Source organism: Coptis chinensis, chromosome 6, assembly GCF_015680905.1.
Source record: "Coptis chinensis isolate HL-2020 chromosome 6, ASM1568090v1, whole genome shotgun sequence".
Classification (NCBI taxonomy): domain Eukaryota; kingdom Viridiplantae; phylum Streptophyta; class Magnoliopsida; order Ranunculales; family Ranunculaceae; genus Coptis; species Coptis chinensis.
In genome coordinates, this window is record NC_141461.1 from 23,293,808 (window position 1) to 23,365,896 (window position 72,089).

The window sequence follows — 72,089 nt, forward strand, 5'->3', positions numbered from 1 at the left end:
GTGTTTTGCAAAGGAAATATTCAATTTATGGAGTCTATCAAGACTGTCTTGGTTAATTTCTCAAAAGCCACTAGATTACATTTTAATCCATCTAAACTTTTCTCTTGTGTGGAGGGAGGTCTCTTGAAGAATCAAAAGCTCTTGCATACCTACTAGGTGTCTCTCAGGCTATTCTACCTATCAAGTATCTTGGGCTTCCCTTGTTTCTTCAAGATTTGATATTGGTGATTGTCTACCTTTGATAGAGAGGATAACGGGTAAATTGTCTAACTGGAAGAACAAGCTTCTCTCTTATGGTGGAAAACTCCAACTGATTTATTCAGTTTTGTCATCTTTTCATACTTTGACTGCTTTTGGGTATGGAAAGGTGTCTTGAACACTAGGAAGAAAGCCTCAAAGTTTGTAACTCACCTCATTGCTAATGGAGGCTCTACTCTACTCTGGCATGACACATTGTGTATGGGTGGACCTTTCTTGTGGAATGAACAAGTTGTACAACTTTTGCAAACTTCCTATTGATGCTAAGGTCAATGATTTAATAGAGAATAATGTTTGGAACTCTATTGTATATGCCTTACCACCAAGTGAGTTGAAGGTTGCTATCCTTAACACTCAAATCAACTCCATGTTGTCTGAGGATGTTGTTGTTTGGACACCAACCCATTCGGGTAGATTCACTACGAGATCAACATACATTACCTTATGGAGGATTGGGCCTAAGGTTAAATGGTATAGAATGATATGGGGCAAGTTAGTGGTGCCTAAACATTCTTTTGTTTGCTGGCAACTTTTCTCTAGAAGCTTGCAAACACAGGATCGTGTCCTTGTTAAAAAGGTGCAGTGTTGAGTACTTCTTCATGATGTCTTTGTGGCAATGGATATGAAAACTCAAAGCACATCTTTTTCGATTGTCTTTTTTCTAAGAGAGTCTGGTCTAGGATTAAGATGAAACTGGGGCTAGGAAGCGTAGTTCTTAACTCTATGCAAGAATGACATTATTTATTCTCTACTTGTAAAGGGGAGAATATCGAAATTGAGGTCATTAAGGTGATGATATGTGCTACAGTGTATGAGCTATGGATTGAAAGAAATGCCCGAAGCTTTAAAAGCTTCTCTACATCAGCTATTATGATTAAGAGGAAAATATTATGTAAGATGAGGGAGTATTTGTAGTGTCAGCTGAACGAGGTAAATGACCTACCTAGTAGCAGATTTTTTTCTTGAAAACTTCAGGATACATGTAATGTACAAAAAGAAAAAGGTTAAAAAATGCAAGTGGTTTAAACCACTAGTGGTCGGACACTGCCAAGCTGAATACTGATGGATCTGTTTCGAATTCTGGTGCTCAGTTTGGAGGTCTGATCAGAACACATGAAGGAAAGGTGGTAGTTGCATATAATGGTGGTAACAAGCACAAGTCAGTGTTGTACCAAGAAATCAGAGAAGTAGAAACAAGTTTAGAAGCTTGTGAACAACTCAATATTGTTAAAGTTAAAGTGAGCTCTGACTCGATGTTAGCAGTGCAAATTATTAACAAAGTAGTAGTACCCCTACCTTGGCACTGCTTAAACATGGTAAAGGCTATATAGGAAAGGCTCCAGGCACTTCAAACTTGGTCTGTGCACCACGGTTTCAGAGAGACTAATAGAGCAACAAGCCTACTAGCTAGAAGTTTCTCTATGATAGATGATGATGTAGTTAGGTACTTCATACCTCCCTTAGATGAGAAACTTGCATGTATTATGGAGGAGGATGCAAATAGTTGTTTTTAAGATAGATTTTGAATAAATGCAGGTAGATCGAGGTCAGCCTAACCTCATAATCTTTTCAAAAAAAGTCCCTCCACTACACCATAACACTGATTTTGCAACATTTAGGAAAATTAATTCCTAACACATATTGAACCGTTAGGAACTGTGTGACACATACATTTCGTTAGAAATGTTACCAACCGTTACATAATATGTATGCAAATACTTCATTTATTTAGTAACATTTACTCAGATATTATGTGACGGATATTGTAGTGTGACCAAATATTAAAAAATAAACTCGAAAATAAAAACAGTTAAACTGGATGAAAACTTATAGGGAGGGAATTTTTTCAGTATCGCGCTCATCTTACACCCCTTGAATAAGAAACGAAAAAAGTGAAGAGAAAACTTTGAACTTGCCGCTGCCGGTTGCTGGTGTTGCTCAGTGAGGTAATAAGCCGTCATCTTCTTTTCCTTTTTCTCCTTCCTAATTTCTACATCCCCCCTTTATAATTGTTAGGGTTTTTGGCTGTTTTTTTTTTTTTTTTTTTTTTTACACAATTAACTGCTCAAATTGTTCAATCTGCTCAAAGAAGCATGTTATTTTGCCAAAGGTAACTTATCAATTAGTGAATCCTCCTTTATTTAGGGTTTATATTTTTTTTTCCTATTTTTTGAAAAAAACAATTAGCTTATCTATGGGATTGTCTGGACATAAAATTATTATTGTTTATTAGTATATAATCTTTCAAGCATGCCCAAATGTTGCATCTTTGTAAGTTAGATTTCGATCCCTTTTAAATTCTCTCATATTGTATTATGCGTATCAATGACACGGGTAGGAAATGTGTTCATGTTGGATTCATTCCCTTCATGTTAACTTTTCACTTCAATTTTAAGATTTTTTTTTATCTAACTGATGAACTTAGTTGTATGTTGATTCTTCTCTCTTTGGCTTTAGAATTATGTAAAAAAGCTTTGGTCTTGATTTATGCCCAGTTCGTTTGCTTTCAACTCATATTGTTGCCATTTTAGTGGGATGTCAAATTTCAAATTCTTCTTCTACTTGCAACCCCTCCTCTCTCTTTCTTCTCCTATGTTTATTTCTCCTGCGTAAACAATAAACCAAAGACTTATTTAAAAATTGTTACTTTGTGGATGCCCAATATTTATTTAGAACACATATCAATAGAATATCTCTATGATGCATGTTTATCTTCCAATTACTTGTAGGAATGAAGAAGTTAAGGCATTTGCAAGAACCAATGGAAAAACAGAGGTGCATATCACATAAAGATTTGGTCTTATTGTTGTGTCTATTATTGAACTGTTTGTTTGTAGAGTTTGCAATTGCTTTTTATAGTTTAATGTTTGGTAGGTATTGAAACAGTGGTGAGGTGAAAAGAGCATCTCAAGGGATCTTATGGACTAGCTAAGTATGGTGACATTGATGTGTCTCTGGGGTCACTTGACATGTATAGTTTTTAGAAAAAATAAAAATAAACTAAGTCACATAGACATGGGCATGCGTGTGCGACATGGATATAGAGTGTTGGACACGTGGACCTATAAGACATAGGACACGGGGACACAACTAATCAAAAAGAAGACAATCACTTTTCTTGGGTTCAAGACCTTAAAAAGCGGCTCCTTACAAACAAGTTATCTATGAAGGTGGCATATCTTGGAGTTGTGACTATGTTAATAATTTATGTTCTTAGTCTTTTATTAAAAGATATCCTAATTTAAAATCGTATGCGTAACATGTTTGTGTGTCCGACAAGTGCTTGTGTGTCAGACATGGATTTTTTTAAGAATATGAAATGTCCTTGTTACATAGGGAAAAAAAATAACATTTTTTTTTTTTTAATGTACATTGCTTCTTATCTATTAATGTACCTATATAACAAGCCAAATTGAGTCAACCGATTTGGTAACGGAAATGGAGTCAAGCTTTGTATCAGAGAGAATAGAACTTGCCAAACTTTGTAGCTCTCGTAATTGGTCCAAAGCAATTCGTGTCCTCGATACTCTTCTCTCTCATTCTTCTGTTACTCAAGACATTTGGTTCATATTAGTTATTATTCTCTTCCCTTTATTTATCAGATTGAAATTTTGGTTCACTTCGAATTGATTCACAATATTATTTGGTTGCAGTAATGGGGCGTTCTATTATAATAAATTAGAGTTACATAAGCATGTGATTAAGGATTGTGACAAGGCAATTCAACTTGACCTGACTCTTCTTCAAGCCTACATTCTTAAAGGTCTGTTTTAAGCCAACTTTTTCAACCTTTATCAATTACAAATGTAGTTCTGTTTTGATTGTTTATAAATGTAAATCTAGTCGAAATAGGAAATGTGCATTAAAATATCGAGTGATAGAAACTAGTATTCTTTGCAATGTTGCTCTCTATTTGACTGTAAATTTTTTATTAGATGGGAGATTGAATTTTAACACATTTCATGCAAAGTGAACAGGAGTTTATCTAACTCTAATATCTTAAAAATAGAGATCGGTGTTGCGAAGTCAAACAACATGTAAATTCTTTTTGTTCATTAACTCATGTACAATTATGTCACATGAAGTTAGTGTCTTTGGAGTCTTGAATAGTAGTTGAATGTTAGGTTGATCATTTTGAACATGAGCTTAGTACTCGTTTCCACTTTTTTTGTAGTCTAGGCAGTGCCTTGTCATGTTTGGGAAAGGAGGAGGAAGCTCTTCTTGTATGGGAGCAAGGACATGGATATGATGTCCGACAATCAACTGATTTGAAACAATTGGTAGATTTGGAGGATTTGTGACAAACAAAATAAACCCACTGTTTCTGAACAACATATTAAAGAGTCCTCGGATCCAATTATGTTTGTATGTTATTTGGGAGCTAAAACACAACAATGTGTCAAATGGATCTCTCGAAAATGGCAGTAGATCAAGTGGTACTTCTCAAGTATCGAACATTTCTAGTGTGACTTCGAGCGATCGACAAACTAGATGACACATTTGGAGTGATTATCAAACTAAATGACACATCCGAGCGATCAACAAACCAAATGACACATCCGCATATCATCGACAAATTAGATGATACATCTGCAATGATCAGAAAAGTAAATGAGACATCTGGAGCGATCAGCACACCAAATGACACATCTGGAGCAATCATTAAACCAAATGAGACATCTGGAGCGAGTAGCAAACCAAAGGACGTATCTGAATCACACAAGAAGCAAACCTCTACATCTAAAATGGACAAGAAATCAAGTGGTTCATCTGAAATATGCATCAAATCAATTGATGCATTTGCAATTCACATGAAAACAAGCGATGGATCTAAGAGGAGTCAGAAGGTTAATGGTGTTTCGAAGACCATGTCGATAAGCTTGGATCTTTGATTATCAATAGGGATAACGTGAGTAAGTTTTACTTATGTTACTTTCGATATTTTCTATGACTTGTATTTTGCATCCATTCATGGGGAAGTTGTTTATTTTAAAATTAGAAGAATTACTAAACGTTATGTTACCTGTATACTACAAAGTTATGGCCGGGATATGCCATGAAAATAGCATTTTCACTGAGGAAGTGAAGTGTTCAACCTTGGTATGGCATCCATCTCATGTATCCAAGTAACATAGATGAAAAGTTATGTTCATTTTGATTAATGTTTGGCGTGATGGTTGACTGGCAATTCCGTGACTGCTTGCGGTCCTTGCTGCCTATAAGACAAGTAATTTCTATTACCAATATGATTTAAACTCTTTTGCAGGTAAATGAATGGAATTATGCTCAAGCTATTTCTATCTTTGACAAGGTTAAATCTACTACTTTGCTTGATAAGAAGTATCTTCTTCTTGATTCTTTAGTAGTAAACTAGCCCGTAATTCATGTATCATAGTGTGCCTTTGCTACTTCTCTGTGCACTCTTTCTTTCTTGTAAAGAAGGGAGCAACTTACTCTTTCTGAAATTTGGAATCTTCTGATATTGAAAGTGTCACAGCCCGAATTTCTAAACAATTAAAAAAAATGAATATTTGAAATATAAATATATCAAACATCACTCGATTCAATTGTCTAAAAACCCAGGCTATGACGAGGTGGATACAACACATGTCAAAACCTAAAACCCACATCATAAAGAATCTTAACAACAAAAAATCTCTCCAAAAATCTCTTTTATTACTTTATAAAAGTCTATCTTCCGTCCCGATAAAACATCAAACCACTCTAAGAATAACAGGTCTTCAACATCGTATTTTCATGTCATATGAAAAGAAAACTACGTTATTACATACTTCCAAAAGGTCAAACCTAATAAAATAACCTCCCGGACTGCTCCAGGCAAGAATCCAAATCACACGCCGCGGTTCCACTGCCTTCCACCTATGTTCCCAAGAACACACCCATGTTTCCAAAACAAAGCAAACATGGGTCAGCAAAATGGAATTTGCTGGTATAAGTAGACTAACCACATAAAACCATTATCATACTTTAATTATCCAAACAATCAAGTTATATTTTCCCATAACTTAATCATTCTCGGCTTGGAAGACCGAATTAGTTCCGTCATTTCAACCGCATAGTTTCTTCCCAAGCAAAACTTCCATTATATTAACTCATTCTAATAACTTCGTTTTAATATCTAAATCATTGAATTAAAACTTACGATATCCATTCTTTGATAAGGGTAGGACCGGCGTCCTCAACAAAATGTTATTAAGTCCTACCCTCCCCTGCAAAAGAAAGTTAGAACTTCTATATAACATATGTAGATATTATATTAGGTATTCAAAAGTAACCCAAACACTCGCATAATCAAATCAATTTCTCTTATCAATTTTAATCAATTTCTTTTCTTATACATTCACCATTTAGTACCTATGTACCTTAGGTCATTCCAGCCACATTCAAGGAATACCCAACCCTACATTCACGTACACTCAAGGAATACATCAACTAACCCGCAAGGCGAATACCTTAGTTCCTCTCTAGGACAGTCCAAAGAATCTGGTCATTCATGGCACATTCAATGAATACCCGGGTCATTCATGGCACAGTCAATAAATGCCCACCTAACATATGACATCAACAGTCATAAAACTCAATTTCCAAAACTTGAGGCGTGGAGAGTTCTAAAGGAGTGCGGTAAATTTTGTTTACGCATTATTGAAATTTATTGCATAAATTATTTCAGAGAACGAAGAAAAATCTTGATTCAATTATTTTTGGTTTACGCGTTATTAATTTCATAGATGTATAAGTGTCATAACGTTGTGTATCGTAAAAAGACCTAAAAATCACAAAGCAAGAAAAACACGCACACAAGTATATTTAGAAAGGCCTTAGCCTAAGTCAAACATGCTAATAGTACTAGACTTATCATAATAGACCGAATCATAATTTTAGGAAAAAGTCAAATTTTAGGTCAATCGGGTCAAAGTTAACCCTGGTCAAAAGTCAACAGTCAACTCTGGTTAACAGTCAACATTGGTCAACCCGGCCTAAACTCCTCTAACCCAAAAGCCCAAAGCCTAAGGCCCATAGTCTAAACTTAAGTCAAAAATAAAATCTAAAGTTTAACACACAAGCCCAACCCACGATTTGGCCCAAGCCCAAATTCGAATTTTACTGTTCATCTCCTTCCTCACAAAACCTCCACCAGCGCCTCCACCACCTATGCGGCTGTAAAGTCCTGAATTATTATTAAGGGTATCTGTGTAAATTTCATATCAAATCTAGGGTCATTGATGTAAATTGGTCGTCGGGTTTATATTTCAAACGTACGTAACTTAATGAAATTTAACTCCGACTCATAAGTCACGTTAGGTAAGTGAACCATAGGCGAAAAATTTGACAAAAATGTCGGTTAGCGGCTTTTCCGCGTCGAAGCTGGCACGAGTTAACAGCTTACACGCATGAGTGGGTTATTGTCATAGCCTGCGGTGAGATAGAATATAGCAGATTAAATTTAGCGGAATAGGCCGAAAAATAATCAAGACGCTAAGTCGAATTAGTGGGGGTTAGCGTTGATTAGGACCTTAAGCTTAATGTATTGGGCTTGGGCCAAATATATCGGCCCAACTAGAGAAAAACGAAAATCGCGAAATTGAAAAAAAAACGCACGAAACCAACAGAAAAACCGAAATCGCGAAATCCATCGCACCTTCTTCCCCAATTCGACAAGAATAAAACCTAGGAGAGAGAAACCAAAAATTCTCTCAATTTCACCTCGATCCAAACCTCAAATCTTCACCCTCAAGCCTTAGAAACCTTAAACCCAAATGTGAGGATTCGAAATTTGTGGGAATCGCGCCGTATCAAGGTAAAAGGTGAGTGCGATTTCGTATATATGTGCTGATTTGATTTAAATTGTTGATGGAATTGATATCTTGATTGTAACCGAAAGTGTATCAGTGTTGAAGGTCGGCAAGAATTAGACGATGGGCGAGAGGGAGTGGAACAAGCAGAAGCCGAAAATTATTGGAATTAAAATCAGATCGCCACGCCACCGCCGCTGCCGGGTGAGTTTAATTTGCTTCAAACAATTAGTTTAAACTCGTTTCAATGGATTGGATATGTTACTGAAGACATTTGAATGGGGTGGTTGTAGAATTCGGCAGTAGCAGCTGGAGAAGCTAGGGAATTTCGAGCATACCAAGCGAAATTGAAGTGAAAGGTGAGTGATTTCGCCTCCATCAAATAATTTAAACTCGATAGCGTTAACTGGTGATGTATTGATGGAATTAATTGGGTTGGGGGTGATGTACCGCGGCAGTAGCTCGGTTTGGAGAAGGAGAGCTGCAATTTTGGTGGAGCTGCGAGCTAGGAGCGATTGTTGCTTGCGGACTCGGTAAGAATTTGATTATTCATTACAATTTCAAGAGATTTATGTCGATTTATAACTGTATAAGAGTTGATTGAGTAATGACCGAGGGATAAGGAACACCCACCGATTTTATTAATAGAATTAATGTTAATTGAGAGGTGTAGAATTGGTTGTAGTCGAAATTGGGAATTTGAATTGAGATGTGATAGGATTGGCGTCGATATGAGGGCCGGCCATGGGCCGAAATAGCCCGTAGAGACCGTCGAGTAACGGCGTGCTTAAATGGCCCAGAGCTCCTCGCTAATCCGGTAGTTAGATTACCCGAAACCAAATTCGTAGTGTCGAGATTCTTCTCGACTTACGTTATATAAGAATTCTCGTTCGTTCGATAACTTCTAATGGTCGACGTATATATATATGATGTGTAGGAGTAAATACGAGGGATTCGCTAAAGCTTGATTGATTAAATTAAGTGGGCTTGAGGAGAACGGAGCTTGCTAAGGTAGGAACCTACATACCAATATATAGCCTGCTTATTTTCATGCATGATTTGAATTGTTTAACTAGGAAATAGATAGTTGTGTATCAACCATGCATGTATATAGGATATTCATGTTTTGCATTGTATTTTCTCGCTATAAACTATATATATAGATAGCTTTCGCGTGAAATGGGTTTTCTGTAAAATCGGGGTAGCGAGGGATTGTTTTCTTTGTTAAAAGTGAAAAACTGGTTTTGGGGAAAGGTTCGCGTCTCTTGTCTCAGTAAGGAGACAGAGATGGATTTTGTAATGCGGGGGAAGGATTTCCCGGTTGTTTGGAATTAGGTGCGAGGTTCTTGATTTTTCCCGGAATGGTTGTGTTATTTACGATGATTCGCCGTTTGGGAATCATCGGTTGTTATTTACTATGATCCGCCCGTTTAGGAGTCATAGGTTGTTCTACTTCGATTTCGGAAATCCAGAACTCACACCTATATAATCAACAGCTTTTAAAAGAAAAACTAGATATGTAACTAGAGTATTTGAAAACAATCGGGTAATACGAAAGTATATATATATATAGATATTACTATGTTTATCACGAGGGATTTAGAAAAGGAACCGCGGAATTCCTATAAAGAAGGAACCGCTTGTCGATTTCGGAGACGCAGTTCAGCTTCTAGATTCTAACCGGTGGTGTACACCTTCGAGGTGGTGGGCCACCTTTAAAGGGGATGCATCACCGGATGTAGTCCGGAATTCCTTTCTACTTTCTAGATAACCATGCTTGTAGTGTCACCGTATGGTGATTAGCTTGAGGGTTACATGTTACCTCGATGAGGTTTAGACGCCGAGGAGTGAGAGTTTAGTCCACTCGGATGTGTGTCGATCCCGAAAGCAGTGGCAGGTCGCCGAACGGTTGACCACCGTAAGTTAGGTGACAGCCCGCATGGGGTCGGGTCATCATGGCCCACCCGAGCCCTAAAAGCTTTGGGGATTTTGTGTATGCTAACACAACAACGGCATTTCAAAATGCCGGTAAAATCGAAAAACAACGGTGCATGGTTCACACCGGGAAGTATCCGAACCCGAGATTGCCTCCTGGATCGGGTCGAAAGTACCGCATTCTCACCATTCTAATAGGATGCAAATGCCACAATAGTTGTATGATGATTGTGAAAACTCTATTTTGAATATCAATGAAGCATGTCGAGATGATTTCTCGCTAGTTAGTGATGTATATATACATAACCACAATATTTGAATACTATTATAGAACCCCGCATGTTTTAAATGTTTTCTATAAGTAGTCTATTTATTGGCTATGTGCGCTTTCTACCGGCATAGTTGTTTGCTCATCCTACTTAACATTTCAGCAGCCATTCCATGAGGAGGGTTTCCTAACCCTAGTGATGACGGGTATGGTGATTTGGGAGGATTCCCTTACGCTTGACGAGAGGCGCAGTCAAGGTTATATTTTGGACTGTTTGTATAGAGATGACCTAGGTTATTCTTTTGTTGATATAATGAGCCTAGCTCTTTTCCTTTGGTTGTATAGAAAGAGACTAGTTTCTTTGTTGTATATATAGAGAGCTAGGTCATTTTGATGTAATAATCGTATTTGGCAAATCGGTTCTCCTTGTTTTGTAGTTATATCGTCCATATCCCCTCGTAGTAGTTAGAGTTAAGTGTAGTATATATGGTTGTTGGATGTATGTATGGTTGTTGGAAGGGAATTATAAGATGTCCGTGGTTTATGACAAAGTTTATGACAGTGTTTTGTGGTTTACTTAACGCCGATCAAACAAAGGAAACTCTCACCGAAATTTCGGTAGAATCGGGATAGGTGTTCGGCCTCGAGATTCATTCCACGCCCCTGGATGTGTGTTGGGTCTCGGGCGCGACAGTAAAACGCGGTATCGAGGCGTCACTATTAGATCCGTCTGGGGAGCTATAGTGGGGGACTCAAACGCTGACGCTTCGAAAAGTTTCGTCGGAACCCTATAAACTCTAGGTAGGGATACACTATCCGTAGTTAGTACGTTAAGCGTTAATAATAGCTTAGCAAGGTCGAGAGGTCGCACGGGTAGTTGTCTGGTCACAGCAGAGAGCGCGGAGACGTGTCGAAAGTTTGGACGAATCGGACACTATAAAGGGTCGGAGTGAATTTTCATTTTCGAGGTGGAGGGCGACCGCCTCTTCCTCGTAGGAGCCGCACCTGCGCCATCTTTTGAAATTATACTGCGACTCATTCTATGCATGTGAGTTCCATAGGGCTATACCTGCGCCTCTTGCATAATTTTGAGAATTCTCTCTCATTTATCATGCACCGAATTGGCTCTGGTATATGTGCGCAATAGTTACCATGGATCCCGAAGGTACTAGTGGGTGATGATACTACTGGATCGTGAGTCGGAGGACCGAATGGATAGGCTCCTCGTGATGAATCAAATGGCTCAAGCACAAAATGAGATGAGAGTGAGATCGAAAGTTTGAGGGGCTAGTCGAACGAGCCCCAACCTCTTTTAGCATCCACCGTTATTCCACCGGTGGAACACCGAGGTAGCATCCCCAACCGTGAGCGAGTTGAGGAGTTCAGCCACCAAAGCAAAAGTCGGTCGGGGTTTCTACTTGCAAATTTCATCATCGCCACGCCCCACCTGAATTTGTGGGGTCATCCGAGGTTAAAGTAGCCAAGACCGGTTGCTAGATATGTCGAAAGTATGCTAGACTCTATGATGTGTACCGATGTGGAACGAGTCACTTTGGTCGCCTTCATGCTTAGAGGTGAAGCCAAACACCGTGGGATCGGTGTTAAGGATGTGGAGACGCTTTCCTATGAGTTGGGCTAAGTTTGAGGAACTCTTCCTTTTGAGGTATGTCACCGAGGCGGCGGTAGAGATAAGAAGCGAATGGAATTCCTCGTTAGAACAAGGAAACATGACCGACGGACAAGATGAAGAGAGATTCACCGCTCTTTCACGATACGGGAAGGAGATGATTTCCACGAAAAAGCTAAGGCTCGAATTCATTGACGGTTTGAAACCGTGATATGCAGAGCAAGATGTCGGTCCTTCGACGATACTTATCCGAGGCTGTGAGAAAGAGCTCAAGGAATTGAAAGAGTTGATGATCGCTTATTGCTACAGAGGCAAAGAGGTTGGAAGCGGTAAGGCACCCACGCCTGTGGTAAGGGATACGAAAGAGAGACAGTCTACCAAGGCGCTGGTTCGTGGTCGCAACAGATGTATAGGCGGTCATCCAAAGAGGCACAACAAAGGGAGGGCACCAGTACGCACATAGGGGTTTGAATGTGGTTAGGCCAAAGACGAGTCTACCGATTCGCGAGACCGATGAGTGGATCACAGAGGCCACCGAGGGTACCCGCTCCTTCTCGCACGAGCACCAAAGAATTTGAGGCCTCCCGGTCGAGAGCTAGATTGCAATCTGTAATACCCCCTGAGTACACACCGGAGAGAGAGTGTGGTTTGCTATGGTTGCGGTGAAGTTTGGCATATCAAGCGGTTTTGTCCCAAGTCCACTTCGTGGGTGGAACAGAGACCACGGCAAGGTGTATTATCTAGTGCCGAGGAAAGAAGTTGTGGATCCCACGCCACCCAAGAGGAAGCCACGGTATATAATGCTATGGGGGCAGATATCAGCGCTACCGATCAAGTGGTTGAAGGTATGATATGTCTGTTTACACATAATGTGCATGTCCTGTTTGATACGGGTGCTACTCATTCTTTCATTGCTAGAAATATGGTGAAGATTCTTGGGTTGGATGTAGTTAATACTGGGAGGAAGCTTATTCTATCTACTCCTCTAGGAAAGAGAACTATGTTCTTTGAAGTTTGTCACCATTGTGTGATAAAGATAGGTGATAGGGAGATGATAGTCGATCTAACGGTGATGGACCTAAAAGATTTCGATATCATCGTAGGGATGGATTTGTTAGGGAGTATCATGCCCATGTAGATTGTTTTGCCAAGACAAAGGACGCTTAGAGTAACGGACGTACCGAGGTTGTGTTTGAGGGGATTAGAAATACGGTATCTCGAGTGGTGAAGGCCAAGTCCGACTTCAAGTATGATAGATAATGGATTGCTAGCTGGTCTTAGTCTCCAAGGGGCAAGTTTGAATCTTCCTCGAGCTTGTTCCCCAGAGTTAGTGAGTTTTGGCGCGGTGTTCCCGGATGCATTGCCGGGATTGCCTCCACGGGCGTGAGATAGATTTTGTAATAGATCTAATGCCGAACGTTAAGCCCATTTCGATGATTCCTTATCGAATGGCTCCTCTCGAAATGAGAGAACTCAAGTCCCAATTAGATGAATTGAAAAGATTGGGGTTTATAAGGGAAAGCCAGTCACCTTGGGGAGCACCGGTGTTGTTTGTGAAGAAGAAAGATGGGTCTTTTCGGCTATGTGTGGATTATCGGAAGCTGAATAATGTGACTATCAAGAACAAATATCCGTTGCCTAGGATCAATGACCCCATTTGATCGCTTAAAGGTGCTAAGTATTTCTCGAAGATAGATCTCAGAACAGGCTACCATCAGATGAGAATTCGGGAAGAAGATATACAGAAGACAGCTTTCCGCACACGGCTAGGGCATTTTGAGTTTTTGGTGTTACCATTTGGATTGACCAATGCTCCGGCTGCATTTATGGATCTCATGCACCGAGTGATGTGGAAATACCTAGATCAATTTGTTATCGTATTCATAGATGACATCTTGATTTATTCCAAGACTAGGGCGGAACACAAGGAACACTTGAGGATTGTCTTCCAAACATTAGTTGATCATCAGCTTTATGCCAAGTTCAGCAAGTGTGAGTTCTGGTTGAATGAAATGAGATTCTTAGGGCATGTTGTATCGGAGAATGGAATCAAAGTTGACCGTTCAAAGATAGAGGCAGTGAATAATTGGCCGAGACCCGGCGTCAAACGGAAATCGAGTTTCTTGGGATTGGCGGGGTATTACCGCCGTTTTGTAGAAGGATTCTCTAGCATAGCGTCGTCCTTAACTAGATTGACACAGAAGGATGTGAAGTTTGAATGGACGGAGGCATGCGAGAAAGCTTTCCAAGAGCTAAAGACGCGATTGATAACAGCGCCAGTCTTGACTATTCCAGATCCGGAGAAGAGTTATGTGATTTATACTGACGCCTCTAACACCGGGTTAGGATGTGTCTTAATGCAAGAAGGCCAAGTGATAGCATATGCGTCAAGACAATTGAATGCCCATGAGAAGAATTATCCTACTCATGACTTGGAGTTAGCGGCGATCATTCATGCCCTAAAGATATGGAGGCATTATGTGTATGGTGAGAAGTTTGAGATATTCTCGGATCACAAGAGTCTCAAGTACTTGTTCTCGCAGAAAGAATTGAATATGAGGCAGAGGAGATGGGTTGAGTACATGGAGGACTATACCTTCACATTGCAATACCATCCGGTAAAGCAAATGTAGTTCTTAGATGCATTGAGTAGGAAGCGAGAACATGTCCGTGCTCGATGATGATGAAGGAGTGGCAATTCTTTGGAGTCCGCCTGCTTCTTATGGTTTTCGAGGTCACGGAAATGGAGGTGGAGATCCTCATAAGTCTTTATGTTATTTAGCACGGAGATGACAGTGTGACGGCAGAAAACACCTTGGTTCAAGAGATTGTGAATGCTTTCGTAATACCTCGAGGGATGGACCTAGGTACCAAGGATATGTGAATAATCCGAGGATGTTGATTGGGAAAAATCCGGAGGCGGAAGCATCGATTCGGAAGGAAGAATTTGGGTACCTTTTGATCACTCTTTTTGGAATAGTATCTTGAAGGAGGCACATAGATCGAAGTATACCATTCATCCCGGTGGTACCAAAATGTACAGAGATCTGCGTCGTCGGTTTTGGTGGCCGGAATGAAGCGGCATTATCTTGAATATGTGAAGAAATGTGCCACATGCCAACAGTGAAAAAGCTGAACACCATAGACCACCCGGTCTTCTTTAAACCTCCGGAGATTCCTAATGGAAGTGGGAGAATATAACCATGGATTTTGTATCCGGGTTACCGAGGACCGATGAGGGAATGGATTCTATATGGGTCATTGTTGATAGGCCGACCCAAGTCTGCCCATTTCATACCTGTTAAGACTACTTACTCTGCTGAAAAGCTAAGTAGGATCTACGTGTCAGATGTACTGAGGTTGCATGGGGCACCACTCTCTATAATTTCAGATAGAGGTACTCAATTTACCGGTTCATTTTGGAGAAGTCTTCAAAGGGAATTGGGGACCAAACTGAAATTCAGTACAGCATTTCATCCGCAGACCGATGGGCAATCGGAAAGAGTCATCCAAATCATAGAGGATATGCTTCGGGCTTGCGTGCTTGATTTTGGGGGTAGTTGGAAGACTCATTTGGCATTGGCTGAGTTTGCTTACAACAACAGTTACCAATCTAGTATTGGTATGGCTCCGTTTGAAGCGTTGTATGGCAGACCTTGCAGAACACCTCTCTGCTGGACTGAAACCGGAGATAGTATTATGTTGGGGCCAGAGATGGTTAGTGACACCACCGAGAAGATTAGAGTGATACGGAATCGGTTGCTCACAGCCCAGAGTCGTCAGAAAAGCTATGCGGATAGGCGTAGACGTCCCTTGGAATTTTATGAAGGCGATTGTGGTATTTCGAAAAGTATCTCCGAAGGGAATTGAGAGATCGGGATGAAAGGGAAACTTGCACCTAGATATGTGGGACCATTCCCGATTATTCGTAAGATCTCCGAGCTAGCTTATAAGCTCGAGCTACCAGAAAGGTTATCACGTGTCCATAACGTGTTCCATATCTCGATGCTACGCAAGTATGAGCCGGATCCACTACATATTGTTGATTTGGAATCGTTGGAGTTGGAAGAAGACATTACCTATCCGGAAGGACCAGTTCAGATTCTAGATGCGAGAGAGAAGAGACTGAGGTCAAAGGTCATTCCATTGGTAAAGGTCTTATGGAGAAATCACAACGTGGAGGAAGCAACATGGGAGAAAAAAGCTTATGAGGCAACAATATCCAAATTTGTTCGAGAACTAAGGTATGATTTAATTTCGAGGACGCTAAATTTTCTTTTAAGGAGGGTAGGATGTAAAGTCCCCGACTATTATTAAGGGTATCCGTTGTAAATTTCATATCAAATCTAGGGTCATTGATGTAAATTGGTCGTCGGGTTTATATTTCAAACGTACGTAACTTAATGAAATTTAACTCCGACTCATAAGTCACGTTAGGTAAGTGAACCATAGGCGAAAAATTTGACAAAAATGTCGGTTAGCGGCTTTTCCGCGTCGAAGGCCCGCACGAAGTTAACGAACTTACACGCATGAGTGGGTTATTGTCATAGCCTGCGGTGAGATAGAATATAGCAGATTAAATTTAGCGGAATAGGCCGAAAAATAATCAAGACGCTAAGTCGAATTAGTGGGGGTTAGCGTTGATTAGGACCTTAAGCTTAATGTATTGGGCTTGGGCCAAATATATCGGCCCAACTAGAGAAAAACGAAAATCGCGAAATTGAAAAAAAAACGCACGAAACCAACAGAAAAACCGAAATCGCGAAATCCATCGCACCTTCTTCCCCAATTCGACAGTAACAAAAACCTAGGAGAGAGAAACCAAAAATTCTCTCAATTCACCTCGATCCAAACCTCAAATCTTCACCCTCAAGCCTTAGAAACCTTAAACCCAAATGTGAGGATTCGAAATTTGTGGGAATCGCTGGCCGTATCAAGGTAAAAAAGGTGAGTCGCGATTTAGATATATGTGCTGATTTGATTTAAATTGTTGATGGAATTGATATCTTGATTGTAACTGAGTGTATTGGGGGGTGTTGAAGGTCGGCAATGAGCAAATGGACGAAACGGAGTGGAGTGGAACAAAGGGTGAAGCCGAAAATTATTGAATTAAGCGTCAGTGATTGAATTGCCACCGCCGGGTGAGTTTAATTTGCTTCAAACAATTAGTTTAAACTCGTTTCAATGGATTGGATATGTTATCAAGACATTTGAATGGGGTGGTTGTAGAATTCGCAAGAAGAAGTGGAGAAGCTAGGGAATTTCGAGCATACCAAAGCTTAAATGAAGTGAAAGGTGAGTGATTTCGCCTCCATCAAATAATTTAAACTTCGATAAATAAGTTAGCGGTGATGTATTGATGGAATTAATTGGGTTGGGGGTGATGTACCGCGGAGCTTCGGTTTGGAGAAGGAGAGCTGCAATTTTGGTGGAGCCGCGAGCTAGGAGCCGATTGTTGCTTGGACTCGGTAAGAATTTGATTATTCATTACAATTTCAAAGAGATTTATGTCGATTTATAACTGTATAAGAGTTGATTGAGTAATGACCGAGGGATAAGGAACACCCACCGATTTTATTAATAGAATTAATGTTAATTGAGAGGTGTAGAATTGGTTGTAGTCGAAATTGGGAATTTGAATTGAGATGTGATAGGATTGAGGCCGATATGAGGGCGGCCATGGGCGAAATAGCCAGAGAGACCGTCGAGTAATGCGCGCGAGAAATGGCCTGTAGCTCTGAATAATCCAGTTAGATTACCGAAACCAAATTCGTAGTGTCGAGATTCTTCTCGACTTACGTTATATAAGAATTCTCGTTCGTTCGATAACTTCTAATGGTCGACGTATATATATATGATGTGTAGGAGTAAATACGAGGGGATTCAGTTAAGCGAGCTTGATTCTGTTAAGTGGGCTTGAGGAGAACGGAGCTTGCTAAGGTAGGAACCTACATACCAATATATAGCCTGCTTATTTTCATGCATGATTTGAATTGTTTAACTAGGAAATAGATAGTTGTGTATCAACCATGCATGTATATAGGATATTCATGTTTTGCATTGTATTTTCTCGCTATAAACTATATATATAGATAGCTTTTAAGCGTGAAATGGGTTTTCTAAAAATCGGGTAGCGAGGGATTTTCTTTGTTAAAAGTGAAAAACTGGTTTTGGGGAAAGGTTCGCGTCTCTTGTCTCGATGGGAGGAGACAGAGATGGATTTTGTAATCTTGGGGAAGGATTTCCGGTTGTTTGGAATTAGGTCGAGGTTCTTGATTTTTCCTGGAATGGTTGTATTTATTTACGATGATTAAGCCGTTTGGGAATCATCGGTTGTTATTTACTATGATCGCCCGTTTGGGAGTCATAGGTTGTTCTACTCGATTTCGGAAATCCGTGAACTCACACCTATATAATCAACAGTTTAAAAGAAAAACTAGATATGTAACTAGAGTATTTGAAAACAATCGGTATCTGGTATATATATATATAGATATTACTATGTTTATCACGAGGGGATTTAGAAAAGGAACCGTGAATTCCTATAAAGAAGGAACTGTTGTCGCATTTCGGAGACGGCGGTTAAGCTCTAGGATTCAAACTGGTGGTGTACACCTTTCGAGGTGGTGGGCCACCTTTAAAGGGATGCATCACCGGATGTAGTCCGGAATTCCTTTTCTACTTTTCTAGATAACCATGCTTGTAGTGTCGCTGTATGGTGATTAGCTTGAGTGGGGTTACATGTTACCTCGATGAGGTTTTAGGCCTTGAGGAGTGAGAGTTTAGCCCACTCCCGGATGTGTGTCGGGATCCCGAGCGGTCTGCGATCGTCGAACGGTTGACCACCGTAAGTTAGGTGACAGCCCGTATGGGGTCGTAAATCAGTCCACGAGGCCCACCGGAGCCCTAAAAGCTTTGGGGATTTTGTGTGTACGAACCAACAACGGCATTTCAGCTCCTGCCGGTAAAATCGGGAAAACAACGGTGCATGGTTCACACTTGGGAATCTTGAACCGAGATTGCTCTGTGATGGGGGCCCGGTCGTACCCCTCACCATTCTAATAGGATCACGCCGCCACAATAGTTGTATGATGATTGTGAAAACTCTATTTTGAATATCAATGAAGCATGTCGAGATGATTTCTGCTAGTTAGTGATGTATATATACATAATCACAATATTTGAATACTATTATAGAACCCTGCATGTTTTAAATGTTTTCTATAAGTAGTCTATTTATTGGCTATGTGCGTTTCTACTGGGCATAGTTGTTTGCTCATCCTACTTAACATTTCAGACGAGCCAGTTGCGGAGGAGGGTTTCCCTAACCCTAGTGATGACGGGTATGGTGATTTGGGAGGATTCCCTTATGCTTGACGAGAGGCAGAGTCAAGGTTATATTTGGACTGTATAGAGATGACCTAGGTTATTCTTTTGCTGTATATAATGAGCCTAGCTCTTTTCCTTTGGTTGTATAGAAAGAGACTAGTTTCTTTTGTTGTATATATAGAGAGCTAGGTCATTTTGATGTAATAATCGTATTTGGCAAATCTCTCCTTGTTTTGTAGTTATATCGTCATATCCCTGTAGTAGTTAGAGTTAAGTGTAGTATATATGGTTGTTGGATGTATGTATGGTTGTTGGAAGGGAATTATAAGATGTCCAGGGTTTATGACAGGTTATGACAGGTTTTTAGGGTTTACGAACGTCGATCAAACAAAGGAAACTCTGCCGAAATTTCGGTAGAATCGGGATAGGTGTCTGCCTCGAGATTCATTCCACGTCCTCGGGATGTGTGTTGGGTCTCGGGCCGTGACAGCGGCCACTACCGGCCATCTATAACTAAAAAGAACCCAACGGTTTTCATCCCCACGAAAAACCCCACCTACCTATACCATCAATTCATGATTCCATCATACTGTAAAAATCCAAATCCGATGCCATTAACAACCTTTGGAGCTTCGACAGCTCCTCTACAACTCCCAAACACCACCGAAACCACCAACCTATCAGTCACCATTTCCAATTCAAACAACAACCCATATCAACCCGACATACATCAACACTTCAACCCAAAACCCAATAAAAATCGGCTTACCCAAACTCAACAATTCCAACAGTAACAAGCTTATATCAAACGTATATAAATAATTAAATTTGATTCAAAATCATCTTTTTATTACATAGGTTTGTTTACACAGTACCCAGACTAAGTCGATCACAGTACTGCAGACTAAGTCGAACAATATGTAGAATAACACTGAAGCATAATTGAACATAAAGCAATTAGCATATTAGCAGATATCAGACATTAAAGTTTTTAAACAGACTTAGAAATATTGGTTCAGTGAAAGATAAAATATCTACTCATTGTTTATAAACCGAACAGCGAGAAAAACCCGAAAGACTGAAGTCGACTGCTGCGCGAAAGGACGATCTTCCTCGTTCAAAACCTTTTCTTCTTTCAATAAAACTCCCCCTTTTTTTTTTTTTTTCTAAAACTCTCACTGGGTTTTTTTTTCTTTTTCTTTTTCTTTTTAAAACTCTACGTGAGAATACTCTATTTCTAGTTTTTAAAACCTCCCCCGAAAAATAAGGGTTGAAACTTATCTACTTATTTACGGGCTTTTATCCGTAACTGCTGGATATCCTATCTCTGTTTTATCTATTTCCATTATATTATCTTTATTATTATTATTATTCTTAGGAAAAAAAACTAAAAGAATAAAAACACGGGGTGTTATAATATACACACCTTAAAAGGATCTCATCCCGAGATTCAAGGTAGAGTGTAGATTAACCAAACAAACAGTACGTCAACCAATATTAAAAAAAAGACATACGTGTATACGCAAGTATACACATCTTAAAAGGAATAAACTTAATTAGTTTTCTTCAATTGCCAACACTTAATTAAAATCATTCTTTCACAGTTCAACAGATTCATATCATCAACGACTTATACTATGTCCACTATCACATAGGATCAAACACCTACAATGTGATGCATGCACACTAGCTCACACACCAACGATATACAAGTATACACTGGTTCACACACCAACGATGCATACTAACTCTCTACCATCACATAGGATCAAACACCAACAATGTGTAGTATGCACACTGGATCACACTCCAACGGTGTACATGTATACACTGGACCAAACTCCAATGATGCATACAGAGAGATGTTATGTATATTGGATCACACACCAACGATATACATAACTTGGACAATATATAAAAAAACTTTCAAATCCAACCTTTATCAAAAGGGTTTTCTGTATTCCTTGGGCAAATTCCAAATTACTCAAATATGAAATTTTAAAATAACAATTTACTTACTTAAAATAGAAAACTTCGTTAGGAAAACAACACTATAACATGCTGAACAATTTCAATTATAACCATACGATAATTTCTTACATGCTAAGTACCAATAAAGGGACTAGTAAACAACAAATTCAAACATACCTAACATTAACCAGTGCAGTTCTTAGCATGGTGTCCCAACTATCCACATTTATAACACTTGCCTACTAGTTCATTTGGTTTAGGACATCTTCGAATAGTATGCCCAACTTCCCCACAGTTCAAACAATTACCATCAAATCTCTTTAGCGAAGCACTCGCGTCCTTATTCACATGCTTACTTGTTTGCCTATTATATGGGTGATGCTGACTTTTTCTCTGCCCTTGACGTGGCTGACTAGAAATAAGGTGTAAGCTGGCTTGTTTTGGGGCATTCTCTTTAATCTTCTCATCTCTGGGTTTATTATCCAATTGTTCATATCTTAATGCCAAAGATATGGCTCTAGTCCACGGATGAACTTCTGGTTTTTTTTACTTTGGCATCCACTAGATAAGGAGCATACCTCGATAGTTCATTGAACTTAGTCACGTACTCCATAACAGTTTTCCCTCCTTGGGTCAGATTAAAGAATTCCTCAGTTAATTGTTCCTTAACAACATTAGGAACAAACCTTCCCTCAAATCTTACCTGGAAATCCTCCCAAGTCATAGTTCTCACATCCACATTATCCTTGATAGACCTCCACCAAAATAAAGCTGACCCCTCCAACTGGTGAGAAGCCAACTCCTGCTTCTGCACCTTTGTGAGTTGCATCTTAGCAAACACGGACTCACACATAGTAACCCATTTCTCAGCAACAATGACCCCTTTCTCTCCCTTGAACTTCGGACCTCCTAAAGTTGCAAAATCCTTGTTTCTCCTAGCAAAAGGATCCCCTAGATTAGCATGTTGACCCCTCTGAATAGTTTGCACCAACTGAGTTAATATTGCTCCCAAATCAGCAGATATAGTATTACTTCCAGTACCAGTAACGTCATTGTCATCTCCAGCCATCACCTTAAACAAAACGGACTTCTATTAGTACTCCAAACATCTTAAACTCAAACACACCCAATCACCACATTCCGAGGATCACCTAGACCTTCCCAATCTAGGCTAACCTAAGCTCTGATACCAAAATATTTTTGTATACACGGGGTGATCCTCGGATTGTGGTAAATGGGTAGTAGGAGTGTTTCTTTGTGGTATTTTATTCGGCTTGTTGTTTTGTGTATACTTTTATAGTGGAATGTTGGGATATGATTAGGAAAATAAAATGTTTGTTGTTTTAACGATTAGTTTCTTATGAAATTTATAATCGAAATTGTTCAGCATGTTATAATGTTGTTTTCCTAACGGAGTTTCTATTTTTAAGTAAGTATTAACTAAAAAAAGAAATTGTTATTTTAAAATTTCATATTTGAGTAATTTGGAATTATCCAATGAATAAAGAAACCCTTTTGGTAAATGTTGGATTTAGAATTGTTGATATTGTCCAAGTTTTGTATATTGTTGGTGTGTGATCCAATATACATAACATCTCTCTGTATGCATTATTGGAGTTTGAGCCAGTGTATACATGTACACCGTTGGAGTGTGATCCAGTGTGCATACCACACATCGTTGGTGTTTGATCATATGTGATGGTAGAGAGCTTGTATGCATCGTTGGTGTGTGAACCAGTGTATACTTGCATATCGTTGGCGTGTAAGCCAGTGTGCATGCCTCACATTGTAGGTGTTTGATCCTATGTGATGGTAGACATAGTGTAGGTCGTTGATGATATGAATCAGCCTATACGTTTTATATATTCATTTTCAAACATGTGGTGTTCGTGAGACACTGAGAAAAATGTTGATATATTTGTAAACACCAAGATGGTGGATAAAACATATGAGTTTTTAAACAAATAGTTTTGACAGGGAAGATCATTGAAAAGAAAATTATTATATTTATTGCTAAACGTCTTGGATTAGTTGGGAAATACTAAGAGTGGAACTAACTGCCTCGGTGTGAGAGGAACTACCTTGCCTTCTTAGTATGATTTAACTCGAAAAATATGAGTTTTAATTTATTAAATTGAGAAATAATAATTTTAATTAAGTGTTGGCAATTGAATAAATTAATTACGTTTATTCTTTTGAGTTGTGTATACTACCGTATATACGTTTTTGGGTTCTACACATTTATGGACACACTTTCAAGGTATGTGATTTGCATATTAGTATGCATATCTATATGATATTGTATATGTGTATTCCTTTTAAGGTGTGTATACTTGCGTATACACGTATGTCTCATTTTATATTTGTTTACTATGACCATTGGGTGCAAGTTGTAAATGATGTGTTTAATTTAATCTCTCTGCTGACATTATTACTTAAAGTTTAGCTGTTAGGATATAATCTGTTAACTTTATACTCTATAAAGATTTATTGTTTGACGTAGTGTTTGTTTGGTTAATCTACATTCTTTTCTAGAATCTCGGGACGAGATTCCTTTAAGGTATGTATATTATAACAACCCTATTTTTTTAATTAAATAAATAAATATTTATAGCATTTATTTTATTTTGTTTATTAATATTATTTAGACATGGACCTATTATCTACAAAATGGGTCCGTGAGATTTAATAATAATAATAAGATAAATGAAGAAGGAGAAAAACGTGGGAGAAAAATACGGGGGTTTGGTTACAACCGAAAACGCTCCCTTTTTAGTTCTGGAGGGGGTTATATGAGGGGGATGGAAACCAATTCTAAAAGTATGGCCGCCCAAATCCCACGGCCACCGCTGACAATAGATGCACTGTAGGTTTGGCAGTCTCACGCAATCTTTGGCATTTTGGATTGTATATTGTGATACTGAAAAACCTATCACTTGGATTCATGTCTTCTTTCCATGAACAAAGCAAACCATTGCAGCTGTCTCTTATGAGTTTGTAAACCTTAGAGATCTTCCTTGGAATATTTTTTTTCATCTTCCTTAGATATAACTGAAACCAACATAGATCCCCGTCCTGTTTTACTAATAGGATGCGACGTGGTTCGTATATTGCTCTGCTCAACTGCAAGTCGATGAAATGAGGCTCCTTGAGTGTCCTTCGTCAAGTGGTACCAGTTTTTATAGACAATTCGACCTACCAAGATATCCTCTGGAGAAAGTCTAGACCTTGTTATGGTATGCTTCGGTCAAAACACGTTCTGCTTTGGTCTTCAATATGATTACAAAGGCTGGAATACAAGAGGAGAAAATATCATGGACTGGGCGTTGAGCCGTTGAATGGTTGAAGTTGACACGATAAATGCTCTCTTTGATCTCCTCATAAGTTCTCTCTCAATAAAATAAAACGTTTAAGTTAGAAACCCATGTCCTCATAAGCCCATTTTGTAGGATCAGACTTGCAGCGTACCTAATATCATTACCACCTCCTTGTGGGGTTTAGGGAATGGATAAGGTACACCGCGTTTGGGCAAGATAACAATTGCACCATGAACTGTTGCTCTTAGCCAGAGGATGTGAGAATGCCACCAAAGCGTCCTTCTTTGGCTCGTAATTGTGAAGTTGTAGATGAAGTTTTGCCCTGGCTTTATTGGGCACTGTGTGATATAGGCTGGCCCATCTGCCCTTCCTGTTCAGGTAAGTCTTTTTTTCACTTTAGTTTTCAATCTATACTGACTGAACGATTTAATAATGTGACTTTTGTTTCAAATATCCTGCAATGATCGAGACAAGAGCTACTCGTTGGTTTCGAAATATTACCAGTGAATGCTAACGTTATACTTGACATGGTTCACCACCTTGACTAGCACTGTGTTCAAGTTCAGTTTTCATATAGTTAGAGTGAGAGTTAGTATTTTTGTAAAACATGAAAGAGTAAGTTCTGAGAGTCATCTTTTCAACGCAAAAATCCTTGTAGTGATTGGACACTTGTGGAAAGAGTTGTGGTCTCCAAAAAATAATGCGTCAGAAATTCTAGTTTGTTGAAAATTAAGATTTTTACCGTTTTCAACCTACGTTTTCTTTTAGATGGGTTGAGTTTGGGACTTCGGGTTCTACATGAAAAAATAAGTCTACATACCCTAGTTTATAAATAATTAAGTTACATGTCATTTGGATGAATGTAGGGAAAACTATAGCATTGACAAGTTGGCTAGAAAACCTACCGTGTTATCTTTTATGTGCACGAATCTGCTTTGGAAAATATGTCTAGTAATAAACTAAGAGTCTCTTAAACTTTTCTTGGGTGTTTATATAGTGTTTTTAGCCTACTTTTAGATTGTGGTTTTATTTGGAATCGACAGGGGTCATAAGATCGTTTTTGGATAATTGAAGTAGAGAAATATCCATTTTTGAGCTTTTTGGACTGAAAGGTTCATAAGGTATCTCTGGGGATGAAACTTTATGTATATGATTGTGGGAGTATTTGAAACTTATTGTATGTGATTATATATAGTATAATTTGTTGTTTTCTTTAAAGGCACATACAAGTATATTGATAAATTGGTTAAGAGCTACGTAAGGCTTGATTCTAATATTGAAAGATTAGATACGTAGACAGCCTTTTGTAAAGGTGCAGCCACCATATTATATATTATATATTAGTTTCTATGATAACTATATGTGTACAGTGTTAGTATTAAATTGTGTACGTGATAGTGGTTGTTTAAAAATGTATTCATTGAATGTGTCATGAATGACCCAAGATATTCATTGAATGTGCCATGAATGACCTATTAGTGTTATGATAAGTGGTATTCCCAGAATATGAGGGACAAACCATGTTTTATCAATTAGACTTCAATGTCTTAGATAAGGTTTGATTATGAACGAAAATTGGACTAGCTTAGATAAATCCTGTTATTGTGATGTATAACTCTGTTTTGCAGGAGGGTAGAATTTATTAATCTTATATGCAGGGGACGTAAATATCCTACCCTAAAACGACGTGATGGCTTAAAAGTAAGGTGTATCAAACTCATATTTAATTAAATCATATGTGAATTTAAATAAGTGGAATGTAAGTAGTATTTATATTGTAAGTTAATTTGGAAAATAGGAATGATGAGTACGGTTATATGAGTTTCTTGGAAATGTATTTTGGGATTTAAACCTTACTTGGGAAGAAACTACATGCCGTTTTGAGAAAGCGGAACTAATTTGTCTTCCAAGTTGAATTGATTGTAATAGTTTGTATTCGTGAATGAAGAGTTGTTCTTTTGGTTTTAATTTGATCTCATTTTTTATATCGTGTTTAGTAATGGGGTATTAGGGTTTCATTTCATTTTGGGTTTTCAGAAGATAGAATAGGGTGAGGATAATTCCCTATTTTATTTTTTTGAAATTTGGATCAAATTAAAACGGAAAGAACAACGCTTCATTTACAAATAAATTTTTTACTAACCAACTCTATTACATCTGTTTCAATTCAAAACCGTACACTTTCGAAAAACTTAAACCAGAAGACTCCAAGAGCAAATCCAAGTCATGTGTCTTCATCCACTGCACTCCCCCATCTATGTTCCCAAGAACACACCCACGTTACAAAACAAAGCAAACATGGGTCAGCAAATTGAATTTGCTGGTATGAGTAGACTAACAACAAAATATATATAATAATCTTTCAAATGAATAAATATAACATTACCAACAATTTCAACTTGGAAGACAATATAGTTCCGTTTTCCAAAAATGGCGTGTAGTTTCTTCCCAAGTAAGATTTCACCCCCAACATACAAATTCCAAGAATCTCATATAACAGTACTCGTCATTCCCACTTTCCAAAATAACTCACAATACAATGCCACTTACATTCCATTTATTAAATGCACATATGATAACCTAATTAAATATGAGTTTGGTATACCTTACCTTTAAGCCAACACGTCGTCTTAGGGTAGGATATTTACGTCCCTGTAGAAAAGATTAATAAATCCTACCCTCCTGCAAAACAGAGTTAGACATCACAATAAAATGATTTATCTCAGCCAGTCAAATTTCCATTCATAACCAAACCTCATTTAAGACATTTAAGTCTAATTGATATAACCTAGTTCGTCCCGCATATTCGGGGAATACCACTTATCATAATACCTATATCAAGGGTAGTAATTCATATGACATCATTACTTCATAAAGTTTCTGAATGCATAACCATAGATCTCAGACTATCACAAGTCATTAATAGTTTCGTAATAACCTATCAAGTTATAATCAATTCACAGTCACATAGAACTCACAATCATTTACTAATATTATTCACCGTCACACTTCATATCCATAACATCACACAATTCATATACTTTTACTTTAGTATCATTCGTCTACTTATGAGAACGAGGAAAAGTCACAACCAAAGAGTACATTCATCCCTTATGAGTAACAACTCATACAAACCATGTATATATTTCTCATAAGAAATCATATACATCATATGCAATAACTCCATCACACGAAAAATCAATATTTTTACTTTGCTTATTAATTATCTTGTTGACTCATTTATTCAAAGACACAGCCCAACCTTTAGTTCCTACTAGAAGAAAACTTAGGTCGAAAATGGTAAAAATCCTAATATTCAACAAAATAGATTTCTGACGGACTATCTTCCGAATGACACAACTCTTTCCAAAGGTATCCAAACACATCGAGGCTTTTTTTGTTGCAAAGCTGACACACAGAACTTACTTTCTTATGTTTTACAAAAATACCCAATCTCATTCTAAATATGCCAAAACTAGGCTCGAACACAGTGTAAAGAAACTGATTTCTGACGCACTATTTTCTGCCAGTCAAACTTCCAGACACCATAATAAATTCCATGGGCCTCGGAATGCAATGAGGCCAATTGGAATAGAAAGAAGACTTCCAAATATTATTTTCTTATGTTTTATAAAAATTCTAACTCTCACCCTAACTATTTTAAAACTGGACTTGAACACAGTACGCAGAAACTGATTTCTGACGCACTGTTTTCTGTCTACCAAACCTCCAAACCTTATATCTATCACCACAGACCTCGGAATGCGACGAGGCCAATTGAGTTGGAAAGCAGACACATAAAACTTATTTTTTCATGTTTTGGCGAGAGTTTGAATCTGACCCTAACTATGTGAAAACTTGATTCCAAAACAGGCACAGACCGGATTTCTGAAATCAGAAAATTTTGACGTGCCAACTTCCGAACACCATAACCATATCCACAAACCTCGGAATGCAACGAGGTCGATTGGGTTGGAAATCAGACTTCCAGACCTTACTTTTTCATGTTTTACAAAAAACTCTAACTCTCCCCCTAGCTTTATGCAATTTGTGATCAAAACCTATGCAGAAAACTATTTTAGGACGAATAGAATTTCTGAACAAAAATACTAACTCTCACTCTAGAATTTCTAGCGCCGACCAGCCCGACATAACAAAGCAGTAAATACACATACACAAGTATATTTAGAAAGGTCTTAGCCTAAGTCAAACATGCTAATAGTCCTAGACTTATCCTAATAGACCGAATCATAATTTTAGGAAAAAGTCAAATTTTGGGTCAACTGGTCAAAGTCAACCCTAGTCAAAAGTCAACAGTTAACTCTGGTCAACAGTCAACATTGGTCAACCTGACCTAAACTCTTCTAACCCAAAAGCCCAAAGCCTAAGGCCCATAGTCTAAACTTAAGTCAAAAATAAAATCTAAAGTTTAACACACAAGCCCAACCCACAATTTGGCCCAAGCCCAAATTCAAATTTTATTGTTCATCTCCTTCCTCACAAAACCCCCACCAGCGCCTCCACCACCTATGCGGCCACCACCGACCATCTATAACTAAAAAGAACCCAGTGGTTTTCATCCCCACGAAAAACCCCTACCTACCTATACCATCAATTCAGGATTCCATCATACTGTAAAAATCCAAATCCGACGCCATTAACAACCTTTGGAGCTTCGACAGCTCCTCTACAACTCCCAAACACCACCGAAACCACCAACCTATCAATCACCATTTCCAATTCAAACAACAACCCATATCAACCCGACATACATCAACACTTCAACCCAAAACCCAATAAAAATCGGCTTACCCAAACTCAACAATTCCAACAGTAACAAGCTTATATCAAACGTATATAAATAATTAAATTTGATTCAAAATCATCTTTTTATTACATAGGTTTGTTTACACAGTACCCAGACTAAGTCGATCACAATACTGCAGACTAAGTCGAACAGTATGTAGAATAAACAATATGTAGAATAACACTGAAGCATAATTGAACAGAAAGTAATTAGCATATTAGCAGATATCAGACATTAAAGTTTTTAAACAGACTTAGAAATATTGGTTTAGTGAAAGATAAAATATCTACTCACTGTTTATAAACCGAACAGCGAGAAAAACCCGAAAGACTGAAGTCGACTGCTGCGCGAAAGGACGATCTTCATCGTTCAAAACCCTTTCTTCTTTCAGTAAAACTCCCCCTTTTTTTTTTTCTAAAACTCTCATTTGGGTTTTTTTTCTTTTTCTTTTTTCTTTTAAAACTCTACGTGAGAATACTCTATTTCTAGTTTTTAAAACCTCCCCCGAAAAATAAGGGTTGAAACTTATCTACTTATTTACAGGCTTTTATCCGTAACTGCTGGATATCCTATCTCTGTTTTATCTATTTCCATTATATTATATTTATTATTATTATTATTCTTAGGAAAAAAACTAAAAGAATAAAAACACAGGGTGTTATAGAAAGACAATCCTACTTATCTAGAGGCATTGATAGGAAGGGGAATTGAACTGCTTATGCATTCCAACGAGAACTTAATTCTGTTACTACGGACTTTACGGAGGTCTGTAATCTCTTCATTCACTGTATGTAAAAGTGGCTTCTCTTTATTAATGGATGTGTCTTAATCACTTATTTATTAGGCTATAAAATTGAATCCATCAGCTGGAGAGGCATGGAAACGGCTCGGGCAGCTTTTGGAGAATCAGTGGAAGCAAGACTCTTCCATACTACTCTTTGAATTTGTGGTTTAATTAACTACACTGCAATTTTCATATGGTATATAACTATGTAAAGCTATTTCCATTATATATAACCACAATAATGACACATTTTTTGAAGTTGCTCGTAGATTCTAATACTTGCCAATCTGGCAACAAATCTCATGTTTGACCATTTGCTCTGCTACACCAACTAGGCTCCTTATTTTGTTCATATAGATATGTGGCATCTTTGTTTTTGCTTTTCTAAATCAATTTTTTAATCATAATCATCATCGATCCTAGACAAAGTGGGATCTATTCATAAAAGTTTATCAAATTCAGTTGCAAGAATACATTTTATGGCCTTCATCAATAAGAATTGAAGTTAACTGGAGTCTCTTTGATCCTTGTAAACTCACGATTTTGTCTCAGTAGTGGAGGCAAAGGGATGATAGTGATAGTGAAGGGGCGCTAGCTTGTTGAACATAGTTTCTGCTCACTATTCACTATATAGATTTCCATTCTTCAGCCACATTCAAGGTTCTCTATTATATAACTTCCTTTATAATTTGCATCTGTAGGAGTGGTAACTTCGTTACCGAGTTTTCTTGTTGACCGATGGTACTCGCCTTATCTAAACCTTCACTTTGATGAGATAGAGGAAGTGTAAAATCATTAACAATTGTTGTTGTCTCCGACTAGTTGGTTGGGAATACATTTTCCATTCTATCCTTTAAGATTTATTCTATCTGGATTCTGGAAGTTATATTATTATAATTTAGAATAACATCAACACCCGAAAGAGCAGCCAAATCCACTATATATTGAAAGACCAGACCCAGTGGCCATGTACACAAAAATGAAAAAAGGTGAAAAAATATTACAAAACCAAAAGGAAGAAAGAGTAGCCAAAGACCACTCTTGATTATGTTTGGAACTTATGGCCTTATGGGGGTTTGTCATTATTGGTATCTAAATCTATACTGTTGTTCTTTCTTTGTTTGTTGCCTTTGTGTGGGTTCCTTTATGGTGAAAAATGTTACAATAAGTTTAACTTAAGGGTCACACCCTTGTTCCTGTTTTCCCTCCACACACACACATATGTATAACATTTCTTATAGATAACATTACCATGGGGCTCACTGATTAGAATCAGTGAAGACCATAGAAATAACGAAAAAAGGCTATTGAGAGGTTTATGTGTGTTTAAAACCCAGTTTTATGTGTATCAACATGTTGTACTTCACCCTTTCAGTTCTATCTATTTTAGATGACATTCTCTTTCTTTTCAAGCTATTGAAGATTTGACCAAGGCGTTAGAGTTTGAGCTAACTTACCAAATGTTTTAAATGAAAGGGGTAATTTGGTCACTCTTCTTATAGTAGTAATATTTGGTATTTACTGTTTTTCCATTTTTTTGGATTGACCTTCCTCTTTCTCGTGCATGGGCATGTACACACAAATGCCATGCACGCACATTTGCGTGTTATATTATCAGGTGAAATTGAAAGTTTTTTTTTAAAGAGTTGCTAGAGTACTTGCAAAGCTTAGTGTTCCCCTATTAGCAGTTTTAACATATGAGAGTAGACTAAGAATTTAGTGCATGGGAAGTTGGTATAATAGCTACATTAAGTATTGTGTTATCATCTTTTTGTAACCTTCATTCTCGATTTTATGTCTATTTGGTTCAATGTGTGTTGCATATATTGTTATTATGTTTGAATTCTTGTTGAACATTTAGTTTTCAAACATTCAATGCTCTGCTTTGTTTTATGGATTGTGTAGTTTCCTGTAAATTGTTAGAACGTAACATTAGATACTCTGGTGTATCTATTTTTTTTATACTTAGTGGTTCATTAATGCAGGTTGCAAGCTTTCAACTTTAAGTTTTTTTATGTGAACCTATTATACCTTTGTAATCTGGAAGTGATTGAGTGGGCCATGGATCATTACCAAATGCTTTTCGCCACGTGTAAACAAAAGGTAAAATCTTAGACTAGAGAATGTGTAAGCTCTTGTTCATAATAATGATATATGAGATGCTATGCTAAGATGTGGCATAGATGTTTTCCTAATATGATTGATAAATGCTATCCTAGCTAGTCGTGTGTGCTGCTATTGTGAAGCATTATTGGATACTATGCGAGTTTGCAGTAGGTCATGCATACTGAAATGAAATTCGATATGGTTTGTTTGATGGTTTATCATTTCTACAATAGTTGAAATACAAACTAGCTTGTGTCTGATATCCGTTATCTTACCATCTCCTATCTGGATAGATATATATCTTTGAATGTTCTTAACCGGCATAAAGTTTAGCTTCTTGGTGTTTCTTGCATGTGAATTGCTTCATAAGAATGATAAACTAACTCCTTTTATTGTTCTCTAGATTGTACTATTTATTGAATTGTATTGTAATTTTATTGCCGTTATTTTTAATAAGGAAAATATGAAGAGATCAGTCCCCCTCATGTTGAAGATTTTGTCAATATAACAAATAACAATACTTACATTAAGCAAAAGGTAAATCCTTTTTCCCTTGTGCGTCTCAACCTCGCTTGTTATTTTTGTTTCAATGTCATATAAATTTGCAAATGCTTTATGTTTTGTTCACAGGTAGTAAAGATGAAAACAAACATACTTAAGTTCCTAAACTTTGAGATGGGAAATCCCTCGATAAAGACTTTCTTGCGGAGGTTTACAAGAATTGCACAAGGGGATTGTGAAATAAGTCAGTCACACTTTTGAATATGTACTTGTTATGCTCCCTTGTAGTCCTTGTGGATGCTTGAATTAATAAGTGAGTTATGTGGTTTTTGCAGTCCCCCAGTCCACAATTAGAGTTCCTAGGTTGTTACCTTGCAGAGCTAAGTTTATTGGACTATGGTTGCCTAAGGTTCCTACCCTCACTAGTTGCTTGTTCAATGATTTTTCTTACCAACTTCACACTTCAACCGAAGATACACCCCTGGGTAAGTAGTTAATTTCACTTTGATACTTTAAATAGTGTTTATATTTAAAAAGAGTAATAAGTTAATTTCCTCCTTAAGTTAATTGTCATAAGAGTTTGTTTCTCACTAGTTTAAAGTGTTGGGTATGTATATGGATTGTTCAAGGCAGTTAAGCAAACGAATTGAACATTAATTGGTATGTTTAGTGGTGTGGTATCGCCATATTGTAGTAAAACTCTTTTCCAGAAAGATTTAGATATTCACTTTAGGAAGGTAGAACTCTTACCACTTGCATACAATTGAAGATGAGGTGCTGATCTTTATGGGTTGGTATGTAATTAATGCTAGGAGTGAATATTCACTTTTTAAGACTAATTATTGCCCTAGCATAGCTTGATTGCCCTAATATTTTTGTACTCGAACAAATTTCATACTCGTATATTTAGATTTCACCGAGTTGTTTCTAGTTTAAACCCTTTTTACCTATTACACATATTTTTATAGTTTTTTGATGTATTGTTTTTATGAATCTAACTTAAACAAATTTCACTTACTACTATGTATCGAACCTCTCTATTTTCTTGATTTCTTTTTGGTGTCATTGGTCTGGTTGCAGGTGTCGATGACTTTTATGATTGCTAGAGGCCGCGGAAGGACTGTGAAAGATCAAAGGGTTTCATTTTAGAGTTATTAGGACTAATTCTATTCATGTATTTTGTTTATAAAAGACTTAATGAGTTTATTGATTGTTATTATATTTTTGGTTATTATCTTATTGTTGAATAAAATGTAATCAAAGTTAAAATTTGTGACTTATGAATGAATTATAGAGTATTTTAGTTTAAGTGCTTTCTTTCTCGCTATTGTACCCAAGTATATGTTTAAGTTTTTAGTGGGATGGACAGATTGTGTATAATATGTGGGATGTATGCTAGAAGCAGGTGGCCCAGGAACAATTGGGACCAGAATATTTAATTATTTTTTTTTCATATGCTTCCAAATTTAGCAACGGTTACGTATCCGTTACTAATTGAAGCATAAGTAACGGTTATATATCCATTAGAAATGGAAAATTGTTAACACTTTATTTGTTGGAAATGAATTAAGAACAAAATCAATAACTGTTACTAATAAATTTATTAATGGTTGGGTATGTGTTACTGAAATTAATTTTAGCAACACTTGATAACCGTTAGTAAATTTTCTAACATTTTATAATTGTTACTAATATCCGTTACTAATATTTGTCACGCTCTTGTGTCAATGCAAGATAACCGATACTCGTTACTAATATTTTTTGTAACGGATGTATATCCGTTACAAATAAACTATTATGATGTAGTGCTCCTAAGAGTGAGCCCATGTCTCATTTTTTTTCTTTTCTTTTCTTTTTTTTTTTAAACCAAAGCCTTCAGTACGGAGGGGGATTTGGCAGACCCCTACCTAGCCTATTTATTAATCATAAGAAATATGTGGGGTGGGGTGGGAACATAACAAACCTTACGCCATTACAAATAGCAAACATGTCCGTAAACGCTATAAAATAATAAAGACCAACACTGCACAAGCAACTTATACTCTAAGATTACCCATACCTTACTTGTCAAGCATATAACAACTTAACCTCTAGCATATATGGGAAGATCTTGCGCATTAGAAAAAATCTCATAACAATCCGTACTAGTTGCAAGCCTAGCTAGTGTGCCCATGTCTCATTAGAATACCGACTCTCATCGGTAACGGATTCCCAATGCAAATGTGCACTAGAATTGGAAATCTCACCGAGTATAGTTACGATGAGATCGAGTTCTCTGAGTCTCCAAACACTACCTTTAAAAATAATAAATTAATTTTATTAATTTTAAGATTGTTCTCAAATATTACCCTTGAACATTTTGCATATTGCTATTGATGCAGCGTGTGGTGGAGAAACATTGATATTAAATCAAATCAGTTGAATGAAATAATTACGTTACCTGGAACTCGATGATCTTCCTTCGAATCAATTGAAATTCATAAGAATTTACTTGATAGACGAGAGGCATCCAAGACTTGTTGATCCTACTAATAGAATACCAAGATATGGGGAGATAATAACAAGAGAAAACACTTCTCTAAACAATTTTCATTAATCAATAAGCTCATTTTCATGTTACAATTAAGACCCATATTTATAAGCTTTCAATCACTTCAAGTTGGAAATATAAACATCCAGAAAAATCCTAAATTGATACTACTGCCTAAAGGACCTAAAACTGCTTGAAACACTTCAAATACCAATCTAGAAATATCTAAAATCACCCTAGAATCCTAAATAACGAAAACACATAATATAAGTAATTTCTAAAGTTAAAAAAATTGCATATGGGATAAATTTTTGAATTCCATAAATTTGATTGATCTTGACTTGCATCAGGTATCTTTTTCATTGTGGGAAGAATGGCTTAATTTTGAAGAAGTAATACTCTTAAATTTTCAAACAGCATATATTATTGTTCCATTGACAACAAGGGGAAACAACGAGGGGTAGAATAACCTCATTATGGTTTATATATATAGCTTAGGGAGCAAAGGCAGAAACAATGGGACTTCGTACCACATGCTTCCCATTGACCTCATTCCAACTAAGATATCCATATTTCTCTAGTAAACCACTCTTTGAACCATAGCCCCCAACGTCGACCTCAACTTTTATTGTGAATTCAGCCTTACTATATTTACTTCCAAATGTAAGTGTAGTAGGCTCAACAACAATCTTCATACCTGATGGAGCCCAAATCGTTGCACTGTAAATGGATTCGGAATCAACAACACTAGTCAACACCCTTTTAAAGGTATAACTTGTTGTGTTTTTGCCTTTATGGACGACAATAAATGAAGGATAATTTAGGTCCATATTTGCTTGATCACATGCATAGTTTGATCTTCTAGTGATAACTTTTATCTGTTGGCCTGTGTAATTTAGAGCACATAAGAAATTGATGTAGTCTTCAACTTGTATATCATAGACAAGACCAGGGTCCAATGCCTTGTTAGGATTAACATGCCCTGCTCCAAAATCAAGTGGTGTTCCCGATGTCCTGCTACTCGCATCAATGATTTGTCCATTTGTGTTATCAATCACATCCGCAGTAGTCATCATGGCAGACCTAATTACAGCTGAACTCCAATCACGGTGTGCTGACTTCAACAAAGCTGCTACGCCAACAAGGTGGGGCGATGACATGGATGTTCCAGATAATAATGCATAATCGGTAAATAAGTAGTCGTCCCCAATGGGCGTCTCTGCCTTGTTGGGAGGCCATGCAGCCAATATATTAACTCCAGGAGCAAGTATATCTGGCTTTAAGACCCATGGAGCTCTTAGGTTAGGCCCTCTAGAAGAAAAGAATGCAACTTGAGGAGCTGGTTTAGTACCCAATTCTGTTATTAAGAACTTGATATCTACTGTGGCGTTCACAGTTTGTTTTATGTAATCTTCAACAAATTCTCCATCCATACGACTGATGGCCACAAATGGCATATTGAAATAAAAAGGAAATAAGAAATCGACAGAATCAGTTGCAAATATAGCTCCTTTAGCACCAGCCCTTGCAACTTCAACCATTTGGTCAGTAACTTCTGAATAATTGTTGAATGAACAAAACACAAACTTTCCTGAAACTTCTAATGGATCGAGCGATTTGCCTTCACAATACTGTTTGCTTGTGTTGCCATGCCCATAATAGAGAAAAACACGTAAAACTGCCAAGTCCTCAGGAAAAATGGATTTCCCTTTAATCGTTGCAACACCATCACCTAGCGTCACATAAGCCAAAAATTCTCTATCAACTGTTCCTGCACCTACAGTTGTTATCCATGGTGCACCGTTTTTTATTGTGTAAGCTTGAGGTCCACTGTTTCCAGCTGAACATGCTACAAAGATCCCTTTCTCCATAGCTGCAAAAGCTCCTAGTGCAATTGGATTATCATAAAATGGTGTTTCGGGGAATCCCAACGATAAAGACATGAGATCAACGCCATCTTCTATTGCTTGATCCATGCCAGCTAATGTATCACTTGCCGCTGATTCAAGAGTCTCATTTATGAATAGTACTTTGTACATTGCCAATCGTGCGAGAGGTGCAATTCCTATCGCTGTACCTCTTGCATATCCAAAATAATCAACATCTTCCACTTTACTTCCAACTGCTGTTGATGAAGTATGAGTACCATGCCCAAAAAAGTCTCTTGGAGAGTCATAGTCATCGGGTCCCGATATGGTTCTATTGAGTAGCTTTATCGCTTTACTAAAAGAACGAGCTCCAATAAGTTTTCGATTGCAATTCGAAGAGTTGAACTGGGTACCACTCTCACAAGCGCCACGCCATTTGAGAGGTACAGGGGGCATACCTAAGGTAACATTAAAAAGAATAATAAAATTATGTCATTTAGTATAAGTTCAACTAAATTTTACGAACTCAAAAAGTCGTGGGTCAATGCAAAAAACACAATATTAAGATAGGGAATGGTTATCTAAACTCTACTTTATGGTGACTCCAAAGTTATTCCACTCCTAAAAGTGTAAGTACAAGATGAATTGAAGGATAATATTTTGTGGAGATATATATGACATGATAAAGAACACCCCCACCAAAAATCGGCTCAATTGAATATGTTTTATCTTGTCAAAAGTTGTTATAAAATTAAAAAAATCTAGACCGTTAGATAATTTCATAACATTCTAAACGATTTTTTATTTTTATTGTGTAGATCTTTCTCTCTCTCTCCATTTTTTTTTAACCTTAAGTCTAAAAACCCCATTTCTCTCTTAGACATCCCAGCAACCAAAATAGCAATTTGATTAAAATAAATAAAATGGGAGAACCCCAATAATAATCAAGAGTCTCTTTGACTATTTTCATTTGCTCTACTTGTGTCTTCATTAAAAATCCCTTTCATTAAATTTCACAGTAGCTATTGATTGGCTATTATCGATAAAAATAAACTATTGATTGTGATCAAATTAAAATAGAATGAGAGATTTTTTTAAGGAAAACTAGTAGATGAGGAGAGAGAGAGATTTTCAGTTATTTAAGTTTCTACTTTTCTCAATTTTATTTTGAGTGTGTTTTTCTTAATTTCTCTTGGAATTTAATGTTGCATCAGGATGTGTGAAGAGTAGGCATCTAACGGTTTACACCGGCTGTCCTTATAAGGATATCTTTGGGTAGTTGTATGTACTCTATCTCATACTCCCATAATTAATTATTAGTTGATAGAGGTGGAGAATTTCTCATTTCGCTATTAGTTGATAAATAGTTCGAGTGACACTTTAACCAACATCCGAACAAATAAAATTAGTTGATAAATAGTTCGAGTGACACTTTAACCAACATCCGAACAAATAAAATTTCCGACGGATAACTTTAAGTAACGTCCCTTTCTAGTTCGAAAGTCATAATTTGAAAATTTTTAACTCGGATGTCTCAGTTTAAATTAAAGAGACGTCACTTTAAGTGACGTCCAAGTTTAAAATCTAATTTTTTTTATATTTTTCCATTGGAAAGTATAGAGTGTGGATATTTATAGGTTATACAATAGTATGCAATTAGAATTGTAAAATTCTAATGGCACCTACTAATAAATATATAGTCAGAAAGTATTATCCACCATTTGTTTGATAATATATGGGGTCGGAGTTGTTAAGTCGTTTGCAGTACCGTAAGTAAAATATTTATGAATTACAATGCTTTGTCAGAAATCCGATTTCTTCTTACAAAGATTGAAGACGGGGCGCCCTGCATGCACCACTTACTATATATATTTTTTTATTTAATTAGTAGGAGCTCTTGGAATTACATTCCAATGATCTGTTATGTGTTTCTTTTCTTCCCTTCTTTTTTTTTTCTTGCTACTTCCTTATTTTAATCGAAATTGCCCTTTAACCAATAATAATAATAATAATAATAATAATAATAATAATAATAATGAACTAAATAATATTACCATGATCATTGAAGCTCTCACTCTCTGGATAAATTCCAGTGTCCAGAATACCAACAATCATATCACCACCAAAATTTCCTGCAGGCCACAATCCAACGTTTTTGTTTAACCCAAGAAACTTTGGGGTGTGGGTGGTGTGAGCCTCACCAATTCGCTCTTCGTATGTGACAACGTGCCCTGGCAATTTTTCCAACTGTTTAAGTTGTGATTTGGATAAAACGGCACTAAATCCATCCATCACATGTTTGTAAGTGTATAGGTGGATCGGGGCAATTCCATCTCTGGTTGACAGGGATGATAGTGTGGACGTGTACCAATGATGGGGGGTTGAGAAGGGAGCTGGAATCACGGATTTGTCCATGTGAATTATGTACGTTCCACGTTGCTCAGATGAGGTGGCAATGTGAGAGAAAAGGAAAATAGAAAAGAAAAATGCAAAAAGTGTTTATGTTTTCCATGGTTAAGGGCAAGAAACAGAGGCGCGCTGTAATGCTTGGAGTTCTAGGACTTCAGTAGTTATATATAGAAGTGGTCATATAGGTGAATAATACAGGTTTCTGACTTTCTGTAATCTTATGCTATGGACTATTTTTGGTTTATATTCTTGGTGAATTAGGCTACGGACTATTACGTGTTCATGAAACGGTAGTTCCAATGGAATGTAGCCGAAACTCAAGCAACCTGACTTTCAATAAATATGGAAAACAGGCCCGTCATAGTTATATATTAGTTACAAATAAACAGGCTATAATAGATCATTGTCTGACCTTTACTATTGGTCATTTAGTGTATGGCCATATAGAATCTTAAAATATGGGTTCCCTAACATGCATTTTGGTTTAGATGGTTTTGGTTAGTCTCACTCAAGTCATGAGTGTAAAAATGGGATAATTCAATCTCGTATTCTCATTCTAAATTGGGAGAAAGGATATACCCTGATCAGAAAATATTTATATTAGTGTTTATTAGCTCATTGTTTATCAAAAAAATACTACAACACTAACTAATACCATTGTCAAAAAAAAAAAAAAATGTCCATAATGATATATAACTATCCACATCAAATTTTTTGTGAAATTTTTCCAACAACAATTACCAATTACTGTTTCATTACTATTTTTTATCATAGTTACTTTGTCCATCTCTATTAATCAGTAGTTTATAATTAACCTAGCTTCTTAAATTCATCCGGGTTTTTTTTTTTTTACACATAATACCTCTAAATGAATAATTAAATCAAAACACTCAACTATTATTAAGAAGACCTATTTGGTCTTTTTATACCTTTGTAAATTGTTGGTACCTGTTATTAAATTAAAGTATTGCTTTAACACCTTAGTAATAGGAGTATTTGGTCATTTCATGTGGTGATAAATTAAAAAACCAAATCCACACCTCATTTTGAATTGTATGCCACCATATAAATGCAACTAAATGCCTATTTAATTAGATTGTTAAAAAAAATGAAAATACTAAAGAGAGAGTTCGAAGGAGTTTGATTATTCTCCAAACTTGAACTAAAGATTGGTTAAAATCTCAGAAGTCCATCGAAAGTTCGTCCTGTCGATCATTCTTCATGTTTGTTGATTTATTCTTTCAATTTTTTGATTTTTTTTAAAAGTATAATTTATGAGAATCCCTCTTGAGGTTATGCATGTGCGGAAAACTTTTGGAGTTAGTAGGTATTAACTTGACAGATCATTATTTGTTTTCGTTATGGATAGTGACAGACTGATTTATCATTTGTTTAGGAGGATGCGTGGTGGTTTCCAGCGTGGTCGTGGATGTGGGAAGAATGAACCTATCGAAAAATCTGCAGATGAGCCGAACCAGGAATTGGATAACTATCACGCTTAAGCCATGAATACTTCCTATTGTGTTGGTATGCATATGGAGAATGATCAAGCTAATCAAAAGTGGCATTGGAGCAGTGAGGTAAATAGAATCTTCGACAATTTTTCTTGGGTAGTAAACTTTGTTCCAAATTAGCTACTTGATGCAGATGGTTTATCTATTTTCTGAAGTTTAGATTGACAATGTTATCTATGTGGTATCGTATCATCATTGATTTTGTTAGGAATATACAACTTAATTGTACTTACTCTTTACCAATTACCAAACTATACAAACCTTTTATTGTATGTGTCTTGTACTTCTTAGTTAAATCCGAGCCTAGTGTAGATACACTATGTCCTTAAGACAGATTTTCCTCCTCACGGTGTTTGAAGGTTGATAGGAAATTGTCTCCCAAGATAGAACGGATTTTCTTCTATAGAAAGCTAGCACTTCAATTCTATAGAATCACCGAACACAACATAGTATTTGACTAAGAACAAAGGGAGAATAGAAAGATCAGAAGTCTGTGTGATCTGGTGTATCTTTCTCTCCAAATTCATCCACTATTTATAGGTGAGTGGTGCATCTTCAAAATAACACAGTGACTCTTGGGAAAAAGTAAGCAACTCTTTGAAAAGTCACATGTTTCGAAATGACACACCATTTCGGCATAAAGCATTGTTTCGAATGAGTGCCTATTTCGAAAGGTCATACCTTTTCGGCATGATGCATTGTTTCAAACCAATACATATTTCGAAAGGTCGTACCCTTTCGGCATAATGCATTGTTTCGAACTAGTGCACCCTTTCGAAAAGGTTTTTCTCACTTTACGTAATGTTTAAAGAGAAACCCATTTCATCTCAATGTGGGATAACTTGGGACACAAATTACTCATTCATATCTCAATGGATTTGTGCAAATCCATTTTTCTAATAGATTTAAAATCAGTTAACTTTCATCTATTTTTCTTTGCTGTCATCTGTGGATGCAATATACTGCAATTTGCAGTCACCGTTTGTGAAGCTATAAGGGATAATAGAAACAAATAAAATCATATCTCCCGATTCAACTACTGGTGCCCGATTGTGTTGAGATTCATTTGTGCAGTGTTTAGTCATATAGACAAATATGTTAGTCAGAGATTCAGTCGTGATAGTAAAGGTAATAGCATTGAACATAACGATGTGGTTTAAGTGGAAGTATTGCTTGGATTTGTGTGCATTATTCTATATTTGATAACATGCCATTCTGGTTTGTATACTAATAGTTCATTGAAATGGAAGTAACATTTGTTTCAAAAGAAATAAAAATAAAAAATAGTGTATATACTTTGTGAATTGTGATAGACCATAGCAAGTTCTAGATTTCGAGTGTATGGTCTTTGCGTTTCATGTAGTATTATAGCAAATTACGCCCCAAAATAACATTATCATTATGTAACGCCCGTATTTTTAAATACATATTTTTATACTTAATTAATTAATTTAATTATTTTCAAAATTCGTCGGATTGGACTCGGATAACGTGGGCCTGGTTTTGGGCCTGAGTCTGTGTTGGGCTTGGGTTTCGGACCCAAGTATATAAACACTTTTTTCTAGAAAATAGGGTTAAGAGAATAATAAAATATTAAAAATGGAGGCAGAGATGAAAGCTGGATTTCTTTGGAGGGTGGAGCCGAATTTAATCGGGCTAGGAGGATTCGTCCGAAATTCTCATACTGTGAGTAGCTATTTTGCTATTTCACCGGTTTGTAGTTTACACACATCGGGCGATATTGTTTCGCTTTTATATCGCTTCATTATCCCGCTTGTATTGGAATTAAGTGCTATTTGTGTTATTAAATTTTATTAAATTCGGTTTGTATTAAACCATCCAAACTTTGTTGATTTGGGTAAAGCGTCGAAGCTTCGACTGAGCATCATAATGCGTCCCCTCTATGGCTGTTTTGAACTTCGTTTTTATGTTGCCGTGGGTTTGTATTGTTGGAGGTTAGTGGGGATGGAATCGTGTGGTCGAGATGGAGATTAGAGGTTTGCCAAAGCTTGAGAAGGCTTTAATGGCTGAACCCCATTCTTGCTATAATCGACTTGGGGTTTTGCATTTTAAAATCGTTTGAACCATTTTGTTTGGATTTCGTTGGTTGGTTAATAATGGTTTGAAGTGGGGTAGTGTAGGGTGTGTTGGGGGCTGTCGATTGGAGCTCGGAGAGAAGCCATTAATGGCGGCGAAAATTTTAGATCTAGGTCGAGGGATAATCGAATTGAATGATTGAGAGTTATTGGCTTTGTGAAAGTTGTAGGGTTTGTGTAGAGGGAGTAAAACCGATTTGATGAATTGGGGAGTGGTGGTTCGCAGAGAGGAGCGGTGGTGGCGAAATTAGTCTTCTTTGTGAGAGAGGGGAAATCGGGTGTTGTTGGTATTGGAAGGTTGGGTTTGTCTTGGGGTTTAAAACCGAGCTATTTCCATTAGTTTGGAGGGTCGGTGGTGGTGGCGTCTGAATCTTAACCGGGGCGAAATTTGGTGAAGAAGATGACAATCGCTCATCTTAGTTGGGCCTTGGGCCTTGGTTGGTTATTTTGGGCGGTTTGTTTTGTTTTGGTTTAGGCCCGATTCTATTTTAGTTGTTGGGCCCGATTTTATTTGGTTTAGTTTGGGCCCAGTTTAGATTAAGTTTTCTTAGGCGAGTTTCTATGAGTTTGTTTTGGGCGAACTTCGGTTGTGTTTTAGGCGATTCGAAATCTAAAGTTTTGGGCGGGTTTATATTGCTTGGGCGGTCGTTGGACTTAAAATAGATCTATATGGGTTTTCCAATGTTTAGACTTTCGGGTTCTAAGGTTTGGGCTTGGCCAGTTGGGTCCGAACCATCACCTTGGTCATGAGCCCATGAGCCATGCACTTTGACCTTAGTCATGAACCATGGCTATGACCCTGAACCTGTCGAACACGGAAACGACAGTTTGACTTTGACAATGATGAATTGACTTTGACCATCGACCGTTTACTTTGACGGTTGACTTTGACTTTGACCAGGACATGTTGACTTTGACTTTGACCATGACATGTTGAGTTTGACCTTGACCATGATGTGTTGACCTTTGACCGTTGACTTTGACTGTTGACCGTTGACTGGGAATGTTGACTTTTCCAGTTTTCACATATTTGATTATATGGATAAATATAGTAATAAAATATTGTTGAGATTGTATAACTTGGTTGGTCATTATCTAATTTAGATTTGATGTGAGTAGTGTGTAAAGCATATATATATTGGGCTTTGATTGTGGATCGTGATTTGTTTATTTGTACTTCGTTTATGTGTATATTATATGGACACATATAGTAATAAAATCTGTGGAAGTTTGTATAATTTGGTGGTCATTATCTAAGAAAGATTTGACATTGATGTTGTGTATTTTGACACGTGACATGATATAATATGCTGGGATAGTTATATTAATGCGATATCTTGGAGAAATGTATATACACTCCATTATTTTATATGTGAGATGCTAATATAGTATTGGTGAATATTTGCCCACGGGAGTGTGGTGTAGTGCAATAATATATTGTACGTGAAAGAATGAAAGTGACTATGAGATATAATTGAGATGTTTCTAGATATTATGGCTTAGTGCAATAAGGTAATTGACCGCGATTGATATATAGTAGAAATGTTTATGAGTCATTAATGTATGACACCTGAATAATTTACGTAACGAAAATCCTAGAACCTGACTACCACAACTCATGTGATTGGCCCTTCTGGCGTTTCAGTTAATCTGAATGGCCTTCGGGCGGCCCTTCTGGCGTTTCAGTAAAGCTGAATGGCCCTCCTGGCGTAACCGAATAGTGGCTTGATTATTCCGTTCGCAAAATAGAACGATGATGCGCAATATTTTATGCCGAATAGTGGCATTACTTACATAATTGCTTCCGTGTGAGGATTTACCTGGTGTGCGGCATCCCGCTCAGGGTGGTTACGCACGGAGTGGTTCATTATGTAAGGGGAGGCATGTGGATGTACATGTTCGGCGTTGGGTAGCGATTGTGGTAGCCAGGGAAACTAGGTAAGACATAGATAATGACGTGATTTTAGGGACACACAAAGAAAGCCTGAAATAATCTAATTATGGTAATATGTTTGGTTGGTTATTTGTTTAGTTAGAACCTAAGGCGCCTCGATGGAGGAACTACATGCCTTATTTATGATGCGTATAGTTTGTTGTGTGGTTAGTGGGAAGTTAAGGCCTCGAAATGAGGAACTACACCGCCTTAATTATTGTATTTGAGTATGTTATATTAGTCGTTGAAAGTTAAGGCGCCTCGGTGGAGGAACTAACTGCCGTATGGATTATGTATATATGTGTATAAGTATATGTTATTTTTAGAGCTACTCACACCAGCATTTTTATAATGCTGACCCGATTTGCATGTTTGCTTATCGGGTGTGTTCATTAAATGAACATAGTTGATAAGTCTTGACAGGTTTAGTGATGAAGAAGATTGGTTGCTGCTTGTGGTTTGCGTTAGCATTGCATCTCAGGATAAGTTTTGTTTTCCCTTGAGGTGATATAGATTTTCAGTTGAGATAAGGTTATTTGCATTTTCATTTGTAAATTGTTTTTGGTGATGAAGATGACTGTTGTTTAAGTTAAAATTTTTATTGGTTTTAATTATCCGCATATTTTAAAACTGTTTATGGGTTTTTGGGAGTGGAGAGTGTGTCACACCTCGGAAATTGAAGAGTCGGGGACAAATAATGTTTTTCCGAATTCTGTCGAAATTCGGGGTGTGACACATTAAGTGCTTGACCATCCTTCAAATATGGTTTAAAATTGTGTTGGCTTCTTTATTGATAAATTCCTGACTTATCTGAGGCGAACAATTGAACCATGTCAACTTTGACATTTTACGTATTCTATCGATGAGTTCATAATTCATGAAGTTGTCTTTTATTTGTGCTCTTTAGTCTTTACTCCATTGTATTTGATTTAGTTTTACATTAACATGATAATTCATAAGTCATGGTGTTGTTACTATAATACGCGTTAGTACTTAAGGTGTATGACATAATGGTTCTTATAGTAAAAAAATTCTATATGTAGGTTGGTCAGTTGTGGAAGGCTAAGCCGGCTGATTTTACTCTTTGGCAAGAACAATGATCCATTTCTAATCTTTGAGGTACAGGAGTTGAAGTTTTCGGTCAAAGAGTTGCAATGATGAACACTGTGATAAGCAATGAAGGGAGCTTTTTCGGAGGCTCAAGAGTGATTTTGCGTCTGAAAGTAGTAAGATTTGTGCCCAATGGAAAAGCTTCTGAATTAAATGCTTCATGTAAGATTGTAATCCTTTTGCTCATTGAATTTTCTTTCAGTAATTTTGCTCATTGGTAGAAAACATAAAACTTAATAAGGCTATGTGTATCTACTCATTTTTGTCACTTACATGCTAGAGTTCACAACAACATTTTGGTTAGATTCGTTATGAATTTCCTCTTACGGAATTAAATGAGTTGCAAACAACGATACTGATCCCAAAGAAAAGAGCCTCAACTACCATTAGCGTTTTTGTATTGCAGGATTGGATACACAAAGAAAAATGAAGTTATTGTCACATATGTTGTTATCTTAGTTAAATTATCTTATAATTAGATGGTATTTTATTTTATTCAAACTTCTTCATTTGGGTGTTACATGTGAATTTCTACAGAGAACCGTGTCAAGAATCTCAACAGTTCGAAAGGTGGGTTTAGCTTCTATGAATTCATAATTTTTCTTCAAAAAACAAATTAACAGTGTGCAGCAGCACTGCACGATTGATTGCTAGCTTATTATTTAGGAAGTTATTTACTCTTAGTAATTTTCCCCAACGTATTCTACCTGGGCTGTGAGATTTAGAGCCCTACACGGCTACACCATTAAGGTTTTTCTTAATACATGATCAAGAAATCTTACAAGTGGTCAAGACCTTCCTAACTCATTGTTTAGTGAACATGGCGCTATCAATTCCTCTATCATATCTCTTTGTTTTGAAATTTAATTATTTGTTTATTTTAAATTTCTTGATTATATATTTTGGTTTATTTATATTTTTTCTATTATTGTATGAATTGGAGAAATGAGGTATTATTGAGGTGTATGTACATTACATTACAAGTGATGTTATTGCTAAGTTTAGAAAAGTTGAACATTTCATTTGTTGTGTTACTATACGGGCATTTGCAGGATATAGCTCTAGGTGTGTTGCTTCGCAGTCTGTAACTCCAAGATATCACTTTCTTCTTAATGAATTCCAGTTCAGTTTGTCAAGCCACCCCATAACCCACTTTTTAGAATACCTTTCTTGAATGCTATTTAGTGCACCAACAAGTTTTAGTTAGTTTGTAAACTTGATATTCAAAACTGTAGATGAGGTATGGTGCTAACATCCTAGTCGAGGTACTTGGCATGAAAATTCATTAGTTTTTTCTTTGCTATTCATTTCCATTGTCTAATTCAAATGTTGTGGAATTACTAGAATGGCTTGAGACAAACAATACACCAAGCTATTTTCAGAGTAGCATGCCCAAAATAAACATCGGGTGAAATATAAAGTTTGAAATCAAATAATGATTCTAAAGGTTTACCATACATTCATCAAATAATTATTTGTAACTATTATTATTCATAATTGTTTGTTGTGATGTGTGTGTACCCTACATCATATTTCCGGTCCAAAGTGGACTCGCGCCATGGAGTGGGTGTGGGAACAGCGAACCCTACGTCATATTTCCGGTCTAGAGTGTACTCGGACCATGGACTAGGTGTGGGCCCAGCGGCGGACCAGTCTGGTAGCTGTTAAAAACGTTGTGGATCATCCAGTTCTCTAATCCGTCAAAGTTTACAACAGGTCCAGGGCCCATCCGGACTGCCCAAGTTCATGGACCCAATCCGTCCTAATCACTCGGATCCAGTAATTCGATCCGCAGAAGCAAGAAACCTTAGTGCAATCCAATAAGATCTTGCACAAGGATAGAATGGAATCTTAGGGAATGACCCTATTTGAGAAGTATGATCATACTAGGATTCATCAAGGAAGGCAATCTCCGAGAATCACTTTCTTGGCTGCCAAGGCAGGAGATTGCTATATACACGGAGGCTTCTACAGCCTCCAGAACTACGTTTAAAGAGAATTAATCCCGAATTCCTCACTGGGTACGTAGGCAACCAGAACGTTGGTGCAGTCTCTTGATATCTGTCAAATGTATAGTCTACCTACGAAATAAACTATGAATTCACAACGTAAGTAAACTAAACTATTTACAGATTCTATCTTGTTTATCAAAGAATTTATTTCTACTCTCAACCAATTGAGATATAGTGGAGTAGATAGAGTTCGTTCCACTCCTAGTGCTCTAGCATGGATGTTTTCTAATCTAACTAGTCGCTTTTAAGTCTATGAGAGTTTTTTACGAGAGAATTATACTACTTATGCAACTACCCACAAGATGCAACTAGTCGGTTATCGTAATACTACTGGGAATGCTATGTTGATTCTATGATAAGGAGTTAGAGGGGGATTGATTCCACCATAACTCAACTTAATCCACTAACGAATTTAATCGTCAGAATCCGAATTGAACTGCTTAGCAGAACAATTGGTTATTCCTAATCCCTAATTATACATGGCATTTCTACCAATTATAACTAGCATGTGAACAATTAAACCCATTCTCATGGTGAACTAATCATTTCTAGAGTGGAATAGAAAATACGACGATTCTACGATAATCGGAATCAAGCTTTCATCAAGGCTTCACAACCCCCTCTAATGGAGGTTTAGCCTTGAATCATTCCGCAATCATTTCCATTTATATTAAAACTAAACATAATATAAAGCATTGAAATTTATTTAATTAAACAATAATGGAAATCTAATTAATAACTATGAAATGATAACGAACAATAATGGAATTTAGATCTAGAAATCGAAATTGACAAAATAACTATTTTTATTATCTAATCAATCAAGAACAATAATTTGAGAGTTTAATCTAAAACAAGAATTGAAATGAAATTAAACTTAATTAAACTAATGAAAACTAGATCTAGAATTAAGGTTTAATGGAGGCTAACTAATCTAATTTATTTTCTAACCTAACTATCTACCATTAACAAAAAGCTAAGCTTTTGTTTTTATACATCCAGATCTAAAAATCGTGCATGGGCTTGGAGTTGGGCCAGAGAATCAGGCCCAAAACCCAATTCTTTTAGTCCAAAAAGGCCTCTTCAGCTGCAGTTGACTTCCACAGACTTTTCGTCCACTTCTGCTCCTCTGATTGGGTCAAGGCTTGGACCATTGCAAAGCTCTTTCCGAGCCGGTCGTTTTGACATAAGGTATGCCCAATTCGGTGGTCCGAGTCCAAAGATACGGCTTTGGAAGTTCTCACGACTTTTTTGCTCCTTTATCTCGCTAAAGTGGTACATTTCTCGCACATAATGGACTTTGAAACCCGAAATGCATAAAAACGCGTAATCGTGTTAACTCTTACTTATTATTAACATAATTGGTCTAACAAAGATGATTATTAAGGGGTTAAAACTACAGTTTTGGGCTCTTATCAAACCACCCCCAAACAAAGATTTTGCTTGTCCTCAAGCAAATATGAGAAATTAGAATAAGTGACCAAAATGGAGTTCTAACTACTCTCGCTTTATTTGAAATAAATTGCATTGACCATATGCAACAAGGGCCTTAAACCACTAGGAATTCCCTAGTGGACGAAGTTATAGCCTCGTGAGAGTTTTCCAAAATGAAGGTACTCACAAACTTCATCTATACTACAACGACTAAGAAAATAAAACTATTGTTTCCTTATTCATGCCCAACTATCTATACATCTCTCTAGCAATTATATAAGAATAACCACCAAAACCCTAAGTTAATATATGCATAATAATCAATCATCTACAATAAACATATATACAATGAGTAGTACTATCAAATGTTTAGCGGTTTGTTTCTCGAGAACTCCTAATAGCGCCCTTAAGTAGGTTCTCACAATAATAGTCAAGAAACAACACTCTGATTTTTGCTCAAGTTTCATACTCCAGTGTACAAAAAAGGCACACTTTTACCTTACAATCTCAATGACAACAAGGAAGCCGGGTCAATCAAACACATCCGCCACTTTACTATCACACTAACCTATTCCTAATCGAGCTAGAGGTCTTTATTAGGTGTTACAGGATTAGGAGATGGTTTAAGAAGGAAGGAAATGGATATTCAAAAGGACAAGTCCGAGATAATAGAGTCTTCAGATTATGTAACTTAGAGAAAACTTGTTATTTTCTTTTTGCTTCTATACTTTGTTTCCATCCCAAGCCCTTAGCATATTTTTCTTTTTCTTTTCTTTGGCTTTTGACTCCTTTTTATTATATATTTTTTTTTTTTTGAGTTTTTATTTTATTTCTATTTTTCTTTTTTTTTGGATGGAAACTTTTTTTTTTATTTTCCTCAAGCAAGTAACAATTTTTGTTTACACGTGTTTTTCTCTTCTTCTTTCTTCACTCATTCTATTCTCGGACTTATTCTAAATCGGGTAGGTTGATTTATTCTTTTTTTTTTTTTTTTTTTTTTGTTTTTGTAATGTGGTAAAGGAATTGTGGTGTATGGAAGGCTAAAGAAAAGGCTCGTGAGTGGTGACTAGCGAAAATAATTCATAGGTTTGAATTTCTGGCTATATCGATCCAAAGAGCGGCCTAAATTCTCACTTAGGATATGGTTTAGTGATCAAGCAAGTGGACGGTGATTTCTATCCGGATTTTACTTCTCCCTCTTGTGTCATTTCTCAAATGTTTCGGCTCATATAAGGCTTTAGGCTATATTCTCACAGATTTGTAGAATAAGTACTCTAGCCTAGATTTTAAAACTTATCGCTAACAATCATAGATACTCATGTAATATATTTATAGATATATGCAAAGATTATTACCTACGATAACCTAAGTTTCTAACAATTATTCCGATGCAACAACTATGTGAGACTTCTAGATTGTTAAGAGCATGGAGAAAGAAAACAATACCAATATTCCTAAGTGTATAGCATAAACTTATTTATTTATATTTTTAAATTTTGAAATTTTAACTAGAAAACAAATGCATATTATATATATCTATATCCTAACAGATGTCTTAATTACACGTGATTCTATGCCCCCCCCAAACAAGAAGCATGCTTTGTCCTCAAAGCATTGTAAATAAAGAGGGTAGGAAAAATACCATCAAGCGCCATGGAAATTCAAACATCCGCAAAACAATGTTAGAACGTACTAATATAGGAAATAAAAACTGACACAACTCTATAAGAGTTCTACCCATTATGGGGTTAACATAATTAAATTGCTTGGGACATAAGCAGACACTAACAGAAAATAAAACTTACCTCCACTCCCGTTGTTATTCGTCATCTTCGTCATCCTCTACTTCTATAAAGAAGTGAGGTTCCTTCAATCCCCGCCATGCTATGATAATTTGCCGTGCTTCACGCCATTTATCATCTATGGTTGCTAACCTATTAAGTGCCACTTGGTCCGATGGGGTGTAGGTGCAACCTCGGTGAGGTTGTATCCGCCACCCATGCCAAGTCATTGCACGGAAAGATCGAATAATACTATTGGTGGGTCGCGACCGCGGTCTACCTTAATCCAATCCGGAAACGCGTACAAAAAGAGGAAAGAAACATAGCATAATACGCGAAATTAGAACAGGCATAAGAAGGTACTTATGCCTCATAGTATAGGCTCGTGCTAAACTAGACATCAAAGTTCCGAAGGTCATAGAACCGGGGCCCATTGGCTAAAGCAAGGAAAACGCCGCAAGTGGCGCCATTCACGTAAGAAAAACGCCATTCCCCTAAAATGTTTAGCATTATCCAAAACATAACAGCCTTATGTTCATGGACTACCAAGGCAACGTTATAGTCCCCTTGGTCCTCAATACGGAAAATGCCTCGCCCCATAAGCCTCGTGCAAAGACTCATAAGTGTAGACATGCATATTATCGACCCAATAGCACCATGGGTCTTGTATCTCAAATGGCATAGCAAGTCCAAGAACAAATGCTAGCAAGAACCCGTAATCTCCATTGGTTCATCGTCAATGTTGATGGAGAACACTTGTTCTCCATCCGGTCTCTCAAAGAAAATGCAGTTATTATAAAAATAATATGCAAGTCTTTGGAGAATAAAGTTCACCGGTCTTACCATAAGAGGTTCCCAGCCAACATATGTGATCACCTCACAAACCAAGCACCGTAAGTAGTGCTTTTGAACAAATCTTCGAAAAGATCGTTCCGTATCGCGATTGAGATGTCATCTCAAAATTACGCTTTGGAATAGCTGCGAATGATTCGATACTACACGCCAAAAACCGAAAAATTTCTAGTCCGTAGAAGCCGTAGCTGGCGCCATTAACTTAGGCGCTGGCGCCGCTTTGTATTTTGGAATTCCAAGAACTTAGCTGGTCGCCGAACTAGGCGGCGCTGGCCTCGACAAAATTTTCGACAGAATTGTAGGGCGCTGAAAGGCCAACTAGGCACGCTGGCGCCCGAAGCTGCGTAATTGCGAAAATGAAGTCGAAACGGGGGAATCGCTGGGGTTTGAAGGGTGAGTGATGGAGTTTAGGTGTAGTGTGAGTTGTGAGGATAGATTGTATCAAGTTTATATAGGCTTAAAGTTGCTAGAATGGATCGAAAGTTGCCAAAACTAATTTCGGCAGCTTCGAAATCCTAAAATTTCCAAACTCGAAAACGGAAACAACTCATCTCCCCGGATTCTAATTCAAACCCAAGATTCTTATTTTTGGATTTTATGACCGAATGTACCTATTTAATCTAGATTTCATCCTACAATGATTCTCAATCACAGATATGCCTAAACTACCATATTTTTCACCTTACCTTTAATGAAGAAATTCTAACACTAGGGTTTTTATAAAAAATACAAATGAAATAATCAAACCACCCCCAAACAAGTTTGGAAGGTGTGGTCAATATGAAATAAGCACAATAATATGAAAATAACCCTTATATTATAATTTCATTCGAGTATTACTACAAACTTCAAATTATCAAATAAAAGTTACATTACAATAAAGACAACAAAAGTAAATAACACAACAACTACTAAACATAAATAACATGACTATCACTCCTCATCCTTCTAAACACCTCGCCATCGGGTGGCGGAGGGCACAGACTCGAAGTGGTGGCTCCTGGCTCCGTATATCCAAAGAAGAAGTCCGTCCCTCCGGCCGACGACGCCATGCCTAGCAGCCGCGGTCCCTCGAGGCGAGTCCAGATGAGGTGGGGGAATCGCATAGCATCTCTACTCTAAACCGACGACTGGCTTCCATCTCACCGCCCCCCATCTCTCATCCTCCCTCCGCGGAGCTCGGTTTGTGGTGAATGGTGGCCTGCCGAGTCCGGAGGTCCGCGACGAGAGAGTGTTGAGTGAACGATGCCCCTATGTAGCATAGTCATGCGCGCCAAAGATCGACCAACACCTCCGAAGGCATCCGTATCAAAGCAAGTGCCATCCTCCTCCTCCTCCTCCTCAATCATCCTCATCCCCCCGCCCTCCTCCTCCTCACCGCTTCCCTATCCTCCGCAATTTCCGTGACTTGTTGGACACACTCCCTATAAATACGCTGGTTCCCGCGGTGGTAATGTAAATCCTCCTCGGCGGAGTTGCCTTCATCTTCAACATGATCTTAGTGATAAGCACGAAGAGGTGCCAACGATCGTCCAACCTCCCCGATCATGTTCAAAGAAAACTCCGTGATACGAAAATCGCATTCCGCCCCCGGAGTATCCATAGGACGGGAGGCAGGTCGACCGATGTCACCGACCTTGTCCTTGCTCCTAGACATTCCGACCAATCCACCGGGTCAGAGCCAATTGGTTGGTCCTCGAGAAGCTCCCGGGCGCATTACAATGGGAGTTTGGATTGTAGCTCCCATTGATGACAAGAACGCCCATCAACGCTCAACCCCCCACAAACCGGGATCCTGTGAAAACGGCATCCAGATTGATTCTAGGCGAATGCCTAGAATCTCGACCAACAAATCCCCGTAGTCAACTCCTCCTCTTCTTCCTCACCAACACAAAAATCTTACTCCCTCCAACTCCCCGGTGTGTTATAGAACCGTCCCACCAAGTCTTCGTGGATAGAAGTCCTCGGTCGAAAGTACCACAGACTACTCCAGTTTCTACTAGCCATTTCACACCGTGAAAACGGCGCGAAAAATGGTCTAAGCAGTGAACACTTGTTCTAATAATTCGCCTGAGCCATCTAGAGTTTGAATAAGAATTTGGGGTTTAAATAAGATGTGGTGGTGGTGGTTTTACTTGACCGACTTTGAAGAACAAAGGAGGTGGTGGAGTGGTGGCGGCAGCACCAATTGGTTTGATTTTTCGGTGGTTTTTCGAAGTTTTAAATTGGTGGAGTTTGTTTTGATTGGTGTTTGCAAACAAAAATGGGTTGGGATATGATTTTTGGCGGGTTTTATGGTATTATTTTTTAATTTTGATTTTTTTTTGTTTGGAAGATGTTAATGGCGGTGGAAGATGAAAGAGATGAACTGTTGCGTGAGAATGTAAGAGCGAGCCGCCGCTCCATGGGCTGGTGGGCTGAAGTTGGGCCCAAGCCCAAAATCGAAATTTTCGATTTTTCGATTTTTTTTCGCTAATTTCAAATCAAAATTCCCGCCGTTACATGTCCGATTTTTTGAATGAGATATGGAAATGATCAAGAGAGAATTTCCTATCCAATGATCCATAAAACACTCTATTCCGACTTCGATGACATACGGATAGTGGAAAACGCCTCGAAGCGCGGCATGACGTAAGTTATGCTAACGAATGAACTCTAAATTAATAGATCATGTCAATCCGAATCGTAATACAATAAAACGCCTAAGCAACTCTAGTGGGACATAAAACATTTAGTATGGAACATTTAACACCTTCACCCCCAAACAAATTTTTTACAAGAATTTTAGAAAATTTGTTTTAGCAAATGGTCTTTTAAAGTCGATTCCGAGACTTCCTAGATTACTATGTTTATTTTATTTTTTTTTTTTTTTTTAGTTTTAGAAGGAAAAACAATAAGCAATAAAGACATAATTCACACCATAGAGAAACATGACTCAAAAATCCGAAAAACATGCAAGAGTGGAAAACGTGAATTATGTGAACCGTGGACTTAGGATCCGGGTACTTACAGCCACACACTCCATAGGAGGGCCCGGTTACCTTAATGGTGCACTCACCAATATATTGGAATGAAAGGAAATGCACCAACACAGAAATTGAGTCGCTTATAGTCGATACTCAAGACTTTATCTAAAACATATGTATGAACATGCAGTTGATCATATATCAACAACCTAAATAGTTGTGGATCATTCCATAAATAAATATCACAGCAAACATATCCAAATACAATGAAACACCAAGATTTCCTACGACTCACCCTAGTGGAATCCAAACGGTTGGGTAACCCTATTGGTAACCTATCATGCACCTTCTTTTTCATTTTGAATGAGTGGGTGTTCTAGTAAATAAGTGTGGAAAAGTGAATGGTTGTGGAGAATATGGTAGATATGGATAAGTTCTAGAAAGACACCGCATTAATAATGAGGATTTGGTTTTAGCAATCAACTCATTCATTGTGTGTGTAGGGACTGCTTCAATTCTGAAAATGAAGGTGTCAAATAGTTTGTCCTTCCTCAAGTATCCGTTTGCTAGAGGATTTAAAAATTATAGAGCACGTAAGAAACAACAGATCGAAAGTGCAAACTCGGGTTCCTTTGAAAGGGTGGAAGGAGGGGAATCGAGGTGGATGTTGTGCTAGTTAGTTCTTGATAGGGTGAATTGTCACCTACTCAAGAAACTCATCAAATTCCTCATCTAGATTGGTCATATCCACATTACTATGGTAGTCCTCTACATCTTTGAAAAGTCATCTATCCCGGCCCCTCATCAATAACATGTGTATCCACTAGTGTAGGAATGAAAATGTTGAGTCCGACTTTCCAAAGGAAAGAATATTGGGCATATGACTATCGTGGAACGTGTTGTTGAAATAATCTCGAGCAAAGCTCTCGATCATGCTAACCTCTCCATCCATAGACTAATCGGGTAATCGTGTCCTTGTTTTAAAAACATTGACTTCAACAAAGCAAGATGGCCAAAAGACATGGACATTGAACCATCACGGCAATTAATGAGCGCGATTGGCGGTTGCCAAGAAGGGGCGCCTAAAAAATGATCGGACAGAGTCGTTAGCTTACTTTCCTCAGATCGAGGACTACAAAATCAGCCGGATAGTAGAAATCCCTAACTTTTACCAACACATTTTCGACTACACCCTTAGGATACTTAATAGACCGATCGCTAATTGCAACGCCATTTTTAGTGGGTTGCATTTTGTCTAGACCTATTTGTCTATACAAATAAAATGGGAGTAAGTTAACACTAGCCCCCGTGTCTAATAACGGTCGTCGTCAGATAGGAATCTCCTAAGGTGCATTGTACAATAGGGAGATCTAATTGGGTCCTTGTACTTAACAATTCCATTATGTTCAGATAAGGTTGGGAATTGTTCTCTTAAAAAGGCGCCTTTTGGTATATTGGTCTTACGCCTAGTAGTACACAATTCCCTTAAGAAACTTAGCATGGTGTGGTAGCTTTTTATAGCTTCGAGGAAAGGAAGGTTTATAGTTAGATTCTTGAAAACGCCCCTAATCTCCTCGTAATTTGTATCCCTAGTTAACATGGCTAATTTTTGTGGAAACGGTGGTTTCGGCTTCTATATTTAGCAATGGTATCAACCGGATGTTTAACCGTGGCTTTCTTTTTTTAGGTTGTGTTGTAACCGGTACCTCTACGCTGGTAGGCTCTTCGCTTCTATTTCAAGATCTAGTAATATAGCAGGTGTAGGGCTATCGGTGGGTAACTATAGGCATAGTTACTTTGTTATCAACCACTCTGCCCGACGGAGAGTGGTGATTGCATTTATCTCACCTACATTTTCATATTCATTACTAGTATTATCCGTTACCTCAAAGGTCTGTGTTTGTTGTTTTAGGATTAGGTATTATGCTACTGAAACACACCTTTGGTTTGGGCTTTATCTTGAGCCAACCGTTGGGTTAAATTAGTTACGGATTGTAGAAGCCGCTGGTTGGATTGAGCCATGGTTTGGAAAAGTTTTGGCTCACTTGTATAAAAGGTGTCAAGACGATCCGGATGTGTGGGTGTAGTGGTCACGGGTGGTGTTATTCGAACTATTTCCGTGAATTATTTATTGCGGATTTTGATAGTTATTATTTACCGAACGATACCTCTATTAGCATTATAATTATTATAATTACCTTGACCTTGTGCTTGACCTTTGTCGAGGTTGCACTTGGTTGTTATAATTATTAAAATTACCCCGACTCGCCCTTGTCGTAGTGGAGCTTGGTTAAAGCTCTGCGTTGAGTCTAACATATTGATGATTGTACCCTTGAGGTGTGACGCTTTGGTTATTTCTCCAACCGGTTGGGATTTTGTCTCCGCGGGGCGTTAGGTTCACTATTAATGGAACAAGCCCTGCTCATAGGCTATGGACGCTGGGATTCGGATGCTCGTGGCTCCAACAGAAACTACATGGATTTGAATTTACATTCATAACGGGATTGGCTTTTGTTGTACGAAATGGCATCTACCTTTTTGTGAGGGATTCAATTAGAGTTTTAAGCTCGGGATCCGATTTAACCTCAAACATACCGGTAGCCTTAATCTGTGGAAGAAGAACTAGCGGAGCGGGAGTAATCGCCACTACCCCCATTATTATTACTTTAGTTTGGTCCTCTAAAAATTTATAAGCCTCCGAGGCTCCTTTGTTTAAGAAACTACCCCGCTTCATTATGTCAAGGACTTCTTTATGGTGATGTTGAAGTCCTTTGAAAAGGCACGAACTAACGGTCTTTCGCTAAGTTATGATGTGGACACTCTATAAGCGATCGGTGAAACGATTCCAAGCCTCCTAAAAATGTTTCATGAGGATTTTGTCGAAAAGAAATGAATCTTAGAAAGCATCTCATCCGTCTTTGGGGGTGGGTAAAATGTTCCATAAACAATGAACAAGTTTAGCCCACGAGTCCACGTAATTAGCGCTTTGGGCAGTTAACCAAGACCGCCTTTATCGGCTAAGGTGAAAGGGAATACCCTTAATTTAATTTGTTCAACCAACCGTAGGATGGTGGAATGTTGTTAGGACTTGTTCAATCCTAACGATGTCTTTGGTAAGGTTTTTCATGGTCTAAACCATGAAAAACGGGTAACAAATTAAAATATTTGGGGATTCAAAATCCCCACCGGGTTTGCTAGAACGATGCAAGATTTGGGGCTATCGCCAAGGCTTTGTAGAAGTCCGAGAGAGGAGTCTCTTTCTTCCCCATTATATCGTGGTGTGTGTGGAATAGTAGCTAGAGGTGTAGGTGTAGTATGGTATACTAGATAGACTTGATTGTTGATGTTGTTGTGTATTTACGCTCGGTGTTTTTGTACCATGCGACCCGGACCTTAATCTCATGCAAGACTAAGTCGAGCTTAACTACACATGCAACACTCCAAACAATTCTCGATATACTAGTATAAACCTCTAACGAGAGATCGCGAGGTGTGGAAGAAAGGAATACGATTAAGGCCCTTGCTTCGCTTATGAATAGCGCCTTGTTTACGCGTGTTCGTGTATATAAAGAGAATAGAACAAAAACTTGACAACTCGAAATTCAAATCAAACCGTGGAAATCCCGGAAATTTCGAGAAGAGGCGCTGGCGCTTCTATCTTCTATCTTAAGGCGCCAAGGCAAAGTCGAAGCTCCAAGAAGATAAGAAGATAGCGGTCGCGCTCTTTGCTAGGGCCGAATATAAACGAAAGTCCAAGAAGATAGCGGTCGCTCTCTTTGTAGCGGCCAGTCGTTTTCTCGAATTTTTCCAAAACTGAAACGGCAACCACGGTATGAATCAAACAAGGGTGGGTGGGTGAAATGGGACTTAAAAATTACTAATTCTATTATGAAAACAATGATAAAGTGCAACTAAGATGGCAATGGGCGCATTTGATAACTGTGAAATGTATAGTTTACCTACGAAATGAACTACGAATCCACAACGTAAAAAACTAAACTATTTACTGATTCTATCTTGTTTATCAAAGAATTTATTTCTACTCTCAACCAATTGAGATATAGTGGAGTAGATAGAGTTCGCTCCACTCCTAGTGCTCTAGCATGGATGTTTTCTAATCTAACTAGTCGCTTTTAAGTCTATGAGAGTTTTACTGAAGAGAATTATACTACTTCTGCAACTACCCCACAAGATGCAACTAGTCGGTTATCGAATACTACGAATGCTACGTTATTTCTATGATAAGGAGTTAGAGGGGATTGATTCCACCATAACTCAACTTAATCCACTAACGACGAATCGTCAGAATCCGAATTGAACCGCTTAGCGTAACAATTGGTTATTCCTAATCCCTAATTATACATGGCATTTCTACCAATTATAACTAGCATGTGAACAATTAAACCCATTCTCATGGTGAACTAATCATTTCTAGAGTGGAATAGAAAATACTTTACGATTCTAATGATAATCGAATCAAGCTTTCATCAAGGCTTCACAACCCCCTCTAATGGAGGTTTAGCCTTGAATCATTCCGCTAATCATTTCCATTTATATTAAAACTAAACATAATATAAAGCATTGAAATTTATTTAATTAAACAATAATGGAAATCTAATTAATAACTATGAAATGATAACGAACAATAATGGAATTTAGATCTAGAAATCGAAATTGACAAAATAACTATTTTTATTATCTAATCAATCAAGAACAATAATTTGAGAGTTTAATCTAAAACAAGAATTGAAATGAAATTAAACTTAATTAAACTAATGAAAACTAGATCTAGAATTAAGGTTTAAATGGAGGCTAACTAATCTAATTTATTTTCTAACCTAACTATCTACCATTAACAAAAGCTAAGCTTTTGTTTTTATACATCCGGATCTAAAAATCGTGCATGGGCTTGGAGCGGGGTTTGGGCCGCCGAAATCGGCCCAAAACCCAATTCTTTTTTCAGTCCAAAAGGCCTCTTCAGCGCAGTTGACTTCCACAGACTTTTCGTCCACTTCTGCTCCTCTGATTGGGTCAAGGCTTAGACCATTGCAAAGCTCTTTCCGAGCCGGTCGTTTTGACATAAGGTATGCCCAATTCGAGGTCCGAGTCCAAAGATACGGCTTTTCGGAAGTTCTCACGACTTTTGCTCCTTTATCTCGCTAAAGTGGTACATTTCTGCACATAATGGACTTTGAAACCCTCGAATGCATAAAAACGCCGTGTCGGTGTTAACTCTTACTTATTATTAACATAATTGGTCTAACAGTATGATTATTAAGGGGTTAAAACTACAGTTTTGGGCTCTTATCATCTCTCTTCCTTAAAAAAAACCTAATCCCCATCTCTTTCGAGCTTTCAGAAGCACCACTACATCGGGAGTGTCGGGTTAACTTTTTGCTCCGACATTCTTTGGCGCTGTCTGTGGGGAACGAACCCACGACCACGTGGTTAAAAGCCATGGAGCTTGATATCCTTGGCCTTATTTTTCATACAGCCTTGTTACCATGGCTAAACAAATTGCGATGAGTAATGCAGAAGCTGCCAATCGGCATGTAGCGACTCGACAGAACATGGAGACTATTCCAGGCACCACTACAGAGGTGGGGCAGTTGAGCCATTGTAGATCTTTTTCTCAGAACAGAAGAAATGGATTGTCTGAAGTAGTTCCACATACTCTGGAGTTGCTAGGGATTCGGGGATCTAATCCCCATGTCTTTTGTTGCAACACTGTGCGGCTAGAATACACATCAGGGATGGTCCTGCTGAACCCACCCGTAATGCTAATGCGCGACGTCCTGGAAGGGGTAGGGGAGGCCAAAATGTTAACCCACGAGCCTCCATCTGGAACCCGCAATACCAATCGGATCCAGTTCTCATCTCTCTTTTGACAAGAATAGTTGCGGAAAACGAGAGTTTGATAAATTAACTAGGCAAACGGCCCAGTGACCCTGAGGAGCACCAATCGATCGAGTCACCTCTGTCTGAACGTAGGCAAAGGCAACGGGCCGAATCGGAACAACGCGAAGATCCTAACAATGGCCAAAACCTTATTCACAATAATGGTCAAATTAGAGATCCAAGCCAAAGCCGAACTATCCACCCTATCGTGCCTGTCCCCACCTATTCACAGTCAAACAATGTCTGGGATCGTTTAGGCACAAATCCTTGGACAAACCAGTCTGGAAACTCCGGTAACAACCAGTCACCACAATTTGGAATGCCAGCAACTGCATTGAGTTCTAGTTCTGAAACGCCAGCATCCGTGGAAGTGTCCGGATCAAGATATGAGTCCCAGCGCACAAATCGGAATGAGAGTCCACTACCTACTAACAGAGTGGCAGGGAGAAGGCGGGGTAGAATTGAACATCGGCAACGACCGAATCCCAATCGAATCTTAGCCCGCAATGAATGGATCTAGAGAGAAGAGAATCAAGATGAAGATAGTTATGAGAATATGAATGAACAAAGGGGTAAGGAATTGATTAACCAAGCCGTGACCAAGTTAACCATCCGAGATGATCCCCTCTTGGAAAGGGTTGTGCGAGGTCTGGAATTTTCACCCTTTGTAAATGATATCAGGAACTGTGTTCATCATGAGGCATTCAAACAACCCCTCTTCCGACTTACGATGACATGGATGGATGTCCTAATGAGCACGTCATGAGATACTAAGCGGCTTTGACCTTATGGGAATTTCATGAGTCATTAATGTGTCGTATTTTTCCAATAACATTGAAAGGATACACACTATCATGGTTCAACAAGTTGACGCCACATTCAATTGATTCATTTGCCAAGCTCAGTGATATGTTCATTGAACGTTTTCAATACAATATGAAAACGAAGAAGAGGCCGAGCACACTGTTCAATCTCCCTATGGAGAAAGGTGAAACAATTAAAAGTTTGGAATGACGGTTCAGGAAGCTTCACATCGAAGTTCAGGATGTGAGTGATGCTTTCACAATACAGGCATTCCATCAAGCATTGCATTTCGACAGAGATGGACTTTACAACTCTCTTACTCGAAAGTCGTCCACCACCCTCTCTGATTTATTCACCCGAGTTGAAGGGTATGTTTGAGTAGAAGATGATCAAAAGTCTCGACAGCAAAAAGATGGCGAAGATCTCGCTTCCAATTAAGGACTCCAAAAAGGATAAGCTTATCAATCAAGGTAACAAGAGGAGTACTCAGAAGAATACAAATGGCCCAAATCTAGACGAAAAGTTATTCAGTCCTTTGATTCTTGGCCTTGCAGACTTGTACGAAATAATTAGAACTAAGAAAATGTTACAGCCAGCTCGACCGCTACTAGAAGATCCTACAGGTCGGCGAGATAAAAATTGAAAATGCAGATATCACAATGATATTGGTCATGAAACAGATCATTGCAGAGCTTTAAAGAAAGAAGTTCATCGCCTCGTGGACGATGGACATCTTATGAAGTTTGTTCAAAACAAAACTTGGTCAGCCCATGTCAACTTGGCTGAACACTACATTATCGATGTATGCCACGCACGTATCGATAGCATCTCCCGCCGTCAGCAAAAGATAGAAACTCGCTTGAAACTTCGCCATATACAAGATCACTACCAGGTCAACAGTTTCAATATAATTTTGACCAAGGTATCAATATTGAGACCTATGAAGGCCAGGAGTTGAAGTTCACTGAGAATGACGAGAAGGGGGTTTATTACCCTCACAATGACGCTGTTGTCATTACTGCATGGATAGGAATCTTTAGGGTGCAGAAAGTTCTTATCGACACAGGAAGCTCAGCTAGCGTTTTATTCACCAGGGCTTACTCCAAAATGAAACTGTCAGATAACCTGATCATAGAAGACTGTAATCCAATCATTGGATTCAATGGAGAACCAGCCCATGCTATTGGAAAGGTTCATCTCCCTGTCACGGTTGGGCATTAATCTGTAGGGATAAATTTCCTTTTGGTGGATTGTGGTTCTTGTTATAACGCAATCTTCAGTAGGGATTGGATCCATGCAAATCAGGCTGTTGTAACCACCTTCCAACAAGCGTTGAAATTCCCGATGCCAACGGGAGTGTAAGATCCGCAGTGACCAGATGATGTCACATCAGTGTCATGATTTGGCACTAGAAGATACAAGGAAATTCGAAGTACGGGGCAACACGATCTTCTAGGTTGATCATGCCAAATAATAATTACAGAAACGTTGGGCTTATTAGGTATGAGAAGCCCGACGCTCTGAAGAAGGTCCCTCAATCGATTAGTTGGAAGAAGTTCAGATAGGGGGCGAGAGCCACGAAACTACTTTCATTGCTGTCGGCTTACCCCCAGCTGAAAAAAGAGCTCTAATTCATCTGTTATGGGATTATCAAGAAATATTTTCCTGGAATATTGACCAAATGCCCGTAATTGACACGGATGTCGCTTGCCACAGGCTCGATATTGACTCGAGATTCAAACTAGTTCGACAAAGACCAAGGAGGATGGCTCCAGAATGAAAACTGAAGGTCAATGACAAGATTGGTAAACTGCTTGGAGCAGGGTTTATTAAGCCCGTCGAATACCTGACTTGGGTATCCAATATCGCCATGGTTTCCAAGAAAAATGGGAAGCTCAGGGTTTGCATTGACTTCACCAACTTAAACAAAGCTTGCCCAGTGTATCCAAACCCATTACCTCGCATCTCAGATCAAGTCGATGCAACCTCGGGATTCAAGTGTCTGTCGCTCATGGACGCTTCCTCTGGTTATAACTAGATACCTCTGCTTGAGGAAGACCAGGAGCACACGACATTCGTCACGGACCAAGGCCTGTATTGCTTTAGAGTCATGCCATTCGGATTGAAAAATGCAGGCGCAACCTATCGGAGGATGATGAATACAATGTTTGCCGATCTGATTTGGCGTATCATGGAAGTTTACATAGATGATATGGTAGTCAAATCCAAAGAAACACCCGACCACCTTCAGCATTTACAAGAGGTATTCGATGAGCTCGTAAGATACAAACTGAAGTTGAACTTATCGAAATGTTCTTTTGGGTTAACGTCTGGAAAATTCTTAGGATTTCTGATGACTCGACGAGGCATTGAGGCAAACCCTGAACAGATTTGGGCTATTCTCGAAATACCACCACCATCAAATAAAAAGGAAATTCATCGGCTCGTTGGTCGTTTGGCAGCCATGAATAGATTTATATCAAAGTATTCAGATCGATGCAAGCCATTTTTTCAAACTTTGAAAGGTGCCTTTGTTTGGAACGAGGACTGTGATATGGCTTCCAAAGAAATTAAAGCTTACTTGGTATCACCCCCTGTCCTGGTTAGTCCGCAAACCGGCCAAGACATTGAAATTTATTTGGCAGCTTCTGAGATCGCAATAAGCGCAGTATTGTTTGTGGAAAACCCGGAGAAGCACCCAATATACTTCATTAGCAAAATGTTAATTGGATAAGAGAGTAAATATTCTAAAATTGAGAAAATCGCCCTTGCCCTGGTGCATGAAGCATGTAGGCTTAAGCCATATTTTCATGAATGTGTTGTTAAAGTATATACAGAATATCCCCTTTACAAGGCACTCGGACGAGCCAAAGAGTCTGGCCGCCTCGCTGATTGGTCTAGCTATCTAAGTGCTTACCACATCTTATATGGGCCTCGCACTACAGAAAAAGGTCATGCATTAGCTTCTCTGATGGCGGATTTCCCAGTAGAAGATATCGTGGTTTCGCCCGAGTTATTCGAGGAAGAACAGCTGCAAGATTTTCCCAACCACTAACCTAACTCCATTGAAAAGAATTTCACCGGAGGCGAGGCATGGGTTGTGTATACAGATGGTTCAAGTAATAGGAAGGGGTTTGGGATCGGTTGTATGATAGTCGACCCAAACGGTAGCCGAAGCGAAACGTCCATCCGACTTTGCTTTCCTGCTTCCAACAATAAAGCCGAATATGAAGCCGCAATATTTTGAATGAGAGCGGCGCTCGAAATGGGGGCAAAGAATATCAATATGGGAACGGATTCTAAGCTAGTTGCTTGTCAGTTTGGAGGGTCATATCAAGCACAAGATGAGCGAATGGCGGCTTATTTAGATGTTATATGCGATCTCCCTGCAAAATTTGAGTGCATCTCAATTTTACAAAGACCAAGAAATGATGTTCAGCACACCGATGCATTGGCCTACCTTTCAGCAACAGTTGATTCAATTGAACCTCAAAATATCAGGAAGTTAATGCCTAGCATCAACCTCCCATTGCCAGATATGGCTTACGTCTATGTTGCAGAATGCAAGGCATTCACGCAGATTTATGTAGTCACAACGCGCGGCAAAGCCCAGGACAAGCACCAAGAGAATCCCACTCAGGATTCTCCTCCCAACCATGCGCAGGACACTGACATCTCTCCCACGATTCCGAAACAAATCTTGCTGACAATACTCCTGAACTACCAGACGATCATTTTTCTAACATCGAGTCAATGGAACTTCTACTTCCCTATTAGCGTCGAAATCTAGTTGAATTCTTTAAGACTGGAGAACTCCCCGTAGATAAGGCTTTGTCTGACAAAGTCAAACGGGATGCGTGGCAGTTTGTGTTGTTCCCTACCTCGGAGGGGGGATCCCGCATTTACAAAAAACCCATGGGTTTAGGCCCACTCCTCCGGTGCCTTACTCTTGAACAGGGACAACAAATTTTAAAAGAAATTCATGAAGGAATATGTGGAAATCATTTGGGTGGTAGGAGTCTCGCTCACAAAGCTCTCACCCAAGGATACTGGTGTCCATATATGCAAAAGGATGCCAAACGGTTTGTCCAGATTTGTGTACCATGCCAGAAACATGCTCGGATCGTTAAGCTTCCTGCAAATGAGCTTCATCCTATAATTAACCTTTGACCATTTGCTAAGTGGGGACTCGACATTATGGGACCTTTACTTAAGGCACCAGGTAACGTAAGGTTTCTTTTGGTCACAACTGACTACTTCACGAAGTGGTTTGAAGTTGTATCCTTGAGTCAAATTCAATCTTCAGATGTTAAACGGTTCATCTGGCGCGATATTGTGTGTCGATTCGGAGTCCCAGCTGAAATGGTATCGGACAACGGCCGATAGTTTGATTCTACTGAGATCCACATCTTATGCAAATCCATGAAGATATGACATAACTTCTCTGCGCCCTACTATCCCTAGGGAAATGGATAGACGGAAGCAACGAACCGTGTCATTCTTGACTCGTTGAAGAAAATGCTTGAATCAGCCAAAGAAAACTGGGCAAAACAATTATCGGGGTGCTTTGGGCTTATAGGACAACCCCCCGTCGTTCAACAGGAATGTCACCTTTTTCATTGGCATATGGAACGGAAGCAGTACTCCCAACTAAAATAATCGCTCCAACAGCGCGAACACAAGCCATCTCCACAGAGACGAATGTTGACATCTTGGCTCGTGACAAAGCCATGGTGGAAGAGCTTAGAGATGAATCCCTGCATAATCTCATGACTTACCAGGACTCTATGAAGCACAGTTATGACAAGAAGTTGCGCGCACGAGCATTCAAACTAGGCGATTGGGTCTTACGTACAAGGCAAAAGAGCAACGAAGAACCCAACAGTGGGAAACTCGGTGAAAACTAGGAGGGCCCTTTTATCATTGAGAGGCTCACATCCAAGAGTTCTTATTTTCTCAAGAACTTGACTAGCGATGTTCTAACCAAACCTTGGAACGCGACACATTTGCATTTATTTAACAAGTAAATTACTTATCGTTAGTTCCACCAATAAATTCCACACATTGTACTTTCCTTCCATTTATCATCAATAAATTTCATTTCCATTTACGTTGTATTTTAATTTCAAATTGGTCACTTAGTTATTAAACCTGAGTGGCGAAGGCCATCCTGCACTTCAGTTTCGGCTTGTGTGGTGCAGTGGGCCTACGCCTAATATCATGGTTTGACAATGCAAACCCAAGAATGATAATGTATCGTTTTTTGTCTTGGTGTGATTGTTTAGATTATATCAAGCGTATACCCTTGGTGGCGAAGTCTAAGCTACACTCAGATTTAAACCCAACTAATGAGGCACTTCTTGGTTGTCCATTGGTCTCCACAAGGATCATCTACTGGAGAATTTTTGCAATGTAACTACACTTGTTCTTCAAGTGACTTAGTTGCATTGATATAGTCGCGACAACGGTAGACTACCGTCTAATATTTTATGAGGATGGTTACACATTCAACATATCCAACTTATCGACAGAGTTTTTATCTATCCAGATTTCAAACAAGCTAATTCATAAAATACATGAGCACCAAATCTAAACTACGATATGAACAGTTCAAGCACTGTTATGGTAACGGGATAACTCCTCCTTCAGTGCATCAAACTCCATATCTAGCACTGCAATATCTCTGGCTAAGCGAGCATTCTCCTCCTTATGGATCTCATAGCATCGTGTGGCTAACACCCGTAGCTGCATTCAATATAAATATTAACATAATAACTCGTTTCTTTACTAATAAAATTATAGGTTCAAGTGCATTTGTTTACTCGGTCTAAATCCCATTGTAACGTGTCGATTGCTTCGATAATCTCCTCAAATGGTGGCACAGGCGACTGCACTCGGGGAGCATGATCAGGATTTGGAAATTGCCTATAGGCAAATCGGCGGCCACGGGATCCAGATGACGCGGAATTTAGTACTTTCGTTCCTGTATAAGATATATTAGGGGTACGCTCTTTATGTGACGCCGAACGACCATCAGATCCACGTGACCTATCTACAGCAAAGGCCGGTCCCATAATACTGATAGGCACTATATCTAAGGGTACTCTCGAAGGACCGCCAGAATCACTAGAACTAGTGGAAGCTGACCCAAAAGCCAGAACAGTATGGGGTGGTGTTTCTTCCAACTGCACACCCTTCCCTCGATAATTTCTAGGGGTATCTGGTTCCTCCTCGTCTTCTGAGCTACTGACAATAAGATTCTTTCTTTGCGATGGACCAGGCACTATTCCTAACAAGCAGAATTAAAGTTAGCTTTTATTTCCGAGTGGCAAAGTTCCGATGTTAAGAAGAAATGCACTGCTCGCACACCTATGAGTTACCTGTGGTAAAGTTATTTCCAAGTGGAGTTCCAACATTATTTTGAGAGTTCAAATGGATACTGGATGCAACCCTGGAACTCACACTTTCGGTGTGCTCCCACGATTAAATCGGTGGCACATACGATACGTGACGGGTAGCCAGTCTCCGGCAAGGCCTTCCATGCATCTCTAGCGTTGCCTCCCTTGCCACGCTTGGAACTCGTGCGCCACGGGGAGGGTTACTACTAAAGGTTGCGCTTCCTGGCATTCTCGGCACCCCACCAACAACATGACCGGTACCTACCGGCGTTGGCATTATATCACGTATCCACCACACCACCTCATATGGGTATGACAAATCATATGCCATTGGCGGTAGGTTACATAGTACATTCAGATTAACATCTCTTTAGTCAATTTCCCTTCATGAGCACGAATCTCATCTACACCTGATCAGGAATGGTAAATTTGGTTAGTTGTCAAACATACATGATTAATTTGAATTCATTTAGAGGATCATTTTACCTTTAAATGTACATTGGATAAATTCCTCGTAATCGAGTTGCCTCCAGTTGCTGATTATGTAACACGTTGTGTCCCACCCTATATGACTATGGAGAAATCCAGTCTCCCCCCCCCACTTGCGATGTCACCCGTAGGCTAATACGACCTCTAGAAGGAACAAGTTCCAGAACTAAGAGGTAGTATATAAACTCCCAGTTCAGATGCAAATTGTACGCTTGGCGAATCACTTCCATCGGAGATGATTATGTAAAACATTACATACATTTGACCTGGCGAAGTCTCCCACATGGATAGTAAATAGACAAAGAGCTCGTTTAATGGGAAACGCAAACCGAAGAGAAGTTGATAGTAACTAACAATCACTTCGCTCTGTCTCACTGCATTCGTTAACGTTTTTCGCCTCTTATGCGATTTTCGGATTCCAATGTAGTCAGGTATGTTGAATCTATTTCGAATGTCTTCCGCTGGTAGTTTCATCACCGTACGATCCATTATCAAATTACCTCCTGGCACCCATCGTTGCATTGGTGACGCATGTGTCGTCCTGCATTCACACGACCAGTTAATACGTTTTATATGGTTATGTCTCATACACGGTATTGGCCATGGCCTTACAAACTATTCCACTTCCTTTTATCTATTAAGCTAAGCCCAATATTGATTAGCCCTTTCCAAAACCCATAACACTTTTATTTTTTCAAATTGGAAAAGCCCATGTGCACGATCCATTATGCAAGCCCAATATCCTGGCCCAACCCTTTCAGATTATCCAACCCTTTCAGATCATACAACCAGCAACCGGTTCAGGCATTTTTCCAACCAGGTCATGTGGTTTTCTACCGGGTCAGGTTGTATCCAGTCCGGTTTCAGTGATTTAGGACCGGTTCAGCTTATTTGCAATTGGGTTCGACCAATTTTGGGCGGTTTTCTACCAGGTCAGGCGGTCTCCAAGCCAGTTCCAATGGTTTTCAAGCTGGTTAAGGCCTCCTTCTCACTGAATCCGACGAATTTCATCCATTTTCAGGCCGGGTCAATCTTTATATGGCCGGAACAGCATTTTCTCTTACCGGGTCAGTCTTTATATGGCCAGGTCAGCAGTTTACTAGCCGGGTCAAGTCATATTTAGCATATTTTGGCCATTTTTCAGCCGGGTTAGCCTCTTCCATGGCCATATACTAAATTTGCCACTCATTTACCCCACTATGTGATCACCTCAAGATCATAAGTAAGAAGTGATATATTTTACCTAGGTAACATATAATCATAACTACACAAAGGCATTAGTGACAAATGGAAGCATACTTACATTGTAATGTTTTGTTCTTCACTTGTCCTTTTCTTCCTCCTTTTCTTCTTATCTCATTCTTTCACTTCCCACCTAGGGCTGGAAATGGAGCGGGTTCAGGTCGGATTTCGGGTCAAATTTCAGATATCCATATCTATTAAAAAACACAAAAAAATACACTATTTTAATGATTTTCATATATAAATGTACGATATAAATTAATTTTTAGGCATCAAATTATGAATCTTGTTAAAATGGTTCGGATTCGGGTCGGATTCTAGTCACAAACATAGAAACCATATCCGTTAAAATGGATTCGGATATGGTCGGATTCGGGTTGAATCCCATACCATTTCCAGCCCTATTCCCACCCACCCAATTGTTATCCACATCTTCCACTTCACCCCACCAACCCTTTTTACTTTTTCCAATTTTTTGACTTTAGTCCCCACAAACCCTTTTTAATTTTCAAACTTTTGACTTTAGTCCCTCTTTTGTTCACCTAATTCATTCCTTTATATCAACTTCTCTCAATTTTTAACTTAGTCCCTCATTGTAAAAAAATTTCACTTAAAATATTTTCACCCTACATCATATTTCCAATCCAAAGTGGACTCGCACCATGGACCGAGTGTGGGACCAGCGAACTCTACGTCATATTTCCGGTTTAGAGTGTACTCGGACTATGGACCAGGTGTGAGACCAACGGCGAACCAGCCTGGTAGCTGTTTAAAATGTTGTGGATCATTCGGTTCTCTAATCCGTCAAAGTTTACAACAGGTCCAGTCGGGCCCATCCGGACTGCCCAAGTTCATTGACCCAATCCGTTTTGATCACTCGGATCCAGTAATTTGATCCCCAGAAGCAAGAAACCTTAGTGCAATCTAATAAGATCTTGCACAAGGATAGAATGGAATCTTGGGGAATGATCTTATTTGAGAAGTAGGATCATACTAGGATTCATCAAGGAAGGCAATATCTGAGAATCACTTTCTTAGCCGCCAAGGCAGGAGATTGCTATATATACAAAGACTTCTGCAGCCTCCAGAACTACGTTTAAAAAGACTTGATCCCTGATTTCTCACTGGGTACGTAGGCAACCAAAATGTCGGTGCAGTCTCTCTTCCTAAAAAAAAACCTAATCCCCATCTCTTTCGAGCTTTCGGAAGCACCACTACATCGGTAGTGTTGGGTTAACTTTTTGCCCCGACAATGTGTGTTACAAAGAGGCCTTGGGCACCTTCTATGTAGCACTCTAAGTCTTGGTTGATACAGATTGAGGTACATATAATCTTTTTAATGTTTCAGAAAAACATAAATTGATGTGTGTTATTTTGTATTGGAGTTCTTTATATTGTTCCTTGGACTTTTCTTCTTCTTTTTTAACAATGATCCTAACATTTTTTTCAACGGTGTCTGTATAAGAGTCGACTAAATTAGCGAAATGTGATACATTGTTTTCATGCTAGAGTACTATTGATTTTTGTCTGCAATGGCTGTCAAATGAAGTGAAGGATCTGCCCCTTTTATGTTTATTTTGCCAAATTTGCCCCCTCTTAAAAAAAATTAAATAATAATTTTTTCCCTTTAATTTGAAACAAGTTGTCCCCTGCTCTCTTCCCAATGTTCACTTATTTGTGTCTACACTAATTATTTTTAGTTATTGTTTGTTCCAAAGAGGTTACTAGGTTGTTGAAATTGTAGAATCATGGGGTTTAGGGTTTTGAAGTTGTTCATCTTAGATGTAATGTGAGTTGAATGGTGATGGAGAAAACCCAAACTTTTCTTTGATTTCTCTATTATTTTTGGTATGGTTTTTTTATGTATGATGGTGTTTAGAACTAGTTATTACTGTTTTGATGGTGAAAACATGAAAATAAGAGTTGTTTTAGCTTGAGAAACATGAAGATTAGATCAGAGAAAGGTGGTTTGGTTAACAAGTTATACTCATTTGATTTATTCAAATGAGTATAACCAACTTTGTATGGGTGAATGA

At 38.4% G+C, this 72,089-nt stretch overlaps 3 protein-coding genes and 2 long non-coding RNA genes across 9 annotated transcripts; 3 read left to right on the forward strand and 2 right to left on the reverse strand.

Moving 5' to 3' along the window:
• The first annotated feature begins 2,985 nt into the window (after positions 1-2,985).
• LOC147492174 (uncharacterized) lies at positions 2,986-4,555 on the forward strand. Of its 2 annotated transcripts, none has more exons than XR_015200319.1 (3): positions 2,986-3,033; positions 3,912-4,021; positions 4,433-4,555. It is a non-coding gene; the product is annotated as an uncharacterized LOC147492174 (long non-coding RNA). The 2 variants fall into 2 exon arrangements; XR_015200320.1 differs by having other exon boundaries at positions 4,438-4,555.
• Positions 4,556-8,348: 3,793 nt separating this feature from the next.
• LOC147492175 (uncharacterized) lies at positions 8,349-19,579 on the forward strand. Its single transcript, XR_015199155.1, has 3 exons — positions 8,349-8,605; positions 17,768-17,842; positions 19,200-19,579. It is a non-coding gene; the product is annotated as an uncharacterized LOC147492175 (long non-coding RNA).
• A 1,839-nt stretch (positions 19,580-21,418) lies between these two features.
• LOC147492176 (uncharacterized) lies at positions 21,419-22,271 on the reverse strand. The gene is made up of 2 exons (XM_086567430.1): positions 21,781-22,271; positions 21,419-21,671 (listed from the first exon to the last, which is right to left on the reverse strand). The coding sequence occupies exons 1-2, from the start codon at positions 22,269-22,271 to the stop codon at positions 21,419-21,421; spliced, it is 744 nt and encodes a 247-aa protein (XP_086423556.1).
• A 1,668-nt stretch (positions 22,272-23,939) lies between these two features.
• On the forward strand, positions 23,940-34,026 carry LOC147492177 (uncharacterized). 4 transcript variants are annotated; one of them, XR_015199897.1, is made up of 7 exons: positions 23,986-24,897; positions 30,171-30,241; positions 32,096-32,213; positions 32,674-32,753; positions 32,847-32,961; positions 33,053-33,202; positions 33,798-34,026. XR_015199897.1 is itself a non-coding variant. In XM_086568903.1 (5 exons), the coding sequence occupies exons 2-5, from the start codon at positions 32,172-32,174 to the stop codon at positions 33,821-33,823; spliced, it is 333 nt and encodes a 110-aa protein (XP_086425029.1). In that variant the 5' UTR covers positions 23,940-24,897; positions 32,096-32,171; the 3' UTR covers positions 33,824-34,026. The 4 variants fall into 4 exon arrangements, 2 of the variants coding, with proteins under 2 accessions (XP_086425029.1, XP_086425030.1); XM_086568903.1 differs by lacking the exons at positions 30,171-30,241; positions 32,674-32,753 and having other exon boundaries at positions 23,940-24,897; XR_015199898.1 differs by lacking the exons at positions 23,986-24,897; positions 30,171-30,241 and having other exon boundaries at positions 32,086-32,213.
• Positions 34,027-35,648: 1,622 nt separating this feature from the next.
• On the reverse strand, positions 35,649-39,659 carry LOC147492178 (subtilisin-like protease SBT3). The gene is made up of 2 exons (XM_086568713.1): positions 39,170-39,659; positions 35,649-37,573 (listed from the first exon to the last, which is right to left on the reverse strand). The coding sequence occupies exons 1-2, from the start codon at positions 39,528-39,530 to the stop codon at positions 35,742-35,744; spliced, it is 2,193 nt and encodes a 730-aa protein (XP_086424839.1). The 5' UTR covers positions 39,531-39,659; the 3' UTR covers positions 35,649-35,741.
• Between the last annotated feature and the right edge of the window lie 32,430 nt (positions 39,660-72,089).

What these genes read in the sequence shown, in the direction of transcription:
- LOC147492177 (XM_086568903.1), top strand. Translation starts at nt 32,172, where the DNA reads ATGGATCATTACCAAATGCTTTTCGCCACGTGTAAACAAAAG. An exon ending in TCGCCACGTGTAAACAAAAG is followed by an intron (nt 32,214 to 32,846) that starts GTAAAATCTTAG and finishes TTTTGTTCACAG; the next exon opens with GTAGTAAAGATGAAAACAAA. An exon ending in ACAAGGGGATTGTGAAATAA is followed by an intron (nt 32,962 to 33,052) that starts GTCAGTCACACT and finishes TGGTTTTTGCAG; the next exon opens with TCCCCCAGTCCACAATTAGA.
- LOC147492178 (XM_086568713.1), bottom strand. Translation starts at nt 39,530, where the DNA reads ATGGACAAATCCGTGATTCCAGCTCCCTTCTCAACCCCCCATCATTGG. An exon ending in TGAGAGCTTCAATGATCATG is followed by an intron (nt 37,574 to 39,169) that starts GTAATATTATTT and finishes ATGTTACCTTAG; the next exon opens with GTATGCCCCCTGTACCTCTC.
- LOC147492176 (XM_086567430.1), bottom strand. Translation starts at nt 22,271, where the DNA reads ATGGCTGGAGATGACAATGACGTTACTGGTACTGGAAGTAATACTATA. An exon ending in AAGTTCAATGAACTATCGAG is followed by an intron (nt 21,672 to 21,780) that starts GTATGCTCCTTA and finishes TAATAAACCCAG; the next exon opens with AGATGAGAAGATTAAAGAGA.